This window comes from Nuphar pumila, chromosome 15 (assembly GCF_984573655.1).
Source record: "Nuphar pumila chromosome 15, dmNupPumi1.hap1.1, whole genome shotgun sequence".
Taxonomy (NCBI): Eukaryota; Viridiplantae; Streptophyta; class Magnoliopsida; order Nymphaeales; family Nymphaeaceae; genus Nuphar; species Nuphar pumila.
The window spans coordinates 20827861-20899949 of NC_143263.1; the positions used below are offsets into that span (position 1 = coordinate 20827861).

The following is a 72089-nucleotide window of genomic DNA, read 5'->3' on the forward strand; positions in this document are numbered from 1 at the left end:
AATGGTTTCACTTTCTCCCATTACTATGGAAAATCGAGATAATCGTCTCTCTCTCTCTCAAACAAAAGAGCAAACGAGGTTGGTCCAAATTTCACGTCGGAATACGAGAAAAAGATCCTCACCAACCACCACCGCCATTACTGACTGGCCCCTCCCGAAAACAATGGAAATGAACCAACCCGACTCCAGAAAATCTACTGTAATATAATCATAAAAAAACCCACCAACGATAAATGCTTTCCAAACGCACGCCTCCCTCGTTCTCCTTCTCCTGAGAAGAAGAAGAAGAAGAAGAAGAGGAAGACCAAGAGCAAATAGAACGACGACTACGAAGAGGAAGAGAAGGAGGGGTGGGATCGTCGCCTGTCTAAGCTCTAGAGAATCCCTTTCCCTACTTCCCCATTTTCCCATTCCCTTCCATGGCGACGAATCTGCCCGCTACCCATCTCGTCTTCACCAAGATACCACCCTCATATCCCTCCCATTCCCCTCCCTCCGCCTTCTTTTCCCCTCTCCGTACCACCACCCAGAGACCCCAACTCGTATTTAGGGTCAACCAATGCCGTAGATTATTCACGGTAGCCTTCGCCGGAAACGGTGGTGGCGTCCGCGATAGTGGTGGTGGTGGCGGACATGGTGGTGGTGGTGGTGGTGGCGGTGATGATGCGAATGAAAAGAACAGGAAGGAGGCGCTGCTCGCCCTGGGCACGTTGGGGAGGACCCTCGAGAGCCTTCCCTCCGATTTGGCTGCGGCGATTGATGACGGGAGGATCCCTGGCGAGATTGTGTACCGGTTCGCCGATATCGAGCGGTCGCCGATTTTCCGCTGGCTGCTTCGGTTTACGGGGTTCAAGGAACGCCTCCTCGCGGATGACCTCTTCCTAGCGAAGGTCGCCATGGAATGTGGCGTTGGGATCTTCACTAAGGTGATGAAAGGGATTCCGATTCTCCTTTGTGGTTTCCTTTACACGTTGGTGAATGATCATTTTGATCCTGCCTTTTGCCTCTGCGTCTCTTTTCCACGTAATATGAAATAGAGGAATCTTGCTTGCTTTTTAGATTAGTGTGCTTTTCCTTTTTTTTTGTGGAATGTAATTGTTCATTTTCATTTGATTTATGGCAGACTTTGATTTTTGTGGTAAGCCATTGGTTCTCGGATTTTTGGTATAGGATTGTTCAAATGCAATTCACACTTTGATTTTTGGGGAATTTTGCCTGTTTTGATCTTTTAAGTTGCCCTGATTATGCTTTTTCTTTTAATGAATTGCTGACACCCATAATGCCCCGGTAGCGTGGTTGGTAGTCTTTTGTTTGTATAGGGTGGTGTGGACCAAATGACTATCTGGTAGTGAGCAAGTTGGTAGCATAGAATCCTGCCGCAGGGGAATGTATCTTTCTCAGGCAATGCTAGAGTGATAGCCCACGAACACAGTTTTCTCTTTTATCCTATTCTATCTTATGGAGAACCCAACAAAAATGTCTGCATTCCACATCCTATGGACATATCTTGATGACATGTCTCATGTAAAATCAGGTGATGTCACTTGTTCTCACCAAAGCTCGGAATTAAGTCACATACACTGCTATGAAGAAATGTGTTTTTTCCAATAGTGCTGATAGGAAAAACTTGAAAAGGTGTTTACGGTGCAAGGCTTGAACTATTGAACCCTAGTGATTATTAGAGGTCTGATAGTTTTGTAGGCCACTTTTCTCTGTCAAATTGAGCTGGTTCTTATCTGATATTGGTCTAGCTTAGAGCATTACCTTCTAGTGCATCATGACGAGTTTGCTTCAAGATGGGTTCTGTGCACCTGTGCACTATGAGCTTTGCCGTATGATTGATGTATAACCTTTTCTAATTGGTTCTCACATGACATGACAAAATGTGTGACCCAAGGTTGCTTTCTGCAGAAAGAACCTGCACTAGTCCTGTTCAGTAAACCCCCAACAGAATCCACAGAACTAGTAACCACAGTAAATGGAGTGGTGGCTTGGCTGGAGGATCCAGACAGGTGACATGTTTTATCACGTAGAAGTTAAGATGATTTCCCATAACATCTCTCCAGCCAAAAGAAACAACTACTGTATCACTTAGTCTTTATGACTAATTTTGCCACTGTAATCTAAGGGGCTGAAGCAACCAATACTTAAAACTAAAGTTAGAAACTTGTAACATCTCCATAAAGGACAATCCTAAAAAAACTTGTAACACCTCCATAAACGAGAATCCTAATTAAAAAAGAAAAGAAAAAAAAAAACAAAGTGACCATGCTATCATACAAGCAAGATCAGATTCCTACCCTGGCTTTCTTGAATGAATACTATCGTTTACTGGTCTTTATGGTTTAAGTATTTACGATGATATCCTTTCTTATATGCAATTTGTAACACATAGGGGTTACTACACTCATGAAGCATTTTTGTTGTAGTTATTATTTCTCAGTTCTTTAAAACATCAAGCAAACATGTCATGGCATCTAAACATTTTGCTTAATTTACGATTAATTTCATGCATTGTATTCACATAGTTCACTCTGTAATTGTGCCTTTATGATATCCTCACAAGCTCTTATATGGAAAACATGGCATTGATGTTCCCACTTAGTTGGGAAGGCTTGTCTTGTATAACTTTATTCATGAATATTTTGCAGACTGCTGCAGAGTATGAACGTCGAAGGGAAAATTTTGTTAAGGAGCTTGATTTCGTGGTAGCAGACGTGGTATGTTTCCTTTCTTCAGGAATGATTTTACTATAATTTCATCCATCATGTGTGTGATATTGATCTTTCACCATTCTTGGTTTAGTGGGGATGCCTCATTTAAAGTTTTTCACCAAATCTCTTGCTGCTTTATAGACAACTTTTTCTCTTTTTCTCTGAAATTCTGGCCTTGGAAGCAGGAGCAGCTTGCTTCTTGCAGATATCTACATTTCAGACTAGATCAGGTAGAAGCATAATAGCGTCATGCTTAACCGCGTCGTGGTAGTGAACATAGTTCAACATTTCAGGGCACAGATTGTCCAAAAAATTCCCTCTTTGTATCTCTCTGAAGGAATCCTACCAAACTGTTTATCATGCTTGCTCTACTTGCACCGTAGTCCTATCCCGTTATGCCTGTATATAATGGGTTTACTGTGTACTAGAGTGTGGCTTTGGAACTTTCTTAACAAGTTAGTGTTGGAAAATTATAGCCTTGAGTAACATGTTAATCAGAAAGCATTTTGCATTTTCCAGATGAGGATCTGTTTTTACTTTGGCAGTAAAGAAAATGGAGATTTGTAATGGCTGGTAGTTGCAAAAGGTCTAAGAAAGAAAATTAGGAAGCTAATGTGTGAAACAGTTTAAAAGGCTCTCCCTGTCTAAAGCGTATGGTTAATTAGGCACATGGCCAAATAAATTGCATAATTGCATTAGAAAGGTAGAATATTCATATATGAAATTACAGATGTGTCTTTAGTAAGGTTGTATTGGATTGTGTGATTCTGTATTCTTTTTTATAATAGCTTCTTAATGATTTCTTCTAGCTATTTGTGTCTCCTCTTGAGCTTTGTGCTAAGCTTTTAAGGGGTGGGGCATATTTCTTGTTTTCTGTTCACAATGAGGCATTTAACCATCTTTTTAAATGGAAATTCTCAAGGTTTTGTAGAATGAACTGTCTAGCTGACACGGAATGCCAAGCATGAGCTTTGCAAAAAATTATCCAAGTTGAGATCATAACATGAGAGAATTTGCTTCGAAAATGAAACCAAAATAATGATAAGCCCCAAAAATGAAGAGGCTATGTCACATGGGTGATGGTGCGGGGATGCGGCACTTCCAAAAAACTCGGGTGTGGGGGTGCGGCAAAAAATATATATATATATATATAAATAAAAAAAAGTATATATATATAAAGTCCAAAAGCTGGACATAAATGACCCTGGGTGCGTTGACTGCCCAGGGTCAGGTTGACCATATCGGGTGCGGGTGTGGGTGCCACACCTAGTTGGAGAATCCCTGTGTCATATAGGGCAAAAAATATTTTCTTGGCAATTTTTTTTCAAGTCTGAAAAATTGGACCAAAATGACCCTGGATGCTTTGACCGCACCTAGGGTGAGGTTGACCGCACCCGGTGCTGCACCCGAACCCGCGTCGCGTCGCGTCGACGGGGGTGCGGCACCCTGCTAGCCGAATCCCTGTGACATAGTGAAGAGGATGGGGTAACTGCTGGTTTACGCCCCTGACATAGCGCTCAGTCATAAAAAAGCTGACAGATCACGTAGAACAAACATTTCTTGAGAGAGCATATGCAATAATTTACTAGAGTTAAAACTATCTCTCTACCCCATGTTCAAATCTCATGCTCAAGAAAAAACAAGGTTATGAAGTGCATTTGTTCAGCTCTTGGTCTATGTCACATAGGTGTGGGTGTGGGTACGGGTGCAGCGATGCGACACTTTAAAGAAAAATGGGTGTAGGAGGGTATATATATATATATATATATATATATATATATATATATATATAGAGAGAGAGAGAGAGAGAGAGAGAGAGAGAGAGAGAGTTTGGGTCTAGATCAAGTGTGGATCTATATTAAGATCCACACTTGATCCAGTCCAGACCCACCTTTTTTAATAAAAAGGTGAGGTACGAAACCCCTTTTCTCTCTCTCTCTCAGTTTGGGTTTAGGTCCATGTTAAAATATGTATATATATATATATACATATACTTATATATATATATACATTCGTATATATATATATATATATAAGTATATATATACATATATGTATATATATACAGTTTTCTTTTTTGTGAAATACCCGATAGGGGTATTCTTGTAAAACCACAATGTATCTTTTCTTTTTTACTTTTTTTCTTTTTTTCTTTTTCTTTTTACTTTTTTTCTTTTTCATTTTTCCCTTTTTTGTAAGACCACAAGGGCCCCACACTTGTAGTCGTTGGGGCCCCAACGATCAGATTTATGACCGTTGGGGCTCCCAACGACTACAAGGGAGCCCCTTGTGGTCCCTTCTTTGAGCCTCCCTCCTCTATAAATAGAGGAGGTATTCTCCTCTTGTAAGCATTGGGTTTTCACCCTTCTCTTCCTTTCTTCAATAAATCCAACTTATGACTTTAAGTCATTTTCTACTTTTGAGAGTTTTGTGTGTGCACTTTTAGTGTTTGTGTTCTTGGCTCTTGAGGTCACTCTTAAAGAGTGCTTTTTACTCCATTGGAGCTTTCGCCTCTTTTCATTACATGGTATCAGAGCTCGGTTGGTGATTGGGCTTCTCTTTATTATCTTGGAACGTGTGCCTCTCAAATTTTAAGAAGAAAGGAAGGATTTGGTGTCGATGGAACGTGATTCTAAAGTGGAGCTTTCTTTTAAGCTAAATGGGTCCAACTATCTCATGTGGGCCTCCGCGATGGAAAATCATCTAAGAGGTAAGAAACTTTGGGGTTTTGTTATGGGAACTACTCCCGAACCCTCTCTTGTTCTCACTAAAATCGAAAATGAGATTGAAAAAGCTTTAGATGGCGATGTGCGCATCAAAGCTATCAATGACCATCAATCCAAAGTTGAGGATTGGGAAAGTAACCATGCCAAAATTTTGGCATGGTTTATGAACAATGTTGACCTTAAAAATTGTGCTAATATTGCCAAATTTAGAAGGGCCAATGAGGCATGTTTTTTCCTTAAGGGTATGTATACCCAAAAGGATCTTGCTCGACAATTTTTTTGTCAAGAAAAAATTCGTTCCACAAAATAAATGGATATGAGTGTCCGGGACTATTTTAGCTCTCTAACCCCTCTTTGGGATGAACTTGCTCTTCTTGAGCCTAAATGGGTGGCTCCGGAAGATATTGAATTAAGAAGGGAACAAATTGAAAAGGAGCACTTCTTTCAATTTCTTCATGGTCTTCGCCCGAAATTTGAACAAGTTAGGGCATCTCTTCTCCATAGAAGCAAAGCCCTACCTATTGAAGATGCCCTCGCCGAAATATGCCAAGAGGAAACTCGACTTGGCTTAAGCATTAAGAATGATGAAGTTTTGGCCGTTACTAGGCCCGGATCAAATGTTAAAGTCTATAGACCTCCTCACTTTAACAAAAAATAGTAATGGGCCTAGAAAGGGAATAATATGCCATTATTGTAATGAACCGGGACACATTAGACCGGTTTGTCCCAAACTTAAAGGAAAAGTAGCCGCGGTTGGAGAAAATTCTTCAAAGAAGGAAGAAGAAAATGCCAAAGAGGGAGATATCAAAGAGACTCTTAATCATATCTCCGAAGTTCTCCAACATCTTCTCAAGACTTCTTCCTCAACATCCGGAGCCGCCATCGCCTATTCTTCATCACCTCCAGGTATGTGGATACTAGACTCCGGTGCTTCTTTTCATATGACATCTCATAAAAACTCTCTTTCAAATGTTTTTTCCGAACCCATATCCTCTTATGTTTCAACGGCCGATGGAACATCATTGAAAATTGAAAGTATTAGAACGCTTGATTTAAAAAATTCTCAAAAATTTTTCGTTCTTAAAGTAAGACTCGTTCCAAAAATTAATTTAAATCTTTTTTCCATTTCTCAAATCACCGATCATGGATGTCAAGTCTCTTTCTCACCTAAAGATTGCACCGTGCAGGATCTCCAGTCAGGGAAGCTGATTGGGCAAGGCCATAGAAGGGGTGATCTCTATTCTATGGACTTTTTGACTCTTCCATCTAAATCATCTTGCAATCTTGTAAAAAACAAAAGTATTGGAATTTGACATGAGAGACTTGGTCATCCAAATTTTGTAAAAATGTCTCTTTTTCCGTTTTGAACAATACTTGTAAAGACAATCACATGACTTGTAAAGATTGCATTTTTGGGAAATCTAAAGCTACTCCATTTCCTCAAAGAAGTTACTTTACCACTCGGCCATTTGAACTTGTTCATTCCGATGTGTGGGGACCTTCCCCTATTTTGTCTAAAGGAGGATTTTCGTATTATGTGGTCTTTATTGCTGACTTCACTCGATTCACGTGGATTTACTTCCTAAGTCGCAAATCCGAAGTTTTCTCCTTCTTTAAAGCATTCCATGCAATGGTTAAAAATCAATTTTTGGGAAATCTATCTATTCTTAGGTCCGATTCGAGAGGCGAATATATGTCCAATGATTTTCAAAGTTATTTAAAAGAAAATGGAATTTGTCATCAACGTTCTTGTCCCAACACTCCGCAACAAAATGGTCTTGCGGAAAAAAAACATAGACACATAATAGAAACTACAAGAACGTTATTAATTTCAAAAAATATCCCAAAATCCTTTTGGGCCGAAGCGGTTCTAACCTCAACGTATCTTATCAATAGAACCCCTTCATCCTCTTTGAAAAATCTTTCTCCATTTGAAAAACTTTACAATATGTCTCCCGATTATAAAAGACTAAGGATTTTTTAATGTAAATGCTTTGTTCTAACTCACAAAAATGACAAACTTTCTCCTAGGGCTATTGAATGTATTTTCTTGGGATATGGCGAAAAACAAAAAGGTTATAGATGTTTTGACATACTAAAAAACAAACTTTATATCTCAAAAGATGTCACATTCCTAGAAGAAGAAAATAGTTTTTCGCACCAACCAAATGAAAATATTGATTATTCTTTTTTATTTGACTTATTGCCTCAAGAAAACATCATAGATGATCATATTGATCCTAGTGAACCCCTTGGTGAAAATCATTTTGAACATCCAAATGATGATCAAAACTTAGAAGAAAATGTTTCAAGACAAATACAAGTCTACTCTAGAAGGAATGAAAGAAATCCTCCTTGTGCCCTTGAAAAATTTTCTCAAAGTGAGTCAATCGAAGAGACCTCTCAAAGAAAATCAAATCGGATTTCCAAAATACCCAATAGATTTGTTTCCTATGATTCTTTTTCTCCTAACTTTCGAGCATGCCTACTTGCTCTTCACTCCTTTCATTAACCATCTCATTACAATTATGCTAAACAATATGCTCATTGGAATGAAGCTATGGAACTAGAACTTAATGCTCTTAAAAGGGCACAAACTTGGGAAATCATTGATCCTCCCAATGGCAAGAAACTCATTGGATGTAGATGGATTTTTAAAGTAAAAACTAAGAGTGATGGTTCATTGGAAAGATATAAGGCTAGGTTGGTAGCCAAAGGATATGCCCAAGAGTATGGGGTAGATTATGATGAAACTTTTGCCCCAGTTGCTCGAATGACTAGTGTTCAAGCTCTTATTGCTGTAGCCTCTGTTAAAAAATGGTCAATCTTTCAACTAGATGTCAAAAATGCCTTTTTGAATGGTAATTTAAATGAAGAAGTTTATATGGAACCGCCTCCAGGTATGAATTTAAATGGAAAAAATTTGAAATTAAAAAAGGCTTTATATGGACTTAAGCAAGCTCCCAAAGCTTGGTATGATAGGTTTAGTAATATATTAATCAATTTAGGATTTTCTTCTTGCTATACTGACACTGCTCTTTTTGTTAAAAGGACAGGTGACTCCATTATTATGCTTCTACTGTATGTTGATGATATGATCATCACTGGGAATGACAAAAAGGGAGTAAATGATGTAAAGTCTATGTTAAAAGAAACTTTTGATATGTCTGATCTTGGATATTTGAGATATTTTTTAGGGATTGAAGTGGCTTATTCCCCGCGAGGATACATCCTATCTCAAATGAAATTAGCTGCAAAAATTTGTACCAAATCAGGAATATCTGATGAAAAGAAAGTTGAGACTCCCGAAGTTATTAATGCGAAACTGAGACTTGGAGATGGTGTTCTTCTTGAGGATCCAACCCCCTACCGTCAATTAATCGGATCTCTCACCTATCTATCCATCACACGTCCAGATATAGCTCATGCGGTTCATGCAGCAAGCCAGTTTCAGCATGCACCTACTTCGGTTCATATGGCGGCCGTAATGAGAATTGTGCGATATTTCAAAAATACTATATCCAAGGGACTCTTCTTATCCTCTTCCTCATCTCTTGACTTAACTGCTTTTACTGATGCTGACTGGGGAGGAAATCCTAATGATCGTATCTCAATAACGGGTCTTTGTATTTTTTTAGGTGAATCCCTCAGTTCGTGGAGATGCAAGAAGCAACAGAAGGTTTCACTGTCATCCACTGAAGCTGAATATCGGGCCATGGCAATGACAACTATGGAAATCGTATGGCTCAGGAGTCTCCTTGGTGACATGGGCGTCCCCATTTCCACTCCCACCAAGCTCTGTTGTGATAACAAAAGTGCGATATACATTGCCAGCAATCACACCTTTCATGAGCGGACCAAGCATATCGAAATGGATTGCCATTATGTTCGAGACGAATATCTCAGAGGGACTATCTCATTACCATATGTTACTTCAGAGTATCAACTAGCTGACTTCTTCACCAAGGCGCTCCCAACTCCACGATTTATGTTTCTTCTTAGCAAACTTTCGGTCTTCTCCCCGTAAAGTTTGAGGGGGCGTGTTAAAATATGTATATATATATACATATACATATACTTATATATATACATATACTTATATATATATATACATTATATAAGTATATATATACATATATGTATATATATACAGTTTCCTTTTTTGTGAAATACCCGATAGGGGTATTTTTGTAAAACCACAATGTATCTTTTCTTTTTTTCTTTTTCTCTTTTTCTTTTTACTTTTTTTCTTTTTCATTTTTCCCTTTTTTGTAAGACCACAAGGGCCCCACACTTGTAGTCGTTGGGGCCCCAACGGTCAGATTTATGACCGTTGGGGCTCCCAACGACTACAAGGGAGCCCCTTGTGGTCCCTTCTTTGAGCCTCCCTCCTCTATAAATAGAGGAGGTATTCTCCTCTTGTAAGCATTGGGTTTTCACCCTTCTCTTCCTTTCTTCAATAAATCCAACTTATGACTTTAAGTCATTTTTTACTTTTGAGAGTTTTGTGTGTGCACTTTTAGTGTTTGTGTTCTTGGCTCTTGAGGTCACTCTTAAAGAGTGTTTTTTACTCCATTGGAGCTTCCGCCTCTTTTCATTACAGTCCAGACCCACCTTTTTTAATAAAAAGGTGGGGTCACGAAACCCCCCTTTTCTCTCTCTCTCTCTCTCTCTCTTTCTCTCTCTCTCGGGTGGGTTTTGATTAAGAGGACATCCTCTCTCTCTTTCTTTCTCTCTGGCAGATTGGATGAACGGGTAGAAAAAGCAGAGGAGGAGGAGGTAGCTGCTCACCAGTATGCTCCTCTCTCTCTCTCTTCTTCCTTCTCCTCCTCTTCCTCTATGTCACAGGGATTCGGCTAACCAGGTGCCGCACCCGCGTTGACGCAACACAGGTGCGGCACCCGGTGCGGTCAACCAGACCCTGGGTGTGGTCAACGCACCCAGGGTCATTTATGTAAAAAAAAGGACATTGAGGGAGGCTCGCCTGAAGAAGAAGAAGAAGAAGAAGAAGAAGAAAGAGAGAGGCGAGAGGGAACTCTCCTGAAAGGGGGCCGGAGGGGGGCTCGCCGGACGTGGAGCTTGCCGGCGTCGGGTGGCCGAAAAACGAACGGAAGAGATGGAGCCTGCAGCGGGGGGAGAAGGCGAGCGAGGAGAGAGAGTGAGCAGCATGGGGGAGGGTTTCACGAATGAAACCCTACCCTGCGTGCTTATTTAAAGCATGTAACATGTTTTATCGGGTTTGGATCCGAATTCGACACGGATCCAAACCCGATTTTTTTTTGCCGCCCCCCCGCACCCATGTTTTTTTAGAGTGCCGCATCCCCGCACCCGCACCCATGTGACATAGCTCTTCCTCTTCCTCTTTTGTTTTCTTCTTCCTTCTCCTCTTTCTTTCTTTCTTTTTTTTTCTTCTTCTTCTTCCACCTCCTCCTCCTTTTTCTTCTTCCTCCCCTTTTCACTGGCATAATAAAAAAATATTGGATCACAATTTTTTTAATGGTCTAAAATGGACTCGGTCAAAGTTGACTGAGTCCATTTTGGACAAATATAACCCTGGGTGCGGGTTGACCGTACCCTAGGTTATATTGACCACATCGGGTGCCGCACCAGCATCGACGCGGCTGGTTTAGCGAGTCCCTGTGACATAGCTCTTGGTTAACTCAATTTGGTCCCTAAAACAATGCTCTAAAAAAACCCTTTTCTCAATTTAATGTACAAATTTATCTCAGTAGTCTTTCTCTTGGTCCAAAACAAACCTCTTTGGTGCACAGGATTGGTGATTATCATAATCTCATTAGCAATGTATTAAATATTATAAGAGCAAATACTGATTCTGGTGACTTAATCTATTTAAATAGACAGTTGGAAGCTTCATTAATTTCATTGTAATTGCCACCAAGAAGGCACTAATAATATTGAGTATTTATAATCCAATAGTCCACGTAGAACTTTTGTTCAATAATTAGAGAAGAATACCAAGTTTTTAAAATAAATATAAATAGGGATGCACACGAGCCGAGCTTGGCACGTTCAAGCTCGGCTCAAGTTCGACCTAAGCTTGAACCACTAGTGTTCAGGCTCGGCTCGGCTCGGCTCGTGTCGAGTATCAAGCCGATCCGGGCTCAGCAGGCAGAGAGAGAGGGGAAGAGAAAGAGAGTCTTCCCCTCTCTCCCCTTAGTCAGGTAGAACGAGAGAGAGAGAGAACACCACGCAGGAGGGGCTCGAGATGGGAGAGAGAGGGAAAAGAGAGTGAGAAAGGGACTCGTGATGGGAGAGAGGGATGGGATGGGAGAGAGAGAAGGGGGAGGGGCTCGAGATGGGAGAGGGAGAAGGGGCGTTTTATCGAGGCAGGTCGGGACGGATCAGGGCAGATCCAAAATACCCACGCGCCTTATCGGGCCTACCGAGCCTTATCGAGCTTGGTAGGCCGATCAGGCTTGGCTCGTTTGCTCGGTCCGAGCCTAAGAGCTTGTACAAGCTTGGATCATTTACGACCCGAGTCGAGCTTAACCGTGCTGAGCCCGAGCCGGCTCAACGCGCTGTGCATCCCTAAATATAAGCCAAAAAAACCAACTTCTAACTTTATGAATGTAAGAAATCAAGTTCCATCCTTGGGGTTGTGATTTCTATTGAAGTCACCACTTCATTTAAACATGAAAGTGTGCATGTTACCATGCCATTGTCGCTATCATCTTCACTATGATGGAGCAGTAACATATTGTTTCTTTCAAGGTTGTAAAAAAGCATATCGTAACTCGTATTGGCCAGGTTCAAAATAAGATACACATTGTATCGTCTATCATATTGTAAACTATGTCACAAAGACACATGGACACAAGGACGCGTGATGCGTGTTCGATTCACAAGTTCAATTTTTTTTGGAAAATAAGACATGAGGACACACAATTTTTTAAATTTGTAATCAATAAAAAACTAATTTTTTGATATTTTAATCAAGGTTGTAAGTATAGTATCATAACCCGTATAAGTCTGGGCCCAAAATAAGATATGCATCGTATCGTATTGTAATAAATCATAAATTTTAAAAAAGTTTAAAAATTTTAAAAATTCTAAAAAAAACAGAAAAATAGCAAAAATACTAAAAAATCATTACACATGAAACAATGACGAAATACGTAAAATGCAACTATAAAATCACATATGAAGCATTTATGACTCTATGAGCTACATAAAACATCATCAATCATCAACTATCTCACAAGAACAATGCAAATTATTAATATCTTGCAATTAAGAATATGCTACAAGATTCATACTTTCATATTACATAAATAAAAAACAAAATAATCAAGTTTATGAAATACTTAACATTTACATGATCAAGTTTTTAAAAGTATATTGTCAATCAATCATCATCATCATTATCTTCTTGTTATTGTTCTTTTCCGCCTTCGACATTTAAATCATCTTCAATGTACGTGAGCTCTTTCCACGTTTATCCACTAAATGTCATCTTCATTCAGAAGGTCTGCTTCTTCTTGAACCCATGCATCTAATACATAAAAAAATTTCAAACTAATGGGATCAATTTTTTCTTTATGCCTCCTTGATGATAGCTTTTCTATTTGCCTAAAAAGATGACATGAAAAATTAAAATTAGTTGGGTTTTGTATGCATAAAAAAATATTAAATAAACACATGAATATAACAAATAAACTTTATAAATTTATATACTTTTGCCTCAGCCGTAAGTTGTAGTGAACGTATACTAGGTCTTCAAGCCCTTTATGGTCCAATTTATTTCTTCGTTTTGTATGTATTTGTTCAAAGACACTGCAATTTCTTTCACATTCACTTGCACTACATGTTTGACTTAGAATGCGAATGACAAAAACTCTCAAGTTTGGACTACCACTTCCGAACTTGGTCCACCACATGTTTGAAAAAAAAACAAAAAAATGAGAAATCAATAACAAAATAACTGATACAATCATACAAAACATCATAACTAAATAACAATATGAAATTAAAATTAAAATAGACAAAAGAAATTACCTGGATGCATCGTCCTACAGTTTCACACTATTGCAAGTCTCTCCATATCATACAATGCATTGTCATAAATTTATATTTTCTTACGAATCTGATCTTGAATGTCATAATCACGTTCAACCTTTTTATGCAATCCAAGGGACCCTTGTTGACTTCCCTGTCCATTTTAAATGTAGTGGAGTATCTAAATGCATGATTTAAATAATATGTTGCAGCATGAAGAAGTTGCCCCGTCTACCTATGATCAATGATGTTCTATATAGGCACGTATAAATTTTTTTCTATTCAAATTATCTCTAATGACCTTTTTTGCCTTATCCATTGCCTCATAGAGAAAACCTATAGCTGGTCTGTTTTCATTGTCAACTAATTGAAGCACCTTCACCAAAGGTATAGTTATTTTCAATAATTTAACCCATGAATCCCAGAATTCACTTCTAAATACAATATCTACACTTTTTCTTGGCTTTTTTTTTTGTGAATGGGGATATGCATTCTACTCATCTGATGAAAATATTTTTTTAGTGCACTTTTGTTCTTTACTAGACTTTGCATTGTCAAAAAGTTCATAGTAAATCTAGTAACTGTACTACGAATCAACTCAGCCACATTAGTATACTTTCTCATTAGGCTCAAAAGAGTCAAAACCCATGCATGATTATAAATAAATTTAGTAATTTTTTGGCAACATTCAACTGTATGTTGTATTTCATCCATACTGTCGATTTCTTTAAGGATGAGGTCTATGCAATGAGAAGCACATAGGGTCCAAAATAATGACTTATAATTTTTTGCCAATTCTTTACTTGCTGCCCTATAAGTTGATGCATTATCAGTAATGAATTGAACAATGTTTTGAGGTTGAACCTCTTCCACGACCTGATAAAAAACCCTGAGCAACACATCTGCTGTCTTGGGCATTTTAAACAGATAAATTGACTTTAAAAACATAGTTCTTTTGGGAAAATAGAAAAAAAATTAATCAAGGTCCTTGACTTTCCGTCTCTGCTCATCTGCCATGATGCTGCACCCAATTTCTCTTTATGACTGCCTTATATCATCATAACATGCCTTTACTTCATTCATATTAGTATTTAATTTTTTTTCTCTTAAAGCATGATATGAAGGCATTTTATACCCATGCCTAATACTAGTTATGGCATCTTTCATAGCCTGAAATTGAAAAGAATTTGCCGCATTGAAAGGAATGCAAGCATCATAGATCCATCTTCCAACGGGCGCAAATCAGGTCATGCTGAACATGAGCGTTTTTGCTCATGCGGACATCGTGGCCGTCTGTTTGCATTTTGGATGAATGCCACGTGGTTTTGTTGACTTTTGAGCTTTTTAAAATGCAAATCAGATGGCCACGATGTCAGTATGAGCAAAAACGCTCATGTTCAGCATGACCTGATTCACTTCCTCTTCCAACTGCGATATTTGCCTGCTCGACTAAATGCTAAGGACTCATAGCGGTACGAATGTCGGGTTGCGCCCTAGGGGCAGTCTTGTTAAATTGTACATATATATAATATTAGACCAAGTCAACCTTTGTTAGCTTGATCCAACAGCTAGATCTCTAACCGTTGGACTAGGTCCAATGGCTAGAAATCTAGCCGTTGGAGTGGTCCTCTCTCTCCTTTCTTTGCCTTCTCTATCTCTTTCTTTTAGCTCACTTCCTCCCTCTTGTGTATATAAATAGGGGTCCTTTCCCCTTGTAAAGCTATGCTTCTTGCATATTGTGCTTTCAATAAAAATATTGTTTTTATATTCTTTATGTATACCCTTAGTGGCATTTGTGCTTTTCGTGTTTGAAGGTGTCTTGCCCAAGGTTACCGGAAGCGCCTAGCTAAAAGGGGAAGCGCGCTTCCCCGAAGCGTGCTTCGGAAGCGCGGAACGTCGCTCTTCCGAAGCGTGGGGGGGGAAGCGTCCCCCTTTTTTGGAAAGCGCACTTCCCTTTAATGGGGGACGCGTTTCCCTTTAATGGGGGACACACTTCCCTTTAATGGGAAGCGCGCTTCCCATCACGCTTCCCCCACGCTTCCCCTGTTTTTTTCAATTTTTTTGTATTTTTTATTTTTTATTTTTATTTTTTTTCGCTTCCCCCTCGCTTCCGAGATGCTTCTTAGGTCGCTTCCGAGACACTTCCTAGGTCGCTTCCGAGACACTTCCCGAATTGCTCCTAAGTGGTCCCACGCTTCCCCGCTTCCTAAAATTTTGAAAGTGCCTCGCTTCCCGCTTCCCGCTTCCCGTATCGCTTCCCGCTCCCGCTTCCTCAACTGGCAACCATGGTCTTGCCTCTTCTTACATGGTATCAGAGCATGACTCTTTTTTGTGATTCTTATTGAAGTGTTCTTACGAGAATCATTGGTGGAGTGTTCGTGAGATCGTGGTGGAGCAAGTGCTTGCGGATTGTGATCCTGCATCTTTGAAGTTTTCAAGTGCTCGTGTGACACATTGGTGGAGTGCTCGAATTCTTCTCTCTTCTTCTATCTTTCTCTCTTTACCTCTAGTTTTTGTAAAATGGATAATAATGAAAATGTCACCGTTAAGCCCATAAAACTCAATGATTTCAATTATGTAACATGGGTTTCTATTATGAAGTACCTTATTTGGGGAAAAGGGTTGTGGGGACTAGTAGATGAATCCGATCTGGAACCTAAACTAGTTCTCACCACGGTAAAAGGTGAGAAAAATGTACTTCTAACAAAAAATGACCAAAGCTATAACTGAATGGAGGATGGGACATGCCAATATCATATCTTGGCTTATTAGTGGCGTAAATGTTAAAAGGTGCTCTAGCCTTGCCAAATTTGAACATGCTAACAAGGCTTTTGCGATTATCTTTAAGAGAATATATTCTCTTAAGGATATTTCACATGTATGCAATGTGCAAGATAGAATTCAGAACATGACTCAAGGGGATAAAAGTATTAGAAAATATTATAATGATCTATCCGAATTTGGGAAAGAATTAGCTCTTCTTGAGCCAAAATGACATTGTCCTAAAGATATAGAACTCTGCCAAAGACAAATGGATGTGGAGCATTTTTATTAATTTATCAATGGCCTAAGATCGGAATTTGAATCTACCAAATCAATTTTTCTCCATAGAGAAAAAGTTTCCTCCATTGAAGATACTATATAAGAATTGAGTATGAAAGAAAATAGATTGAAAAAGCATGTTACTAAAAGTGAGGATGACTCGGTCTTGGTCGTCTCTACACCGGGAAATTGCATACGTGTATATAAACCACCTCATTATAAAAGACAAGGCAATGACTACGATAAAAGGAAAACTATTTGCCACCATTGTCTTGAATCGGGGCACATTAGGCCTCAATGCCCTAAACCGAGAGGGGCATATGATAAGAAGGTTGCTTCTGTCGGCTCTCTACAAGAATAATATTTCCACTTCGCAAGATTCATCCATTTGAGGCATGTCTTTTGCTCAATTAGTGGAAGCTCTTTAACCAGTTCTCAATCAAGTGTCTTCTTCAACTGGAGCTCTTGTTTCATCTTATTCCAACCCTGGTAAATTTCCTTGGTTTCTTGATTCCGATGCATCTTTTCACATGACCCCAAACAATGATATTTTATCTGAAGATCATAACAACTCAAGTGTGCCAAATGTTTTTACGGTCGATGATGCATCTTTTCAAATTGAAGGAATAGGGAATTTTAAAAAAGATATTTCAAACTCATTTTTTTTTTTATTCCAAAGGTTCGCCACATCCCTAAACTAAACTTAAACCTTTTATTCTTCTCTCAAATATTTGATTATGGTTGTAATATTTCTCTTCAAATAAATCTTTGGTGCAAGATCGTCAGTCAGAGAAGCTGATTGGGCAAGGCCATAGAGAAGGTGTCTACTATATAGATTTTTTGGAGATACCCAAAGATGTTTTTTGTTGTAATGTCAAAAAATTAGATTTAAATATATGGCATAAAAGATTAGGACATCCAAATTTATCTAAAATCCAATATTTTTCAAATTTGGAACAATTTTGTAATCTTAGCGATTTCTCTTGTGAATATTGTATTCTTGGGAAAATGAAGAGATTACTATTTAATAATAGAACTTTTGTTTCATCTAGACTGCTTGAGCTTGTACATTCGGATATTTGGGGTCCAACACCTGTTTTATCTAAAGGTTGATATGCATATTGTGTCATATTTGTGGATGACTTTACGAGACATACTTAAAATAAATTTAAAAATCATCTTAATCTACATGATATCACACATCAAAGATCTTGTCCTCATATATCACAAAAAAATGACTTAGCTGAAAGAAAACATAAGCACATCATTGAAACTTCAAGGACATAACTTTTTTTGGGCAGAAGTTGTCTTAACCTATGTTTATCTTATAAACAGAATGCCATGCTTTTCTTTACAAAATATTTCTCTTATTGAAAAACTTGTTAAACTCTCTCTTGACTATGCCAGATTATGAGTCTTTAGTTGTAGATGCTTTGTATTAACCAACAAAAATCACATTTTCTCCTCGAGCTATTTCGTGTGCTTTTTGTGGTTATGCTGATAACCAAAAAGGATATCGGTGTTATGATCCTAAGAATGAAAATTTGTATATTTCTAGAAATGTAACCTTTTTGGATTTTTTTTTTTGATAAAGAGCAAGCTAAGAAGGTAACTGAGTACTTGTTCTTATTTGGTTTTGTTTCCAACCAAGATGATGATTGTGATTGTGAATATGATTTTTAAAATATTATTGAATCAAGAGATAGTGAGCCTCTTGATGAAGAATCTCATGATGATCAAATTTGTATACAATATTCTAGACGGGGACATAAAAAACCACCATGTTCACTTGAATTTTTTTTCAACTTGAGTGAAGAGCCCTAATAAATTCTTATATACAACCATCATCTTATGCTCAGGCTAAAGATCAGTCCGAATGGGTTAAAGCCATGATGATAGAACTAGATGCATTAGAAAAAGCTCATACTTGTTCAATTCAAGATCTTTCACAAAGAAATAAACCCATAGGTTGAAGATGGGTATATAAGACAAAAACCAAGAGTGATGAACCCTTCACCCTAGAGAGATACAAAATTAGGCTAGTCGCCAAAGGGTATTCGCAATAATATGATATAGATTATGAAGAAACCTTTGCACCTATTGCCCGCATGACCACCATTAGAACTCTCATTGCAGTTGTTTTAATTAAAAATTGATCCATATATCAAATGAATGTTAAAAATGCATTTTTAAATGCCAATCTTATAGAATAAGTATACATGGAGGCACTTCCTAGGTATGAGAATACCTCAAGGGAAAGCTCTTCGTCTACAAAAGGCATTGTATGGCCTAAATCAAACTCCCTTGGTATGATAAATTTAGCAATATTATGCTTGATATTGGCTTTATTGGTTCATTTTCATAGGGTATGACAAAGTTTTTATGCTGGCTGTCACAGGCCTACTGCAACCCTCCTCCTTTATCCGGGCTTGGGACCGACAGTGTATAACTAAACAGTTTTACTATATGGTATGGAATGTTGGGCTGCCAAGAGACATCATATTCAAAAAATGAGTGTAGCTGAGATGCGGATGCTTAGATGGATGTGTGGAAATACAATAAAAGATAAGATTCGGAACGAGGAGATACGTAAGAAGGTAGGTGTTGCACCCATTGAAAATAAGATGCGAGAGAATCGTTTACGGTGGTTTGGTCATATTCGGCGAAGGCCTAATGATGCTCCAGTTAGAAGGTTGGAGAAATGGGAAAATATATTAGTTAAAAGAGGCCGGGGTAGGCCTAGGAAGACTTGGATGGAGATGATAGGAAAGGATATGAATGCTTTGAACCTCACCGAGGACATGGCATTGGATAGAAATGATTGGAGGAAAAGGATTCATGTGGAAGACCCAAAATGAATTTCTTTTTTGGTTCATATCGCTGACCCCAATTGTTTTGGGATGAAGGCGTAGTTGTTGTTGTATGCTTGATATTGGCTTTAGACCCTGCTTGATTGCTACAATTTTGTTTTTTAAGAATTCTGATGTTGGCATTGTCATCATGATATGATAATCACTGGAGGAGATAAACAGGGAGTTCATCTTACTTCGCTATATGTAAAGAGTTTCTCGACATTTACCCCTCCTAGAACATTTACCGTGATAAATTGCTAATCCTATTGGAAGACTTTTCATCTAGTGAGGTATAACTAGTGTTGCTTTAGGAAAAATAAGTTCATGAAGTATGTCAAGGTAAAGGGTTTCCTCCAGTGCATAGACTATATAACTTTGGCTAAAGCTGCTAAACAAGCCTGAGTAACAACTGATCAATTGTTGATTCCTCAAGTTGTCACACCACAGCAATTTAAGATTTAGCATAACATATCCACATATATGGATAGAATATAAGAGCAATTGAAAGGAAGTAAATGGAATTGAAATAAGTATGTAGCTTTCTAAGTGTTGGAAAAATGTTCGGGACCGTGTTAATTTTTTTTTGCCCGTCTAAAAAATATCTAAACCTTGTCTTAGGTACCTAGCCGAGTTACCCAAGCTTTTACTAAAAAATAACTCAATCTTTTGTATTTTACCCTGTATCTAGTATAATTGTTCTTTTAATATGGTGACTTTTGAGTTGATTATTATCGTTCTGCGGCTTTTGAGAACTTCTTAAACAGTAAATCTGGTCCCTTCTTTGTTCTTTTCATGGTCTGGTTCCATAATGTCCTAATTTACTTTGTTTCACAGGTGATGGCAATTATTGCAGATTTCATGCTTGTATGGTTACCAGCACCAACTGTTTCTCTGAAGCCACCTCTGGCAATCAGTGCTGGACGTATCACAAAGTTCTTCCATAGCTGTCCTGATAATGCTTTTCAGGTGAGTGGATACCTGGGAGCTTGTAATACTTGACATTATATGTTATCTTGCTTCATGCCTAGATATGACAATATATTTCTGATTGGTGAAATTTTTGCAAAAGGTTGCTTTAGCTGGAACTTCATACTCATTTTTTCAGAGAGTGGGAGCAATACTGGTAAAACTATTTCTCAAGTTTTGGAAGTAGCGTTCCATAATTTTCTATTGGCATTTGCTTTTCCATTTTCGTAATTTTATTCTGCTTCTAACGAATTATATTGTTCAATTTTACAGCGTAATGGAACAAAACTGTTTGCTGTTGGGACCACTGCATCGTTGGTATGCACATTTTCTTGTTGTTCTATGACAAACCAGTAGCTAATCAACCAAACTTTATAAATCATCTTAGTTCCTCTTTAGGGCATGTAATTTCAATGATTGGTGGATGTTTGTAAAGTAGAAAAACTCACATAATGCTGATGCTTGAACAGTGAAATATGTGCACCAAGCAGAGATGTGATAATCAGTAATATATGTTACTGAATTGATAAGTTGATGTGCTCTGATTGCCTGACTAGAATGCATCTTTCATTAAATTAGATTTTGAACCCCATAAGATGTGCATCTGTCTTTTTTCTGATAAATTTAAATGCCTCTTTCATGTCAAGATTAGCCCAATCAAATTTCACAAGCTTGCAAGAGATTTTCCTGTTTTCCTGTTAGCTTTTGCTTTTCTTATGTATTTTTAATCTCACCACGATCCTGAGTCGACTTTGCATGTAAAGTTTTCTATTTAATAAACATTATAATATTACTAATAGTGAACTTAATTTCTCAATAAATGTTAGTCTATTTTGAGGCCTAGTTTTCAATTTCAAAGGCCTCTTTCAGACTGAATGTTGAATCATACTGGTGCCACAGTTGGGTCAAAATCAGTTCAACTTCACTTTGAGTTTGTAGGATAAAGGTGCCGTGTGTTCAACATGTTGATGCCTATTAGGCCAAATTGGGTTTAGCTGAGGACTAGCGATAATATTGGATTAGTGGATCATGCCCCATTTTATTGCTCATGCCAGAATGCAATTTTTCATAAGTTAGATTTGATTATAAGCTGGTCTCCCTGAACATATCAGGCTGGATGTTTTATGTTGGATATTTATCATCCGTCCTGTTCTACTTGTGATTTACTGTTGTTTTAACATGAAAATGCAACTGCCTGTGTCTTGTGAAAACTAAATTCCAGGATATGTGCAACACATGCTGTCAAATGTGAATGATATCGCATACCCAATAGTATATCACCTACAGTCTTTGTCAAATTCTCTTTGCTTTGCATATTACTGGCTTTTGTGATATTATGCCCAATCTTTGGCCATGACTTCTCAAAATATTCAATAATGCACATTTACTCCATTTCAAGAAGAATGTGTATCACTGTTATTATTTCTTTCAGACTTTGGACCCATTAGCCATAGCCTCTATGGTTAGCCCAAAATGTGGAATACCGAATAAATTGAAGGCTTGATGTTGCATTGGATAAACATTATGCATTGCATGGAATTTAGCTTTCCTCTTTCTTATTTGTATCTTATGTAGATTTGTCTGTGATGCACTGGTGTATGTAATGAAATACAAAAATGTCACTTATGGACATGAACAATCACAATGACCACTTATGGGTCAATTATATAAGCACAAATCCAAACAAATAAGCCACTTAAGGGCACACAACAAACATAAAAATATAGGATTTGTATTCCAGAAATGGCAAAAGCATATTTTGAGGAGCGGTTTCAACCCTTATATATATAGGAGGGAGAGCCATATAACTGTTGGGGTCTTTGGGGAGATCCCAACGGTTCTATGGCTTTTTACCAAAAAGCCCATGGCCTATTTGATATTTACAATTAAAGTAAAGATATAAGAACAAAAATAAAGGGAAACTACTCCTATTACATAGACATGTACAATGACCAAAATACCCCTATTACATTGACACTCTCCTTTAAACTTATGGTGTGATCACCGAAAGTTTGCCTGATAAAAAATGAAATATAGGAGAAGGAAGTGCTTTAGTGAAGAAGTCCGCAAGCTAATATTCGGACATAACATGTGGTAGCAAAATGGTCTTCGAAAATTTTTCTCTGACATAATGGCAGTCCATCTTGATGTGCTTAGTGTGTTCATGGAATGTATGATTTCCAACAATGCATATGACACTTTTATTGTCACAACATAATCTCGATGACTGTGATGGTACTCCCATGTCTTCTAGTAAGCTCCTCAACCAGACAATCTCTGATGTTGTGGTGGCCATAGCCCGATACTCAACTTCTGTGGACGATAGTGATACCTTTTGTTGTTTTTTACATTTTCAGGATACCAGTGAGTCTCCTATAAAAACACAGAAGCCAGTGGTGGAACATCAATCATTAGGATCTCCGTCCTAGTCAGTTTCCGAATATGCAATTAATTCAAGAGGGGAGTTGGATGATAATAATAATCCTTGATTAGCAGAGTTTCTTAAATATCTAATAATACACATAACAACACTCATATGAACTGAGGCATGAGAGTGTTAAAATTGACTAACAATGTGTATTGCATAGGATACGTCTAGTTTGGTTATAGTCAAATATGTTAAGACACCAATCATTTGTCGATATGGAGTGAGCTTGTCTAATGGAGTTCCATCATCAATTTTCATCTTTGAGTTGATAACTTCGGGTGTATCCACTCTCTTTTCGTCAGTGAGTCTAGACCTGTCAATAATCTCAATAGTAAATTTAGATTTAGTTAACAAATATCCTCGGGGAGAATAGGCTACTTCGATTTTCAAGAAAAAATTGAGAAAATCTAAACCAATCATTTCAAAATTCTGTTTGAGTACATGCTTAATATGATTCTTCTTGTTTGTTTCCTCCTGTTATGATCATGTCATCAACATAAAGGAGCAAAATTACAATACTTGCAGCAAATTTCTTAACAAATAAAGCAATGTCAGTATAGCATGAAAAATATCTAAGTTTAGTCATAACATAACTAAAGCGATCATACCAGGCGTTCGATGCTTGTTTGAGACCATATAAGGCCTTTTTAAGATGAAGAACCTTTTCATTCGGAATATCATACCCAGGTGGTGGATCCATATATACTTCTTTTAATTCTTTATCAAGGAAGGCATTTTTGACATCCATTTGCTAAATGAGGCATTTTTGACATCCATTTGATAAATGAGCAATTTCCTAATAGCAGACACATCTATAAGCTATGTCACACAGACTCTTTTAACAGGGCACCGCACCCGCTTCGCACCCGCACCCAGGAGGGTGTGACACTTGGACATAGCTTTCTTTGTGTTAGGTGAAGTCAACCACACTAAGGTCCATTTCTATCCAAAAGTGAATTTAATTAACCCTAATCAAGTCCATTTTTATCTATATTATATATATAAATACATAAATGCACACAAATACACATAGTGTTAACTTAAAATTGTTAAAAATTATATATATATATCCTCCCCGCACCTAAGTTTTTTTAAAGTGTCGAATCCGCACCCGTACCCACACCTGCACCCGCACTGCACCTATGTGACATGTCTATAAGTGTTGTAATAGTAGTCATTCGAGTGATGGGGGCAAGGGTCTTATCATAATCTATCACATATTCATGTGCATATCCTTTGACTACTGGTCTGGCTTTATGTCTTTTCAATATTCCATCGCTCTTAGTTTTAACTTTGAAGACCCATCTACATTCTATTGATTTATTCCCAGATGGTAAGTCAATTCTCTAGTTTTAGATTTTTCTAATGCTCTTATTTCTTAACACATGGCATTTTGCCATTCTGGATAGTTTTTAGCTTTATTGTATGAGACTGGTTCAAAGTTGAAGAAACTTTTTGCTAGACAGACTCTGTATTGAGGGGGCAAAGGACTCATCTTCGACAAATGTATCAGGTTCTTTATGTTGTCTTTCAGAGTGCCTAATATTTCTAGTTTCTTGGGCTTTTAGGTTGAAATATTTTTCAAAGGCATTAGGATGATAGCTCTCTTGTCTGCTTTTATATTAAATAATTTGAGAATGATCATGATGTCCACCACACTGAGTATGTATTTGATTATCATCAATTTGATTTCTTTCTGATATCAATTCACTATCATTCTTAGAATCCAATTGTAAGAATATCTATTCACCATCTCTCTTAGGCATGTTATTATAAAAAAAACTTTCCTTTTCTAAAAAGGTAACATTTCTTGAAACATATAATTTATTATGTTTAAGATCATAGCATTGAAATCCCTTTTGACTCTCACCATACACAAGAAACACACAGGGGATGGCTCTTGGAGATAATTTGTCATTTTTGTTTGTTAATACAAAACACTTACATCCAAAGGTTCTTAGTCTAAAATAATTAGGGAAAATTTCAAAAAGTCTTTCATATAGAGTTACATTTTAAAGTTTTGACGATGGAAGTTGATTTATAAAATATACTGCAGTAAGAGCTGCATCATCCCAAAAATGTTTTGGAACACCTTTGGAGATGAGTAAAGTCCTCGTAGTTTCTACGATATGCCTATGTTTTCATTCGGCTAATCCATTTTGTTGGGGTGTGTTTGCACAAGACCTTTGGTGTAAGATTCCATTGGATTCTAAATAATTTTTGAAATCGTTTGACATGTATTCTCTCTTTGAATCAGAACGAAAATGGATATGTTTGTTTTGAACAAATTTGTAACTAATTTGTAAATTTTTTTGAAGTTTTCAAATGCTTCATTTTTGTGCTTAAGAAAGTAAATCCATGTATAACGAGAATAGTCATCCATAAAAATAACATAATATACATATCCACCTTTAGATTTTATTGGATCCGGGCCCCAAACATCATAATGTATTAATTCAAGTGGTTTGGAAGCAAAAAAGGTACTCTCTTGATAAGGAATGAATTTCTTGCAAGTATACAATTTAGCAATACTAGAATGTCCTAGTCTTTGATGCCACAAAATCAAATCCAATTTTTGTACATTGAGACAAAATGTTTTTTTTTAATAATTAACCGATCCATGTAGTAGAGATCTCTTTCTCTATGATTTTCCTCAATCTGCTTTTTTGACTGAAGATCCTGTATTAAGCATTGGTCAGATGTGAAGGAAACACTACAACCTTGATCGGTGATTTGAGAAACCAAAATTAAGTTTAAATTAAGTTTTGAAATAATTCTTATTTTTGAAATATAAAAATTTGAAGATTTTTCAAAATTTTCAATTCCTTTAACATCAAGAGAGATTCAATTCGCAGTAAAAACATTCTTCCTACTTGAATCAATACTATGATCGGTAAGCATGAAACTATTATAAGTCATGTGAAATGAAACACTAGAATCCAAGAGCCAAGGAGTTGTGGTGATGAAGCGGAGATGGCGACACTAATTGTGGAGGAACTTTTGAGAAGAGGTTACAAGGCTTCCATCAATTGAGATAATGACATATTCCTTATGGATTTATTTGAACTTTCTTTGTCAACTTGGGAAGCAGCAACCAAAGTGATTTTATTTTCTTCTTTAGCTTTAAATTCTGAACAATATGGTTTGATATGTCCTGGTTATCCACAATTGTAACAAATAAGTTTCTTCTTTCCATCTCCTTTTCCTTCATAAGACCGAGGTTTTCCAAAATTGTTATTTTTGTAGAAATGTGGAGGCTTATATGTATGAGAATTAACACCCGGTCTTGAAACAACTAGAACATTATCTTTGGACTCCTTTGATTCGGTTTGAGATTTTAAAATCGTTTCTTTCATGCAAACTTGAGCCAAAACTTCATGAATAGGTGGAAGTCCTTCTTGCTTTCTATAGAGTATGTTACTCCTCATTTGTTCAAATTCAGGTCATAGACCCCTCATAAATTGAAAAAATTGTTTATTCACAATTTGTTTCTTTCTTTGTTGGGCATCTTTTGGTTTTCCCAAATATGTTCCATTTTTTCCACTTGATCTCACAACTTGTTGAGAGTCCCATAATACTCTCTTACATTCTTTTCTTCTTGTTTGCAAGTGTGAATTTTGTCTTGCAACTCTCATCTATATGCGACATCACTTTGAGTATAAGTTTGTTTAACGAAGAGCCAAGCTTCATCGGCTCTTTCAAATTCTAATATGGTCGCACATGTGTCCTCACTCATACTTCTCATAAATAAGGAATGATGTTTTCATGTCCGATCTCCTATTCTTTCATAGATTTCTTATAATTTAAGAGTCTTTTCTTTCTCTTCTCCTTTAAGGACCTCTTCTTTAATAGTTTCATCCTTTTCGCTAAGAGACTTTGTGAGAATAGGTTGTGGTTCCATCGAGGAATCAACAACATATTCCCACAAGCCTTTTTCGATTAAGATTCTTTTGATGGCGGTGACCCCATAAGTTATAGTTATTTTCATCAAACTTAATAGGGACCACCATCACCACTTCCTTGTCAGCTATCTTAAGCGAGGAGAGAAACAAAAAATAAAAGGATATAGAACCAAGAAGAGTAGAAGGTACTTGGTTTGGCAATGCTCCAGAAATTTGTTATGACGAACTCTTCTACTTCTTAAAAATCAGCCTCACGAGCATCAATCTTCAAGTAAAGCTATGGGCATGCTTCCCGATGCTCTATCCGATCTTCTCAATCTCCCACGAGTCTCTTGAATGCTTCAATAACATCAAAAGAGCACCAAGGCTTCGATACCATGTAATGAAATACAAAAATGTCATTTATGGACATACACAATCACAAGGACCACTTATGGGTCAATTACATAAGCACAAATCCACACAAATAAGTCACTTAAGGGCATACAACAAACATAAAAATATAGGATTTGTATTCCAGAAATGCTCTAAGCAAAAACATATTTTGAGGAGGGGTTTCAACCCCTATATATACAAGAGGGAGAGCCATATAGCTGTTGGGGTCTCCCCAACGGCTAGAAATGTAGCCGTTGGGGAGATCCCAACGGTTCTATGGCTTTTTACCAAAAGGCCCATGGCCTATTTGATATTTACAATTAAAGTAAAAATAAAAGAACAAAAATAAAAGAAAACTACTCCTATTACATAGACATATATAATGACCAAAATACCCCTATTACATTAACAGTGTAGTCTCTGATTGGTTCACCCTGTACTGTTACCACTAATACCAGTTATACTGTTATTACCCAACCTCTTCTAAGAAAAATGTATAGAACTCAAGCTTATCTTGTTCAAATATCCATCCTCATTTTTTCTTCCTCAATTTGTGCACTTTACTGGCACTTCCTAAAAGAATATAGTGGTAATAGCTTTAGAGATGCTACTGTGTATCTCATAAAAGCCTAATCTTTTGTTTGTTTCTCAATTTAAATTTTACAAAGAGTACTAAAAGCACTTCTTGGGAAAAAAATTACTGCTCTTATTTTTAGCAAAAGAAAGCATTTATTCTAGGTAGAGAGTGGTGCTTACTTCTCACATGCATAACCAACCCAAATCAGATATTGTTGCCTAAGGTATGTGACTTGATAAAATAATGAGGCCTCATGCTTGTGCCTCATGAAGTAGACTTTAATGACAGTAATGTTAATCCTTGTGAATGTCCATGATGTTGGTCACATCTTAACCTTCATTTTAACTTTTTAATTTGATTGTTGGATAGGAAAAGGATTTCTTTTTGTAAATGATCTTGTTGAGATTCTAACTGAAGCCGGTTGAAAACTTGTTTCAAACTAATGCAGTTCTGGACTGTTGCTCTGATTGCATTTTCCAGGTTGGGACTGGTACTACTAATGCTTTGATTAATGCCAGAAAGACAATTGACAAATCTTTTGCCGGTGAAGCAGAGGATGTTCCTATCTTGTCAACTAGTGTTGCCTACGGTGTTTACATGGCAGTTTCTAGCAATCTGAGGTAATTAGATTTGATTATCAAGGAGATAATGATTTCAGTAAAAGGTGTTCTTGTGTTTTGTGATGTTTTCTCATTTGCAATTTTTCTCATTATTCCATATTTTATCCATCTAGAGTTACACTAGGTTACATGAATAATGATGCACAGCTTTGAGCTTCTTCACTGCATAAGGTTCATTTTCTTTATTTTGAATTGTTTGTTCACTTACAGTACTACCAGATGAAATCTTTAGGTTTATATCAGAATCTTTAATTTTTCAGGTGAATTGATGTTTATTTGCAATTAAGGTTGATTTCTCAAGAAATTTGTTGTACATTTAGATTATTTTCTGCAGGATGTAAACTATGTCTGAAAGACTAGTTGAACTTCCTACAGAAATTGCTCCATTGTGAAGCTTTGTATCACTAGTGAGCTGGAATCTGGAATCACATGACAACATGGTTATGCATGCTGGCTCTGATTAATACTAAGATGGACGGCCCCTTCAGTTCTCATTTGGCAGCTATCTGCTTACTCAAAGCATGATTTACAAGTTCTAGGAAACACTATAGGCAACTATTCCATGGATGTTATGTATCAGTTATCTTGTGAGATTGCAATTGCTTTTAGATGGTTATGCTTCATTGTGTCAATAGGAAAAAGTGTCAACTGTGATTTCCATTTTCCTGGTAAGACTCCTGGAAAAGATAAGCTAAGGAGGTGTAGGCTGTCTTAATCAAAAGCAAAAAATGCAAATTGTTTTTGCAGATAAGGGGATGCATTTGCTATGAGTTTGTGGTGGATTGGTTCCATACTAGGATGTTCATCAATTAGTTCTAGTGCATTCTATTATGCTTATGTATTTTTGTGTCTCTTCATTATGCAAATTTCAATATATGGTATTCCTTGTGTAATCTAAATCTATCAAACTTCTCTTGCACGTTAGCAATTCCAAAAAATGTGGGTACAGGGACACAATATATATATATATATATATATATATATATATATATTACATAAATATAAAATAAATTTCAAAAATCAAAATATATTAATCCAACAAGACAACATAAATTAATTTAACATAATTTTTCAAAAAAATGTGAAAAAATTTACTGTATCTGACGTTTCGGTTCGATACAGTGCGATATGCCACATTTAATGATTCATGGGGTATATCACATTGCTTGAACTAGTGATATTCTGATACATTATATCATATTGTGTGATATGATATTTACAACAGCAGTTAGTAATGACATATTCTTAATACACATTATGCTAACACCAACTGAAACACAGTGTCTATTGCAGGAGATTATTAGAAAGAAACTTAAAATCACACTCCCTTAAGCCAATTAATATGCTTTGCGTGTTCATAATTTGTTACATTTTGCAATATAAATAGCAGTGGTGTCAAAATAGTTGTCATTTAATCCATCTAATGCATGTGCTAAAGAAAGCCAATCCCCTAGAAAATGTCTAAACAAGTTTTTTTTTTATAGGCATGTCTAAGCAGGTATTAGGTCCTTGATTCATTACGTTTTTGCACAATCTATCCAAGGCCAAGGAGACAATAAAAAGATAGATGTGGCCCTTACAGTAATTTTTAAATGACACAAAGATGTCTATGATTTCATTTGAATTGAGTGTGGAAGACGCACATTGATCACCATATATGAGCGAGAATATGCCTCTCAAGAGAACAAGAACAGCTAATAAAATACAAGAATTTGAGAAAGAGCACACAATGTAAGATGTAAACTATGACCACTTCTCATACACTCTGATAAAGAAAAGTTCCCTAAGGAGGAAGATGAAGCAAGAAGAGCTTAGAGACTCATGGCAAAGAAGCTAATAGGCTGTATCTTCAAGCCAACATACAATAAAGAGTGGATGCCCTCAAGACACTGCTCAAGGTGAGTGGCAATTGTAAGGTAGTTCCCTAAGGAGGAAGATGAAGCAAGAAGAGCTTAGAGACTCATGGCAAAGAAGCTAATAGGCTGTATCTTCAAGCCAACATACAATAAAGAGTGGATGCCCTCAAGACACTGCTCAAGGTGAGTGGCAATTGTAAGGTAGAAAAATGCACACGACAAAAGGAAGAACAAAGAAATATAGAATCAAAGCCGGCCTCAAATCATACACTCTCCAGCACATACCATCCACCAATCCTAAAAGTATAGTAAATCTGCCTATGTTTTGTGGCTGCAGATATTTTTTGCAATTGCCCTTTTTCCTGAAACTGTCTCTTTTGTATTTATTCTGCATGTGTTTCTTTGATCAACTTGCATGTTGAACCTTTTGTGCAGTTGTTCGCCAGTTATACATGAACTGAGAAAATGTTAAATGTGCCTATTGTTTCAATGACTTAACAGAAAATGTACTTCATTATAGAAAAGAAACTCTTTTTGCGGCGAGGTTGTTTTCAGCCATAAAGCTTGATCATGTATGTTGTATAAGATCTAAAAACTATTGGTGAATAAACAACTAGCAATAGGCAAAACTGTTATTACACATTTGTAGGAGCTAAAAAACTGGGCTTTATAATTTGGAAATTTGGTGGCCTTTACCATAGCTATCAAGAAACAAAATGGATATGAGAAGCGATGCACGATGCGGAAGTGGAGAAGCGAGCGTTAAAAAGTAGTATGAAGGGGGAAGCAGAATACAGTTGTGAATTGATTATGGAAGCACATTATAAATGAAAAGAAATGTATAGGAAGCAATATGAAGCAGAGGCAGAAGCAAATAAGAAATGACATGAAAGGGAGCAGAAAGTGATGTTGAATCAACATACAAGCTTGATATAAACAAATTATTATTTTTTAATATGAAAAACATACAAAGTGAGGAGGAAGAGAGTGGGAAGTAACAAGAAACATGAGGGAAATGCTAAAAGCGGGCTTCTCATTAAGGGGAAGTGAGTTTTCCATATTTTGGAAGTGATTTTTTCAAAGCTTCCTCTCATTTTGGTGTAGCGAGGAGTTTCCCGCTTTCAAAGCATGCTTATGGGAAAGCGAGCTTCCTCATGTAGCAAAAAGCATCCAGTGACTATGGTCTTTACATTTGATATTTTTTTTTACATTGCTCATTGATCCTAATGATAGGGCATGTCGTGAATACATGAAAAGAGCTTCTGGGCAACAGATGCACTGGTGAAGAACTAAATTGTATTTGGAGACTTCGTTAAGTGATCCTGAAACAATCAAAGCATATTAAATGCTCATATGTAGGCAGTAAGATATCGAAGTGTACTTTTCTGCACCTGATTTAAAGCTTGTATGAGAGGAAGGACCAACAATATGTGATGGATCAATGGGCTGTGACATGGCAACTAAAACTGCTATCTTATGTATGACAAGATTACGGACTTGTTGAATATCATTAGAGATACATTGTTTTGAGAATGTAGCTTGACAATATCCAACAGTTTGCTGCTAATAGTTGCTTATGATTAATAAAGAAATAAGTTTCTAAGCACCAACTATTCATATTGTTGTGTTCTTGCTTTCATCAGCATTGCATTGTCCACTTATCCCATCCTTGTTATATTAAACAGGTACCAAATATTGGCTGGTGTTATCGAGCAGAGGATTTTGGAACCCTTGCTTCATGAACACAAGATCATCCTGAGTGCGTTATGCTTTGCTGTCCGAACAGGCAACACCTTCTTCGGATCATTGATGTGAGATATAGCATCATTTCTAAAAACTTTTGTCAAAAGGTTGTGTGAAACTCAGATTAAATGTGTTGTGATTTAACAGGTGGGTAGATTATGCTCGTTGGATTGGTATTCAGAAAGTTAGAGAATAGTGACATGCTCAGGTTTGAAGGCGATTCTTATATTAGATACTTTTTGCATGGGCAATGCTTAAATTCCTGGTTTGCCATGGGAAGAGTTGGATTACTGTTTTCAACCTACACAGTAGAGAAGCTAAATGGCTTAAGAATATGGTAGTGGATATTCTACTAGGTGAGAAGCTCATACCTGCTATTTCAATATTTTGTAATAACCAATCAGTTAAAAAGCTTATTGAACTATATATTTTTTCACACCTATTTATAAGCCTGAGTTTCTATTTGTTTATTGTGCAACAATTTTCCTTCAAAAATGAGTTTAATGCTCTTGATTTCAGTTTCGCACTCCCATGTTTTCATGGGACTCTCTCTCTCACACACACACAGATACACATTTACATACTCATGGGTGGGCGCACCCACACACCAAAGAGAGAGAGAGAGAGAGAGAGAGAGAGAGAGAGTCAAATCTGATTTTGCATGACCATTTTACTGAACGTTCAGGCCTGGATATGGTGACATGGTCTTGTTCCGAGAATGATATTTGGCTCTACAATGGCATCTGTTTAATGTGGGTATTTTTATAAGGCTGCCATATCCATGCTAACACGTATTTTAAGAAGGCTGACATACCCCTATTGCACGGTGCGTCACTGGTACCGATAAAGTCAATACAGTGCCGACTATGGTCGTGTAGCCTATTAAATCCCATCAGCTTGTTAAAGATAAATTAGCAACTTCTCAAATTGTTTGGAACTCTATAGTTTTTAACTTCTAAGAGGTTAATGAATGCCATATAAACTGCAGAATGCTCTTATGAAATATCATAGGGTGCGTTTGGATCACGGACAGTGCTGGACAGGACAGCGCATCCTGTTCTGTACTGTCCACAGACATTCCAGGACATGCTGTCCTTTTGCAGCCATGCACCATAAAAAAAACTTTATTTTTATTTTTATTGTATGTTCCTGTCCATCCGCCACTGATCAGTGGGAGGTGGGGCGGGGGGCATGGAACAGTGGCAGACTCTGTTTCTGTGCTCACCCTGCATTTGCGTGGGTGCACGAACAAGCGTGGGGCCCATGCTCAGTGCGTCCCGCAGATGGGGATTCAAACGTCCCCTTGCGTCCCAACTTAAAGAACATTAGGCACCATACTCGTGTAATTTTTTTATTAAGAATAATATAACATGGAGACATACAACAACAACAACAACAACTACGCCTTCATCCCAAAACAATTGGGGTCAGCGATATGAACCAAAAAGAAATTCATTTTGGGTCTTCCACATGAATCCTTTTCCTCTAATCATTTCTATCCAACGCCATGTCCTCGGTGAGGTTCAAAGCATTCATATCCTTTCCTATCATCTCCATCCAAGTCTTCCTAGGCCTACCCCGACCTCTTTTAACTAATATATTTTCCTATTTCTCCAACCTTTTAACTGGAGCATCATTAGGCCTTCGCCGAATATGTCCAAACCACCGTAAACGATTCTCTCGCATCTTATTTTCAATGGGTGCAACACCTACCTTCTTACGTATCTCTTCGTTCCGAATCTTATCTTTCATTGTATTTCCACACATCCATCTAAGCATCCGCATCTCAGCTACACTCATTTTTTGAATATGATGTCTCTTGGCAGCCCAACATTCTGTACCATATAGTAAAGCGGGTCTAATAGTCGTCCTATAAAACTTTCCCTTCAACCGCAATGGCATTCTACGATCGCACAGCACTCCAGTAGCACTTTTCCATTTCATCCACCCAACCTTTATCCTATGATTTACATCTCCATCAATTTCTCCATACTTTTGAATGATGGATCCCAAATATTTGAAATAATCATTCACCGGTATATCTTGCTCACCAAGCTTCACTACACTCCCATCACTACTTCGTTGCTTACTAAACCGACATTCCATATATTCAGTCTTACTCTTACTCAACTTAAAACCTCTAGCTTCCAATGTTTGTCTCCATAATTCTAACTTAGCATTAACCCCAGCTCTAGACTCATCAATCAAAACAATATCATCAGCAAACAACATACACCACGGTACATTTTCTTGAATTGATCTCGTAAGTTCATCCATCACTATCGCAAATAGGAAAGGGCTTAAAGCAGATCCTTGATGTAACCCAACCGTTATCGGAAAATTGGTTGTCACCCCTCCACAAGTGCGGACATTGGTTACTACTCCTTCATACATATCTTTAATTATACTAATGTACTTGAGAGAAACACCTTTCTTCATCATTGTCCACCAGAGAACGTCCCTAGGTACTCTATCGTATGCCTTCTCTAAATCAATAAAAACCATATGCAAATCTTTGTTCATCTCTCTATATCTTTCAATAAGTTGTCTAAGAAGATGTATAGCTTCCATAGTTGATCTTCCAGGCATAAAACCAAATTGATTCTCCGATATCATGACAACCTTCCTCAACCTAGACTCAATCACCCTCTCCCAAAGTTTCATAGTATGACTCATGAGTTTTATATCACGATAGTTTGTGCAATCTTGTATATCACCCTTATTCTTATATAAAGGCACCAAAGTACTCTTCCTCCACTCATTAGGCATCTTATTTGTTCGCCAAATCAAGTTAAAAAGATTTGTCAACCATTCTAAACCTTTCTCTCCCAAGCATTTCCAAGCCTCAATAGGTATACCATCTGGGCCAACTGCCCTTCTTGATTTTATTTTCTTCAAAGCCTCTGCAATTTCTTTCTTTTGAATCTTGCGCATGAAGTCACGATTTATCTCATGAAAAGGAATGGAGAAGTCTCCAAGATCTTGAGCATGACTATCATTAAATAGCTTATCAAAATAATCTTTCCATCTCTCCTTAATCTCCTCATCTTTGACTAAAACCCTTTGCGTTTCATCTTTGATACATCTAACCATACCCAAATCCTTCGATTTCCTATCTCTCATCTTTGCAAGCCTATAAATATCCTTCTCGCCTTCTTTGGTATCCAACTTGTCATAAACCTCCTTATATACCTTAGCCCTCGCGTTTCGAACAACTTTTTTAGCTTCCTTCTTTGCTATCATATACTTCTCCAAATTCTCATTATCACGACTCTTACTTAGATTTCTATAACACTCTCTTTTAACCTTAATAGCTAATTTGACATCCTCGTTCCACCATGATGTATCCTTACCTAGTGGTGCACCGCCTTTAGACTCACCCAATACCTCCTTAGCTACTTTTCTCATACCACCCGCTATCTTATTCCACATTGATTCTGAATCCTCCTCGAGACACCAATCAACTTCCTTAACTACCTGCTCTACAAACATTCCTTGTTTAGCTCCTTTCAGTGCCCACCACTTAATTCTAGGATCTATCCTATGTCTATCCCTTTTGCGGCATTGTCTAATTCTAAGATCTAAAATTAAGACTCTATGTTGTGTAGCTACACTTTCTCCTGGTGTAACCTTACAATCGATGCAACAACCCCTATCTCTCTTTCTAAGTAGGAAAAAATCTATTTGACTCGTATTAACCCCACTTTTAAATGTTACTAGGTGAGACTCCATCTTCCTAAACCAAGTGTTTGCTAAGATCATATCATAGGACAAACAAAAATCTAAAATCCTTTCTCCACTTTCATTTCTTTCTCCTATACCATAGCCTCCATGGATATTCTCAAATCCATCCCTACTAATGCCTACATGTCCATTAAGGTCACCGCCGATGAAAAGCTTTTCTCCATAAGATGTCTCTTGTACTACTCCATCTAAATCTTCCCAAAATTGATGCTTAATGGAATCATCTAAACCTACTTGAGGTGCATAAACACTAATAATATTAATAATATCCGTACCTAATACTAATTTAATAAGTAAAATTCTATCACCCTTCCTACGGACCTCAACTACATTATCTATAAACTGACGACTCATAATAATCCCTACTCCATTCCTATTCCTATTTATTCCTGTATACCAAATCTTATATCCCCAAGGTTCTATCACTTTAGCTTTCTCACCTACCCATTTGGTCTCTTGAAGACATAAAATATCAATCTTTCTCCTACACATAACATCTACTAACTCTACCAACTTACCAGTTAAAGACCCTATGTTCCAAGTGACTAACCTAATTTTATGGTCTTGGACTAACTTCTTTACCCCCACCCGTCCAACAAAGTGAGGGAACCCTTGCCTATTTGACACCACACCCGGGCGCCGGTGTGACGCGTCGCTTCTGGGCGACGACCTAGCAACCCTTGCACATTTATCACTGCCTCCGGGCCTAGAGAGTACAACGCGTCGCTCAGTAGGGAACGCCCCAACAAAATTCTCATATTGGTTCATTTTCATAGGATATGACAAAGTTTTTATGCTGGCTGTCACAGGCCTACCGCAACCCTCCTCCTTTATCCGGGCTTGGGACCGGCAGTGTATAACTACACAAGCGGAGTTAATATAACATGGAGACATGAACAAGGGAAATTTAGAGTATTCCTATTCCCTAGTTATAACCATATATAGCAGGTATCTTGATTAGGATTGAACCAAAATTGCACAGGTTCTCATATAGCAAAGCATCCTCTTGGGATCTTAGTATCCATAGCATCAACATCTCATTAGAAGACATGCTAATAACCCATTGATACATTCAACATGACGTCCTTAGTAAAAGATCACCTCTCTGAAGCCGTTTAAAATAGTTTAGGAGATAAGACTGTTTAGGAGCCATGTATGGAATCTAAAATTTGTGAATCACAGCAAATATATGAACCGTGCCTTTCTGTGTTTTTTGGTAAATTTGATTTGGCAAAAAGTTGTATTTTTACGTTGAAATCTGGTGGAAGTTTTACTTTGCCACATAAGTTTCCTGTAACCATTTTCATATTGCCAAAAATTGTCCTTTCTAACACAAAAAGTGAACTCATCGATATGTGTGTGTGTATGCACTAGCCCGTGAGTCTGTTGTAGGCTATATTTGGTACTAATGAAGGTACGGCATATTGACTGAAAATCATCTTTTTTATTTTTTATTTAGACCCATAAATGTAATCTACGTGGTCACAGTTCAGTTTTGAATCATGGATTGTGACTCATAAATAATTTTGGATAATTTTTTGATAGAGGCCCATCTTTTACCTGATATTTCATGTCAGGTATCACCTTTTTTGGAATTCCTGATATACATCTATATTTTTCTTATAATGGTCAAATAAAGACCTCGGATTAACCATGTTACAGGTAGCCGTGAGGAAAGATTTAAAGTGCTCAAAAATTTCTATACTACCCTTGTTCATTAAAACTACATGAATGCCCTTCTAAACACCTACCTTTATTACATCTTGTAAACTCACCTCTACCTATTTTCGGTTTAGGGCAATTTGTCCTAATTTGCATCAAATCCATGATAAAAATATATTTAGGATCATTTGGGTCTAAGTTGGGTCCAAATTATCATCGTAATTGAATTAGAACCGGGCTAAAACCACCCATTTTTCATATGAAAATCGTTGATTATGTATCCTTTTTAGTAGATATCATATCATAGTGTCTACTTTTCTTACTGGATATAAAAACTTATTATGATACTTGAGTCACATATGGGTCTAAAACTAGAACCAAAATTCAAAAAACAAGTGCAAAAGCAGATCTGAGCCATATTTTCATACTGGACAGCATATATACAAATTTGGACTGGATAGTTAGCTATACATTTGGGCTTCTTCAGATCCATGTTAGAACCAGATAAGTATTAAGGTTGAGTTTGGTAAAATTTGGGTCTAATAAGACCTTTTTCTCTTTTTACTTGAATTAATAGGTCTATCGTGAGATGAGATCCAAAACTGGGTCACCTATTTTTTGTACATGCATGTGTAAGTTTGGGTTAGATCTAAGGATGTCAAAGGCTGGGCATTATTACCCAATCAATGAAAGTCTCACCCGTTCACACTCTAATCAGATCCATAACAAATATATTCGTTAATGCAAAGGGGAGAAGGATATATTTGGCATTTTAAATATTTAACTTTACGTTAATTGGGTAAGGTTAATGATAGATCAGATCCTTATTTGGCCATTGCCAGAAACATGAGATGAGATGAGGTTCATGTCAGGATTTTCAGAAAAGGTGATACCTGACATGAAATTTCAGGAAAAAGTGGGTCTGTATCAGGAAATTACATTAAGTATTTTAAACTTCAAAAATCACCGGACAGTCCAAAGATGAATCATGTGAATCAGCTTTTGTTTTTGTTGATGTGAAAGCTCCTATACAGTGGCATCCTTCTGCTAGCCCTGGCTTTCAAATTTATTCTGACAAGTATACTCACAACAACTAGTCCTTCGCCATGGGTAATCTTGGGAATCCCTTGATTAGAGGTTTGATAAAAGGGGACCGATCCAACTGCATTTTATATCTCACACTTCTATACTTTGTTCTAGTGTGAAGTAGAATCCAAAAATCTTGTGACTTCATAAGATTATGGGATGTATAATCCAAAATCCTGTGACCGTGAAATAAGGAGTGTCACTTGAATTTTTAGAAAAAGATTTCCAACGCTCAAGAGATGACAAACACGAACCAAAGTTCAAGAGATAACCAACATACACATTCTAATGGCTTGGACTACTTACCAATGACATGTGGACTTCTTGAACAGATGGTAATTAAAAAATATATTAAGCACATAATTAAATGAAGTTTAGTGTAGAACACGAGCAACCAGAGGCATCCCCCACAAGAGTGAGAGCCCATTTTTTTAGAGAACCGAATCCACTCAAACAATCCAATCATGATCCTTCCTAATTGCATTTCACATATGAAATGGAGAGAAGAAACCGGCCTGATCAATCTAGTAGGGAAAGTTGTGAACTTCACTGTGTTGATGGGAAGCAGATCAGGTCATGCTGAACATGAGCGTTTGTATTTTAAAAAGCCAAAAAGGCAACAAAACCACGTGGCATTCATCCAAAATGCAAACATGACGGCCAGGGTGTCGGCATGAGCAAAAACGCTCATGTTCAGCATGACCTGATCTGCTTCCGTGTTGATGGGATATCATGAGTTAGAAACCCACTAGGGATGTTTCATTGCCGCAAGGTCAGAGCTGGGTGTACTTCCTAGCGGGCAAGGGGAAACTCAAAAGGATTTTACCAATTAGACGGCTGTCAACATATAATACTTGGCATTTTTTAAAATTCAGAAATTAGTTTAATTTAATTTAATGATATTTTTAGTGAGAATTTGTTAATAATTAATCAATTAATATTAATTAATAATTGATTAATTATTATTATTGAATTAATTAAATTAGATTAGTATACCATATTGGACAATGGGCTTTTTAGATAGAATCCATAATCTATGTAGAAATCTATTATCCATAGAAATTAATAATCTAATTTTAAAAAAATATTTGAAAAATCTTAATTCGAAAATAAGTTAATCAGGATTAACTTGTTTTGAGAGTCTTCTACAGAGAGGGGGGCATCCCCTAGGGGATCTCTCTAGAAGAGAGCGGTGCCACCTAGGTAATTTGGTTATCTTAGGAGACCTAAACCCAAAGACAAAGGGTCAGTCATCTAGAAAACCTTTAGAGAGAGAAAGATCGAGTTTCAATAGGAAACCCAATCCAAGGTTGAGTCTCTTTATAAGAAAACATTATTCATATTTTTTGAGAATGGGAGAGAGAGGAATACATTTTAAAGAGGAAGAGAACCAAGGGAGAAGAAGAAAAAAAAAACTTAAAAATAGAACCCTTTATGAGAAGGCAACATAAGATGAATGAACTTGTAGTGAAATAGATGTATAAATCTCTTTGTAAAGCCTAAAAATAACAAAAGATGAATTATACAGAGACATGCACAAACTCATATTTTATGGTTTGAGGCTATAATGATCTACTTAGAGAAAAAAAATTCAAGTTGAAGGATGACAAAACTACCTTCTGTTTTATCTTTGCTTCTCACATCCTCCTTTGGTCGGTCTCGTAGACTTATCCATCTTATGTTGTGGTACCTTTTGCGCCTAAGTTTTGTTTTCAATATCTTTGAAAATGACTAAGTAATCTCATTGTACAAAGAAAAACCTACCAATTCAAGCTTAATCTTAGACTTTTTTTACGAAGAAGAACATATAAAAAAGTTCTAAAAAAAATACCAGAATATAAAAAAAAGTGAAAAAATGCAAAAAAAAAATTATTATTAAAAAAATTATGAGAAATCTCTAAAAATTTTAATGTTTCCTCAGCAATCGAAGATCTCAAGTAAGAGATACTCATGATTCTTTAACCTACTTGTTTTTCTTTAAGCTTCACGTTCAAGAATGCCATGTCCAACCTTCATTGATACCTCTTTTGAGCCTTGTGATACCCAAAGCTTTAAAAAAAATCTATTTACCTTGAAAAATGATCATTTTATTTCTTACCATTGTTATTACCATTTATCCTCATTATCCCAAGTTTAATAACCCATATCCTATTTATTTTCTTCAAAGTCTTTAGAAAAATGATTAGTCACTTAGAAATATTCAATATAGATTAGTTTGATGCAAACCTTGGAGTGAGAAGGTTAAAGTTCATCAGAATACAAAGTCTCATACTTTTATGCACTTGGAGTTCTCATTTTCAGGCTTAGATGGCCAAGGAATTATGCTCATTTGGAAGTTTCTATAGTTTTAATCTTTGTGAAATTAGATTGGTAGTTATTGAAGCATGAACTTATATATGTGCTGGTATGACTAGTCACTTTGAAAGTCGATGGTCAAACAAAAGATTTATTCTAATGAAGAAGAGTGAGCTTGTTTATTTTATGATGACTTCAATTAAGGGCAAAAAAGTGAAAAGTGATTATATAAACATTGGTAAAGAATCAAATTGATGTTAAGTACTGCAAGTTTCAAACACTCACTTTTGCACTCACTCTTCTTATGTCTGTAACATTTTCTATGGCAAGCATCTAGTCAGATGAAAATTTTCATTTTCAAAATTTGTTCTCAATTTTTTTTGCAAGGGGAAATCCCTTTTTCTTTAAAATAAAAAATAAAAAAATAAATTAAACTTCAGTTTTAGACTTAGGTCATCATGCACACTACATTTCATAAGTCTCATCATGGCACTCAACATTATGTCATGCACCATTGTCATTCATAAACATTATCTTTGTCTTATCTTTTATTTGTTATAAAGTTCTTTAACATCATGATTTGATTGTCTCACCTATAATATTTATATTAACAAAAAAAATTCTATTCTTTTATTGATTTTATCTAAATTGGTTTTTTTATAATCACAGATCATTGTTACAACTTTTTCAAGAAGTATCATTTTAAGTCAATTTTTTAAAAATATGTCTTTGTCTTACTTATTTCGTCTTGAAACTGATGGTTGGTCGTCAAGATCTTCCACTTTGCATAGCTACACATTACAATGGGGAGACCCTCATGTGAAACAAGGTTATTTCTTTATCTTCATAATAATGGTTGGTCATCGACATGGCCCTCCCACCTTTAACAACCAATCACTAAGCCGGGGAGTAAAATACATCTACAAATGCATGTTGACAACATAATTTCTTTTTTTGTTCAAGATGACAATATTGATTTCAAGCAATCTAGTGCCGAGTATATTTTGCATTATTTTCTCATAAAATTTGATATTTCATGGGTAAGAAAAATTGTCCTAAGAACTTATTTTGGGATAATTTTGATCAAAATGGGTCAATTCAAAGCATTTCATCATGCATCAACATATCATATCATATGCATTGTTCTGCATGTTATTAACAAGTTTTATTATAGTAGACATAGTTCTTAGAAACCCAATTGTCCTATGTCCCATTAGGAAAAATCTACCCAGTCTTATTTTAAGATCATCATGTAGATATATAAGTTGTCCCACAAATTGATGGAGCAATCAAAAATTTATTTGATGAGTGCACACACTGTCATAAACTCAATCCATATCCCAGGGATGTGTCTTTTGAGAAGAATCCACTCCATGTCATTCTATGATTTTCAAAGTGATCCAAAATATCTCAAAAAGGTCCTTTCTTGAAAAACTTGTCCAAGTCATTGTCTTTTGCCCCAAAAGGCTTGTCTATGTCAGTCTTTTAAAAAAATAATCTTTGTTAAAATCATCGGCCATTGTAAAGTCTATAAATTTTTTAGATTTTTGAAAATGAATAATAAAGGATTTTATGAATTATTATGGTATTTTTTAGCATTTTTGGATTAGTTAATGTTGTTTGATTAATCAACATTATTCGATGTTTAATTGGGTATTTATGAGGTTTCATGCAAGGTTTTAGATCTCCAAACGATTCGGGTCTACCCAAATGGATTTGGGTAGGATTCATACCCATACCAAATTTCTCATGGGACTTTGATTTGTATCTAGATTCATTTGAGAACCTAAATGGATCTTACTTAAGAAAACAAGATTTGGATTCATTTGAGATCCAAATAGATCTCACAAATGCATGATAAGGTTTGTTTGGATCCACCTAAGGCCCATATAGGGTCCCACTTATATGAAGAGGAATTGGGTTCACTTGAACCCAAATGAATTCAATATATATATATATATATATATATATATATATATATATATATATATATATATATATATATATATATATAACTAGCAGGTTGTATTTGGATCCTATGAGACCCAAGTAGGTCCCATTAAATCCAAACCCAAATCACTTCAAGACCCAAAACCACATCCAACCAAAGGTTCTCCCGACCATCCGCCGCACCTCCTCTCACTTTGCTTCACTTCCCTCGTCGAAAGCCGTGAATCAAGGGTACCAGCCATGACCCCTTGACCATGCTCCCTCTCCTGTTATTTAAAACCCTTCCCTATGTTTTTCATTAAAAGCCTTATACTATCATCCCTTTCACTGTCTCACTCTCAGAGTTTGATGAGAGGGTCGACCCCCTCCCATCGTCTCTCTTTCGGCAAACAGAACCCCTGGCCGGCGGCGACACCAGCCGGTGCCACCACCAGCACCCGCCAGTGCCACCATCACCGGAGGCTCTTCTCCCCCCCCCCCCCCCACTCATCTCTCTCGGTGTTACGGGAGACACCGCTGGAGCGCCTTCCCTACTCCTTCCTCTGGTTTTTTCTTGGCAGACGAGAGGGCACCCTGCCCTCCGCTGTTCTCCCTCTTCTTCTCCGTCCTTGTCACCTGAGCACGCCCCACCATCGCCATTACCACCGGTCATCTCACCCGTCTCCCCACCTTCTCCCTTTCCTCTCTGCGTAACACAGTGGCCGGACGGCCACCCACTGTCTCTCTCTCCCTGCTGGTGTCTCTCTCTACTGGTGTTCCGGCAACAGTTACCACCTGAACCACCTGGGCAGTGCCCTCCCCTCTAATTTCCAACGACCTTCACCGCCGCACACCAACCGCCACCTCCCTCCCTGTTTCTGCTGAACTGCCACCGTGCCTCTCCTCCTTGCTGAGCTTCCGCAAGGGAAAGGGCCGCCACTCACCGACGACCTCCCTCTTCTCTGTTTCCAACCAGAAGAAAAAGAGGACAGGCCCGCCAGCCTCACTCCCGTTCTTCTCTCTGCTACCTGCCAGACAGAAGGGTGGGCTGACCACAGTCACCTCCTATGCCCTCCCGTCTTCTTCTGGTGTTCCCGACCCCAACCGGATAGAGTGGTCAGAACCACCCTGCAGCCCACACCTCTTGGGGTTGTTGGCAATAGAAAAAAAAAAAAGAGGGCAGCCCGCAAACCGCTCTTGGCATATATACATTTGCACGGACAAACTCTCGCACTTGCAATATGAATCCCAAGACACGGGCAAGGCCACACTCGTATCGGGATCGCCAACAAACTATGATCCACGTCGCCCATATCAAGAGAAATCACTAAGGGCATTTTCAAGATTTTTTCATTTCTTATGAGATCGCATGTGAGGTAGCTTCGTGATAACTCAACACATGCATAGTTTTAGGTTTCAAAAATTATTCTTGAGTGAGTGTATATATATATAGTATTTATATGATTTTTGAGGGAAAAATGTATATTTAAGAAACCATTGGATTTTAGGAGCAAAAATATGTATGTGTTCAAAAAATTTCAAAATTATCTATATATGAATATTTTGAATATATTTTCAATAAAGACATATTTGTGTATTTTGAATTTTTATATTCAAGATTCAAAATTATCTATATGTTCAAGCTTTACTAAATTCACGTATTTTGATTTTTTATGAACATAACCTATGAGTGTATTTCAGAATTTATGATACATGTTAGCATGATGTTTATGTTTATGAATGATAAAATGCATATTGAATGATGCATGTAAGTATTGCAAAATATCCATGATGAAGAATATGTTATGAAATTATTATGGCTTGAGCTCGGATGAGTAGCTCCCGACCTTGTGCACGGTCAACTAAACCGATGTGTAATAGTACCCCAAATGGGTGGTCGAGAATCTTATGATAAGGTTAATTGAAATCATATGTGCTTGTGCCCAGTAGAGGCTATTGAATATGTAAAATATTAATTATTGTTTAAAACATGTATGTCAAGAGAGATAATCAAATGTTAAAGAATGTGTGTGTTAATTCTCTTGTATCTTACCATGTAAGAATAAACAATACATAATGCTATGTGGGGTTTTATTTAAGCACAAAAACTTGCTTTCCTAGCCACGAAGATAGGGGATAGGTGTCACTAGTGTTGCAAGGTGTTAGTGAGATTGTTTCAGCTAAAAGTAAATTCTGATACATTTGGTTACAAGTGTTGGAGTTTCTTTCTCGACTGTATTGTCACTCACCCTAAGACCATATAGGATATATAAGGCCAAGATAATAAAATAAAGTTGATTGAATATACCCTTGAGCCAAACTTCTAATTCATATATCTGTATCGTACCTATAAAGAGTTATGAAAGAGAAACAAAAGTGTATTGTGCATATAGTAAAGCATCACATGCACCATCTAAAAAAGAAAATATAAATGAAAAAAATTATAAGTTATCCATACCTACGATGATTTCTTCGTTTGCACTTGTAAGTCATGCATAAATTGAATGATTATGCATGGGTAAAACTATTGCATATGATATTGAAGTGTTATTTATCTTCATTGATAATTGCTTATTTATGTGAAAAGATTATTATTTCATGTATACATGTTTCTATGCAAATATATTCAGTTATTATATTCTTGTTGGGGGTTATTCCGACCTTATATTAAAACCATTTTAAGTACTTAGTAGTTGAGACAGAGTGGTTGCGGGCAACTGAGGCAGCGTCACAGAACCAAACATTTTCTTTTTCGAGAATTGAGTTTTTGGATAAATTTTACTAGTTATTTTGAAAAACATTACTGTTATTTCAAAATTTGTAAATTACTATGTCTATAGAATGAAATCATTTTCAAAAAATTTTACTGCCTTAAATTCAGTATTATTGCGAATGATCGTTCTATAACCCATTCGAGGTTTTGACCCAAAAAAAGTTTTAAATTTTTTTCATTTTTCGGGTTTGAAATCTTGGGGCATTGTGGTAGTGGTATCAAAGTGAGAAACAAATACTGGTTTGACACATCCAGCAGACCGACATCGCTCTGTAAGTACTATTTTGGTTAATTATTGAAATTGTTGGTATTGTGAAAGCTTGAATTTGTCCATGAACTTAGATGTCGAAATAAGGACATCACAGGTACTTATGAAAACTTATGAATTCTCGACTGTACTAGATGGCAGATGACAACCTAAGGGTTGGACTATACAGAGAGTCTTCCTACTAGAAGCTCTCAGTACTTTGACCAAAACTTGCCAGAACTTCGCTAATAACATGGATAATGGTAATGGTAATGATAATGGACAAAGGAACTAGGGAGGTAACTAGAACGATAATCATAAAGTCAACTTCAAGTGCTTCATGGATTTACATTCCTCTATCCTTCTTGGGAAAAGAGGACCTTGATGCAGCGGATGAATGAATTTAGGTAACCATGAAGATATTCCAGGTACTGCGGTGCCTAAGGACTAGAAAGTTTCCTTCGACATGTTCCAACTGAAGGAGGATGCAAAAATCTAGTGGAAGATGGTTTGTGATATTCGTTACCCACCGCAACAGTTGCAGGCTCTGACGTGAGCCCAATTTTCAAAGGTATTTCTTGACACCATTTTTTTTTGGCATGCGAAGGCTTAGAAAAGGCAAGAGTTCCTGGAACTCAAGCAAGGCAACCATACTGTTCTAGAGTACACCACTAGGTTCAGACACATAGAGAAATATTGTGTGCATACCTATGTCATGAATGAGGAACATGCCCAAAAGTATGTACACGAACTTCGTGACGGGTTGAGGTTGAGAGTTCTTGATAGTAGACCTCAGAACCTAAACCAGGCTGTCGAGATGACTACATTGTTACAGGTAGACTGAGATTCTTCTAAAAAGTTCTAGTTGACTAAGACTGAAAGGAAAAGGAAGAGGCCTCAAAACTTTGTTACAGGCCAGAACAAAGGACCGCCAGTTAAAAGGTCATAATTTCAGCAGGGTGGCAACTCCCAACAATAGTCACAAAACGATTCTTGCCGAAAGTGCAAGATGCACCATAAGGGACAGTGCTACTTTGACATCGACGCATGCCTATACTGTAGAGGGATGAGACACTTCATCAAGGACTATCCTAAGAGGATATTACAAAATGGGAAAAATGCAACACCAGGCTTTTCTAGCCCGTATTTTCTCGGTGGAACCCAACACGACCATTACAGAAGACTTGAACGTTGTAAGAGAATTCACAGATGTATTTCCTGGTGATCTTTTATGATTACCCATGTGCGAGAGATTGATTTTTATATAGAATTGGTGCCTGGTACAACTTCAATCTCTAAAGCTCCTTATCGGATGACACCAACAGAGCTAAAAAAGTTGAAAAAGCACACCATGGAGAACACTTGTACTCTTTGTTAAAAAGAATGATAGATCAATGTGATCGTGCATCGATTACCATAAGTTGAATCAAATGATGATAAAAAATAAATACCCTAGCTGAGATGCAAAGGTCTTCTCCAAGATGGACCTCAGATCTGGCTACTATAAGTTGAGGATTATAAAATTCGATGTGTAGAAATCAATGTTCAAAAAGCATGGCCATTATGAGTTTTTTGTGATGCTCTTTGAGCCAATGAATGCATCTGCAATATTTATGGATCTTATGAACAAGATATTTTGGTTGTTTCTAGATCTTTTTGTGATTATTTTTATTGATGACATCCTGATTTATTCGAAAAGCAAAAAAGATTACAAAAACCATCTAGGGATCATCCTGAATATACTTAGAAAGCATGAGTTGTATGTAAAATTCTCTAAGTATGAATTCTAGTTAGAGCAAGTCATGTTTTTGAGAGACGTGATCTCGAAAGGTTTGTTAGGATTTACCTAAGGCCCATATGGGTCTTGCTAATATGAAGAAGATTTGGGTCCACTTAGACCCAAATAAATCCAATAAAATATGTATATATAAATATAAATATAAATATAAATATAAATATAAATATAAATATAAATATAAATATAAATATAAATATAAATATAAATATAAATATAAATATAAATATAAATAGTAGGTTGTATTTGGATCCTAGGAGACCCAAGTGGGCCTCATCAAATCCGAACCTAAATCACTCCAAGACCCAAAACCCCATCCAACCTTATGGGTTGTAGTTGGATCCAAATGGATCCAACCCAACCATAAAGGTCCCCTCAACCGTCCGTCGCACCCCTCTCACTTCGCTTCACTTCCATCACCAAACGTCGTGAATCAATTGGTACCACTCTTGACCACACTCCCTCTCTCCCATTATTTAAACCCCTTACACCCATATGTTTTTTCATTAAAAACCTTATACTCTCATCCCTTTCACTCTCTCGCTCTCAGAGTTCGACGAGAGGGTCGACCCCCTCATGTCCTCTCTCTTCTGGTGAACGAAACTCCTAGCCAGCGGTGACACTAGCCAATGCCACCACCGGCAGCACCCGTCAATGCCACCACTATCGAAAGCTCTCCCCCACCCCCCCACCCCCCCACCCCCCCCAACTCGTCTCTCTCAGTGTGATGGGAGACATTGTCAGAGTGCCTTCCTTTGTTTTTTTTTGGCACACGAGAGGGCACTCTGCCCTCCAATGTTCTCCCTCTTCTTTTTCTCTGTCCTTGTCACATGAGCACACCCCACCATTGCCTCTGTTTGCCTCCATCGCCCTTGCCACCAACCACCTCACTCGTCTCCTCACCTTCTCCCTTTCCTCTCTACGTAACACAATGGTCGAACGACCACCATTGTTGCCCAGGTGGTTATATATGTATATGGTTTTAGAAATTATTTGTGTTGCGCATTTTTCATGCAAAAATGTATATTTACAAAACCATTGAATTTTATAAGCAAAAATATGTGTGTAAAAAATTCTAAAATTATCTATATGTGAATATTTCGAATAGGTTTTCAATAAAGACATGTATATGTTCAAGATTTATGAGCATATTCATATATTTTGAATTTTTATGAACATGCACCTACGAGTGTATTTCAGAATTTACGATACATGTTAGCATGATGTTTATGCTTATGAATGATAAAATGCATATTGAATGATGCATGTGTGTATTGCATAATATCCATGATGAAAAGCATATTATGAAATTGTGATGGTTCAAGCTCGAATGAGTGACTCCCGACCTTGTGCACAAGTCAACTAACCGATATATGATAGTGCCTCAAATGGGTGGTCGAGAACCTTACGATAAGGTTAATTGAAAGCATACGTGTTTGTGCCTGGTAGAAGCTATTGAATCCGTAAAAGATTAATTAATGTTTAAAGCATGTATATCAAGAGAGATAATCAAATGATAAAGAATGCGTGTGTTAAGTCTCTTGTAGCTTATCATGAGAGAGTAAGCGGTACACAAGGCTCCATAGAGTTCTAGTTAAAAATGGAAGGTTGCTTTCTCAGGCACGGGGATAGGGGATAGCTGTTACTCATGTTGCAGGGTGTTTGTGAGATTATGTCAACTGAAAGTAAGTTCTAATATATCAAGTTGTGGGTATTGGGGTTTCTCTTTTGACTATATTATCCCTTACCCTAAGATCGGAGAAGATGTGCAAGGCTAAGGTAATAAAATATAAGTTGATTGAATATACTCTTGGGCCAAACCTCTAATCCATATATCTATGTTGTACCTATAAAGAGTTATAAAAGAGAAACAAAAGTGTATCATGCATATACTAAAGCTTGACATGCACCATCTAAGAAAGAAAATGTAAATGAAAAGAATTATAAGTTATCCATCACTACGATGATTGCTTTGCTTACACTAGTAAGTCATGCATAAATTAAATGGTCATGAATGAGTAAGACTATTGTATATGTTATTGAATTGTTATTCATTTGCACTGATAATTGCTTATTTACATGAAAAAACTATTATTTCATGTATACTTATTTCTATGCAAGTATTTATGTTGGGAGTTGTTCTGATCTAAACAATTTTAGGTACTAAGGAGCTGAGATGAAGTGGTTGTGGGCAGCTGAGGTGGCATCATAGAGCCTATCATTTTTCTTTCCCAAGAACTGAGTTTTTTGACAAACTTTACTAGTTTTTTTTATTTGTTATTTTAGATTTTATACATTACTATGTCTATGTAATGGAATCCTTTTAGGAAATGTTAATTGCCTTAAGTTAAATATTATTATGATTGATCGTTTTGTAACCCTTTCGAGGTTTTGACAAAAAAAAAGTTAAGAAAGTTTTTGTTGATAATTCATAAAGAAAAGTTTTATTTTTTTTTGTATTTTTCGGGTTTGAAATCTTATGGCATTACAGTCGCCTTCCGTGTGATTACAAGCGATAAGTCACTTGTTTCATCTTCGTCTGATCACGTTCAACATGATTTCTCACTCACAACACTGAGTTCAAGGAAAAGCCCTCATGTGGAACAAGGTATTAGCTTAGTTTGTAGTCCAACCATGTTTGGCCAGACTTTTCTGTCTATATGACAGGCACAACAGGGAGTCCTTTGTGTTAGGATACGTACACGCCTTTAGCTACCATCTTATATTGACAAGTCATCTATTTTTGTTTCTACAAGACCTCTTTTCAAAAAAAATTTGTCAGAGCCACCTTTTCGCTCTTTCTAATGCTTTGGTGTCTCCTTCTTTGCTATCGACTGAGCTTTATATGCTCAACAACAAAGAGGGGCATTAAGTAGACATTTTTTATACAAAAAATCCAGTGTTTTCAGTATATTTCAATGTTTTGTTAAGTTTGAATGAATTTTTGGCCTTCAAAATGGCATCCTTAAGGTTTTTGTCCAAAAGATCAATCAAACTAAAGGTTTTCAGCTTTTCAACTAGCAAAAAATTAAGTCAAATAAACATCGAAGTAGAAATTTATAACCAAAACAAGGTGGCTTATTTAGCAAAAAACTATTTTTTTAGGTAGAGCCCACTTTGACTATATGTTTGACCATCCAAACGATCAAATTTTTTTCCACTCAAATGACAAATTAAATTTGAGGATATTATCTTTTTAATGCATTAAAAATCACCTCAAATTGATATTGAAACAAAAAGTTAGGGTCAAAATAAGTTAACTTATTAGGCATGTTTTATCCAATTTTCTAATGACAATTTATTTATCGTTATTACCTTTTAAATTATCATTATTACTCTTATAACGACAATTAATGTGTCATTATAACTTTTTATCTTGTTATTGGATATATAACAACAAATGATTTGTCGTTAGTAGAGTTATAATGACAAACATTTGATGTTAAAAGCTTTTCGAAATGTCATAAGGTATTTCATATCAACAGCTTCAAAAAGTGTGACCCATCCCATTTCCGTCCATTTTTTACAGCCCAAGATGTCCTCCTCACTTAATGACCTCATTAAAAATAAAATCCTATTCCCTAATCACCTCTCTTAAATATGATCTCAACTGATAATTCGAATTACTTTGAATTTCAATCGTAGATCCTTCTTTAATGTTAGATACGCAGAAAATGTATCTAGATCTACCTAGAAACCTATAAATAGGGTACCACCCCCTCTTTCAGCATCGGGTATTCGCATACCTACTTTGCCAAAATATCTATACGGCTTAGCTTAGTCTACCTAGCCTAGTCATAGCCCACATTAAACCTATCCTAGGACCCAGATCACTCCAACTCACACCAATATCGAATCCGCGCCAAGCCAAAGTGTTGTCCATGCTCCTGCACTCGTCGAACGTAGAAAGGGCTACCTAAGCCTGATGTGAGTTTGATTGTATTTTAATTGTTATTTTATTTGTTTTATGCATTTTTATAGGCTTAGATTTGTCTAATGTTCACATATTTGCTAATTTCTTATTTTTTCCGAGTTTTGGTGGTTTTCATCACCCAACTCATTTTTTTATAGGTTTTCATGACCGAGGTATACTCTCTATATTTGCAACGCAGCTCCAACAAGAACGATTTGATGTCCTTGATTCGGCTGATCCCTGCTCAACAAAAAAGGAAAGGCATGAGATCCTGAAGAACAATTCTCATTTTTTTCTAATATTCGGATCCAGATCTTGGATCAATTTTTTCAATAATTTTTGACAAAAAACTTGTGTTTTTAGTTTTTAAAAACTCAGGATCCATAGAGATATATCCAAGAGAGAGGGAATTGGACGTTCTCTCTTGGATGTCCTCTTCAGAGAGAGAGAGAGAGAGAGAGAGAGAGAGAGAGAGAGAGAGAGGTGTCTCATGCCTAGGGCGCTGCAAAGAAGAAGAGAACGAGGGATAGAGAAACTCTAAATCCTTTTGTTAAGTTTTAGGGTTCTCAGATTACGTACATTTAGCCCTCTCAAGTTAAAGTCACCCTCCCAAGTACAATCAATTACTTATTCTTAAACATGAAAAAGAAAAGAAACAAAATCATTTCAATTGAAAGCAAATCTACCGAACCGCACCTTGGGCCCGGGTCTGTCACTGGATCCGCATCCCTAAAGAGCTTCATCCCGTAACAGAGAGAGAGAGAGAGAGGTTCTACATTAATAGCTCTGAGCTAATTACACATTTTAGAGGAGACTCCTCTTCTTGAAAACATAGCACAATCCAACAGATTTATGGACACTTTTATAATTGTTTTACAACTTTACCTCCAAGGCTATTGATTCCTTGTTCACCAAGGAACTTGACATTAAGAAACTTGCTTTCCTTATTACCTTGCTTGCCTATGCAACCAGATATGCTAGAGCCTTCCTGAATCTTCCCTTCACGCATCTCCTCCTCTCCTTATTTGTTCAGCTCAAGTGTGGGACATAAGGTGAGCAGTGATTCTCTGACATTCATGCATAAGTGGCCAAACATAGATAAAACTAGAGAATTGGATACTTAGCCAATTCTACCACATGCAAAGGGAAAATTCATGTGAGAAACGGGTGCAGAGGCTGTTTCAATTTCTTGGTAATGTAGCTTACATCTCCCTTTGGGCTAGGCATATGGGAGTGTCTTTTGATGCAGCTCTATTCTAAACTGAGATTCTTGGGTACAGTGGCGGGTCCAGGATTTTGCTTAAAGTGGTAAAAATTTTTTTATAATAAAATAAAATAAAATAGTTCAAAATAAGGTTATTTATGGTCCTCCTGCCGAAGATGACAATAGGTAGGGGTGGCAAAACCTGACACGACCCGCCAACCCGCCTCTTAGGCGGGTTCGGGTTGGGCTTAAGCCAACCCGTTTAATAAATGGGTCGACCCGCCTAACCCGTTTATTAAATGGGTCGGGTTCGGGTTAGGGGTATGCCAACCCGCCAACCCGGCTGATCCGTTTAATAAACGGGTTAGGCGGGTGGGTCAACCCACCAACCCGTCCTGCCAACCCATTTTCCCGACCCAACCCATTTATTAAACGGGTTGGCAGGTCATGTTGGGTTACCCGTTTATTAAATGGGTCGGGTTAGTGTTTGCCACAGCCGACCCGTTTAATAAACGGGTCGAGTTCGGGTTGAGGTATGCTGACACGCCAACCCGCCAACCCGGCCCGATTGCCACCCCTAACAATAGGTATAACTATACAAAATTACATGACATGCACAAAATCAAACTGTAACTGCTATACTAAACAAAATTACAAAAAATATGTTAATATGCATTAAAGCTCATGAAGTCTTCTAGAATAAAACCCCCCATCATATTCATTTGTTAATGTTCTTAGCAACTAAGTTGACCCCGAGGGTTTTTAGAACCGTTGCATGATTACTTCATTCTCATTTTTCTTGAATATGTTCTCTATGTATGTGACCAAGTTATCCTTCATCCACTCATCTCACATTCGGTTTCGTAATCGATTTTTCACGATTTTCATTGTAGAAAATGCTCTCTCGATAGCAGCTGTCAAAACTGGTAGGATCAATGCCAACGTCAACAAGTAAACCAATGGATATAATATATCTCTTCCCATTTCAACCAATCTTTTCAGCAAGTTGAGTAATCCCTCTGTCAAGAATAATAAGCATGTAAAAGAGGACAACCAATTCATTTGCAAAAAGCTTTATAAATAAAATCCTTGATCGACATCACATTTATACAAACTGCTTATTAACTCAATCTATAGTGCCTAGAGCATCAGCAGCTCACCTTCTAACCAACAAACATCATCAGAGATATATCAAATGATTCGGGTTGGAACACTCACCAAACTACTAAAATGAATTCAATTTCAGCTTGTTAACATCTTCGACTACCATAATAAAAAATCATTTTAGCCATTTTAGGCTTTCAGCACATACCATACACATAGAAATACATCAAATTGGAACACCCAACATTAGAAATTCAGAAATAAATTTTTTTTGTCGGATTAATGAAATACTAAAAAAATAAGTGAAATGGGTAAGCACAGAATTTCAAAAAACTCAAATTTTAAATACATAAATTGATAAACCAAACAATCAAACAAGTACTTTGTTGCTAACCTTGATTTTTGCTCTTGTCACAAGGAGAAAGATAAATACACACAAAGGGAGACCGAGACAATCAACTATTCAAGAGAGAGGCCCAAGGAAATAGGGCAGCTTGCAGAGGATTGGAGAGAGATGGAGGGGGGAAGACTAAAAAAACCCAAAAAATAGGGGCAAAAAACTTGAGAACTATGTCCTTGCACTTTTTACCTTAAAAAATAGCTTTTGCTTTTGCTATTTTACTAAAAGTTGTTTTGCTTTTTTCAGTTTTTACTTTTTCAAGTTACGTTTTTGTCTTATTTATTTATCACTTTTGACAAAAATAATTATTTTTTTACTAGAAAGACCAACATACTTTGGGGTATGATACTACTCGGTTGAAAATTTTCAAAACTTTAAGAAGGGCTCCAGCCCCTCCTTGCCTCCCTTGATCAGCCCTTTGTGCTCTGCTATGTGTTCTTAATTTCTCTTGTACTCCATTTGCCGTATGCTGCTCTATGGGCGACTGCTTATCACCATTCAATTCTCTTCTTTGTTCATATTTTCAGTAAAATGAATGTTTTCTTTTTTCTCAAAGAGAAAGAAAAGAATACGAAACACATAATGAAAGTCTTCACACCAAGAAGATAAGAAATGCTGCACTGGTATCAAACATAGATCGTTTCATAGATTAATGCATTCATCATAAGCAACGGTTACAGCTTAAGGACTGCATCCATTATAAATATTTGCTTGAAGCATTCTTCTGCAAGATGGTGATTGCTTCTTCATTTGATCTAAGATGATCACCTTAGGAAACACATTCCAGTTAAAATCATGCCATTCTTAAGATTTTGGGTGCACAAAGATGATCTAGCCACGTTGTTATTCAAATCTTAAATTTATATCCACATCTAAGAAAAACTGTAAAACAAGATGACAGATCTAAATGAATCTAATCCATTTACATCTGCATGCCCAACATATTTGTGTTTGTAGCACACTACCAAAAGTTAGAATCAATTAACTGCCATTTTTTTTATTTTAAATCCTTTAATTTTGTTTAATGTTCTATTTATTTTAAATAGTTCATGCCAAGCCAATTAGCATTTTATGTTCTTGTGTGCTGTTGAGCGCACTCATGCATTGCACTTGCACGCTTTGATTCGGCTGTTATTAAATGTGGTAGCGCATCATCAAGGCCATTGATGGCTTCAATGGTTCGTGCACACTCAAGCTTGGTTCAGTTCTATTTACCTAATGACTGAAAATTTCAGTACTTTATCTAAATTTATAAGCATTTATATTAGATGGATTATAATAAAAATCTCATGTGCAAAACCTGATTCCATTGATTGTGTCGCTTTATTGCATGTTAGGTGCAGCCAACATGAGTTTTTTTTGTATGCACTTGTTTACAAGCTCATTGCACATGCACATTACTAATATTATATTAAAGCTGGAAGTAAGTGCACAAGGCCTATTGAGCAAAGCTCAGGCTGACTCATATTGGTATATATATAGAAAAAAATACATGACAGACTTTGAACTCTAAACCTATTGCCCAAACACTTTGATTATTCATTTCATAATATAAAATATATCTAAAAATGTATGTATTACTACTTAATTTAAGGCTGTCAACAGGTAGGGTTTGTCTCGAATACCCGACCTGACCCGGTTTTGCATTATTGGATATGACAGAAAAAATAAAAACCCGAACGAAATTTTACTGGTTTTGAGATTATTTTTTAAACTCGACCAGGATCAGGTCCGGTTATGAGTTTTTGTAGCGACGTGTTGGGTCGGATATTCGACCCGGTGAGAAAACCACCAAATCAGGTACCTAATCTATTATTTAAACAAATCATCTATATTTCTGTTAAAATATCAATGCAGAACGGGATTTTTACTCTGATCATTTGTTTCCGATCAAAATGCTAACCAGTATAAGGACTTTTCGTTGCATATATGTGAAAAAAAACATATATATTTTTAAAGGAATATATATATATATAGGAAAAACATGTAACAGTGGACGATCAAACTGGAAGCATATCTGCCGCTGATCAGCGGCGGAGCATCATTTTTTCTGCCCAAAGCATTAGCGGCGGTCACGTCCAACCCTTCGACGAGAAGCCCGTCCATTGTTACCGGATATATATATATATATATATATATATACTTTCTAAACTTGAACCTAAAGTCAACCGAACCCGATACCGACCCGACCCGACCAGTTAGTAACTGACTCGGGTTTGGGTTATTGAAAAATCTATGAGAGGATCACGTCAGTTGGATGTAGTATGAACGACGTCCATCAAAAGAAAAGAATTAACAAGCTCAATGCCAGCCGTTAAATTTAAACCATTTTGATGCCATCCATCCTAAATATCGAACGACATCAGAAAAAAGAGTGGGGCCCATCCAAGTAATGGGCATCCTATTCATACAGGTTTTGGATGCCGTTCATCTTGCGATCAATGGCATCCAGAGGTGCTCTGACCAAATATCTTTAGAGCACACTCTAACCTGATCCCATCTCAAAATCTATTTGGTCAGAATTAGTTTCCTTTTAGGTTTGACCTGACAAATTACCCAGTACTTATTTGGGCCGATCAGAGACAACCCTGATCCGACCCATTGACAGCTGTAACTTAATCAGCTTGTACCAGCTGAGCTCAACCATAAACCTGTTGGGTCCAAGCCTGTTTCATGAGTTCAAACAAGCTGTTTACAAGCCCCAAGGGGTTTGGTGCAGTGGAAGGGGGGGCCTTGGCCACTAGAAGGGTGGTCAGAGTTTCATTCTCATAAGTGTCAAACTCAGCAAGGGATAAAAGTCAAGCTGATGGCTCAGGTTCGAATCCCTCTGCCACATGGGGGCTTAAGAGATATCTGGTAGGGGTCTGCCTAACCCAGCTTGCCTTTCAAAAAAAGAAAAGGGTTAAAAGTCAAGGCTTGCTTATCCCTTGTTCAGTTGAAACCCGGCGACTCCATGAGGCAAAGGGTGCTGCAACGGTTTACCACTGTCGAAAAGTGATTGGGTAGGCTTAGCCAACAAGACTAGGTCTCTGAACCGGAAGGTGGTTTCCCTGTGGAATCTCTGGATCCAGCCCTACTGCTCAGATTTAACCCATTTGGGAGTCCCATCAACAGCTGGGGTTTTTGCTAACTCTGATAGAACCTAGTTCAGCCATGGTTGGGTTACTTTTCACTGAACTGTTCAAGAAGTGAGCAGATCCAGTTTTTATGGAATCTGCCACACCATGTGGGGAGCCATCACTGTGGCATCCACCGTACCCTTCACACACTCTGCACGCTTTAATTCACAGGCCAACACCACCATCCATCCAGTTGTTCACTGTCACATCATATTTACACTAAATTAACTAAAATAATAATAATAATAATAAACCATTCTTTACTCAGCATTGAGGCTGGGCCCCATCCTTACTTGTTTCCAATTAAATAAAGAGGGTACTTCTCCTTGGGTAGGGTTCCCCTGCATCCCCCCCACCTTGTCATTTATTATATCATCATGATACTGCTTCTACAATGCAGAATTTCTAAATGCAGCACCCCTTCCCTTGCCAAACTTGTAGGTAGCCTAATGAAGTTTTTTATATCAATAAACACCAAATCTTATTTACTGAAATTTGTTGAGTCTATGTTCCTTCGAAATGAACCCTCTCTTGGTAGATTCATGACCAAGTATTGTCAAATAAAATGACCTCTGCCTTCTAACAAGGTTTTAGAAAAACCCTAGCCTCCAAGCCATTTTTCCCAAATCATTCCATGTTTGCCATTCAAGGTGAGTGAGGCTAAAGGACCCTAGGGATTTGCTAATTTTTTCTTCAACTAAAATATAAAATTCAGCATTTGCCACCTTGATTCTGTACATTTTGAATAAATATTTACAACTAGCTTTGTCACCTAATTTGAAATTTGAATACTAGCATCCATCCATCCTTTTTTTAAACCATGTTCCCATTGCTTTTAAATTTTTGCCAGTAAGTATTAATTCAAGGAATATGTAGCAGGATAAACCCCACAATCACTTTTTGCCTCTGTTTTGTTTTTTAGCCAGGCAATTTGTGAATCCTTTTCTTTTACCCCTTTTACCTGATGAAATTCAACCCTATGACACTAGCTAAAATGCAGTGATTACTGACTATGGCATTGGAACAAACATTTTCTTACCATAAAAAAAATTAATGATAATTTTTTGAATGTTAGCAAAGCCCGTCCGGAATCTTTTTACCCTAATTGTGTTTTATGTCCAAGATCATGAATCAGAACACACACACACACCTAATCCAATATTTTACATGTTATTTGTCATCATGATCATTATTTAGTTCCATCTACATGTGGATATTCAGCACAAAAACACAATATAAAGTTTGTTGTTGATCAAAGAAAAGTTAAAGATATGGGTGGTTCTGATAATTTAACCATAGTTTGAGATGAAGCATGTGGCAGGCTCTCGGGTTTAGGGTTTTTAGGGTTTGGTCTAAGGTTTCTCCAAACTTTTACCACAACATACAAACTTTTTCACTTTTTCCATTATGAGGGTTCATTGGACACTAGTGTTTTCAGGAAAGAAGACACACAAGTTGTGTCCAGACAACTTTTGGAATCAGGTAAAGACAAGAGACTCAGCTGCAGGGACATTCGTACATGTAACTCACGTGACAAGTCAACAATTCAAGGAGCACGGCGATCATGTAGGTCAGATTAGACTTGTTATCTTATAAATCAGGTAGTAGTTGAAAATGACTCGGATGGGTTGGACTCAAGCAAGCCTATATAAGTAGACTCAATAACATTAACCAACTATGGGTCAGGTCGAGTTCATCATGCTCACCAATCATACTAAAACCATAATGGCTCCATACCCAATTTAGCCAAGCTGAGCCACCAGGTTGCAGCCTATCCTTAATCGTTTGAACTGTACCTAAAAACGCAATAGGGAATGACACAAACAATACAAGTATTTGAATCTTTAAGGCCTAGTAGACCCTCAAATGTTTAGTCATTTTTTTGTTTTTTCTTTTGAAAGGCAAGCTGGGGTTAGGCAGACACCTACCAGTTATACAACTAAAACATTGGGCTTTGAACCTGCAACATCCCAATACAAGTTGACGTGCACTGGCTGCTCCTACCAGACAAGCCCCCCATTGGCAAACGTTTCGTCATTCTAGTGTATTGTTGGTTGCTTAATTTCTAGTCTTTCTGCAAAAAGATCAACTTCTATGCATATTCATCCTTTTGCTATGCATATGAATTTGAAACTCTTCTTGTTTGCTCCACACGATAGATGCCACATACTTTGCAATTGCTTCCCACGTGGATCTGATTTATACGTTCACACTTGCAAGCTTTTTATATTAACCTTTTTGATGTTCACACAACTAAGGCACCCCTGTCTGCTCTAGTTAACTAGCAACTAAGGTTAGCTCAACCAGGCTAGGTAGCACTTGGCTCTTGGAGTTTAAAAAGCTTATGTATCTTTGCTTACAAGACTTCAACGAGGCAACTACTAAGTCTAGCCTAAGTCAAAGATCATACTTAGAGTTTTCTAGACGTAGTCAAAGATCATACAGATGGTTTAAAGCAGGTACGAGATGATTGACTCATTGATGCAGAAGCAGAGATATTTTTGACCGAGCTTGATTCAAGCAAGGAAATGATTCAGGTAGGCCTCACTACAGACTCGTTGATTCTTCCCAGTACAATTGGTCATTGTCTCGACGTGGGGTGGCTCCAAGTCCCGAGTACCAGGGAATTCCTAGCCTCTCTTACTCATGGATCCGCACAAACAAATCCAGAGGGAGAGAGAGAGAGAGAGAGAGAGAGAGAGAGGGTCCTCCTTTCTGTATTTCCTTTCACTTTACACTGGTCTTTTACTGTTGGAGATTCACGCTTGTTCCAGACAGAGAAATTCTAGCTAATGAACCAATTGATATGACAACAAAAAAGAACATGAAAAATATTAATACATTCATAGATGATACATTAGTTCATGCCACACATAATAAAAGACCAAAAAACAATGGAAACTTTTAATACAGAATTATCCTCTAATGGCAACAATGCCAACAACACAAATATCGTTGCTTTCGGACTACAAGGAGAGAGAGAGAGAGAGTCCAGATTAGATCCTAATCTCCTTGTTTTACAAGAAAGAAAAGGTAATCTTTTCTAAAAAGAACCAAGACCAAATAAACAAAAGAATATTTAATGCAAAAGGGTAGAGATAACAGAGGGATCAGCGATACTCGTACGGGTAAATGGGCGGTGGTGGAGATGCATAGGAAAATCCGGACACCGGCGGCAGTGGCGCGTTATGGTACACCGAAGAAGGTGGCGGTGGTGGAGGGGAGGGGAACAGAGGTGGTGGATAGTGCGCTATTGATGATGATGGTGGCGATAATATCAATGGTGGTGGCGAATAAACCGGAGACGATGGTCGTGGTGGTGGTGAAAAGTGGTAGGCCTCAGGTGGTGGCGACGTCGCTGATGGTGGTGGAGCATGGTGGTGTTCACTCTTCCCTTTAGGTGGTGGAGGAATATAAGAGGGAGGTGGAGGTGGAGCATGGTAGGGATGGACTTCCGGAGACTGTGGTGGTGGTGGTGGATGGTATGTAGATGGAGATGGATAGTGGTGGTGCGCCGTTGGTGGCGGCTTCTCTGCTGGTGTTGGTGCTGGTGGTGGCAAAGAGTACTTAGATGGTGGTGGAGAGTGGTGGTGCTCCACTGGTGGTGATTTCTGTGTTGGTGGAAGGTATACGGATGGAGGAGAGTGGTGATGGTGCTCAGCCGGCGGTGATCTCTGTGTTGGTGGTGGAAGGTATGCAGATGGAGGAGGGCGGTTAGATTCTGTGGGTGGTGATGGGTAGTGGTGGTGTGCCTCAATTGGCGGTGGTTTCTTAGTGGGTGGTGGGCTATAATGATGCTCATTCTCACCTTTTCGTGGTGGTGGTGGTGGATTTGGCGTCGTCGTCGACGATGATGGCGGTGGTGGCGGATGAGTTTTTGCGTTGGGAGAAGACTCCGATGACGGTGGTGGTGGTGGAATTGCACCGGAATAAGAAACCGGCGGTGATGGCGATCTTGGCTTTGGCGATGCCCCCGGGTTATGAACCGGTGCCGGAGGCTGCGGCCTCGGCTTCGGCTTCGGCGATTCTTTAGGTGGCAAAGGCGGCTTGCCGGGAAATGGTGGCGACGGTGACTCCGACGGGTTATGAGTCGGGGGTGGAGGCGCCATGCTTGGTGGTGGCAACGAGACACTGCGATTAACACCACCACCACCACCGCAACCGAACTTGTTACAATCAACCCTCCTCCCAACCACTGGTGCGCATTCAGCAGGAGGACGCTGCTCCGGCCGCCCAGGAATACAATTCTCCGCATCGTTCACCATCAGCGATCTCCTTGCCAGGCACTCCGGTGGCTCGCCAGTGAAGTAATTGCCGGAGAACGTGAAATTCCGGAGTTGTGGCAATCTGCAGACGCTCCGGGGGATCGATCCGGTCAGCTCATTGTAGGCCACATCGAGCTGCTCCAGCTTCTGCATCCCTCCCACCGTCTCCGGCAATGTGCCTTGAATTATGTTGTAGCTCACATCAAAGACGGTCAGCTCCTTCAGCTCTCCTATTGATGGCGGCAAGCATCCTGTGAGGTTGTTGTTCAATAATATGATCTCATTCAAAGTGATGGTCATCTTTCCGACGCTGCTTGGAATGCAACCTCGAAGATCATTGTTGGCAATGACTACAACAGATGCCGGTGAATTCCCAAAATTATTCGGGATGCTGAATTTAAACCGATTGTTGTTCAGAAAAATCGCATCCAAATCCTTGTCGAAAAGCGCAGGCGGTATCGGTCCCTCGAACTCATTGAATCGAAGATCCAAGAATTTCAGCGTCGGGAGGTCGAGAACCACGGCAGGAAATGGGCCGACAAAGCGGTTGTTGCTCAAATCCAGCTCGAAGAGGTGGCGGAGATGGCGGAAAGAGTCCGGAACTATGCCGCAGAAACGATTGGAGTTCAGGTGAAAGAGTGCGAGATCCGTGAGGAGGCCGAGCTCGGAGGGGAGGTAGCCGGCCAGGTCAGCGTGGTTGAGATCGATGCCGGCGACCACCTGGAGGGAAGGGTCTGACGGAGAGGGGGAGCAGAAGACCCCATTGTAGGAGCAGACATTAGGGCCAACCCAGTTGGAGGTGAAGTTCAGTGGGTCTGAGAAGATGGCATGCTTGAAGGCTTGAAGGGCAATGTAGGCTTGGCCTTGACTCGGGTTGGCGAAGGTCAGGTGTGGATCGACGGTGGGCTTGGTCTGGAACCCACAGCCCTCACCAGAGAGCGCAGTGGAGGAGGTGGCGAGTGTGATGAAGAGGGTGAAGATGGGGAGGAGGAGATGGGGGGAGGGAGGATGCATTGTGATGCTGGTATTCTGATTCAAATGGTGAGAGAGAGAGAGAGAGAGAGAGAGAAAATGTGTCACTACTAGTGGTTGTTTATAGGGATGTCTGACCTCTGATTCAAAATTTCAAAGTTTTTATCTGTGATTTGTTGTCTGTTTGCAATTACCATACTTTATTTTTTTATTTATTGAAGCTGTTGTCATTATTGTCCTTGGTATGAATCACCCTCCTTTGAAAATTTCTGGGACTCCCTTTTTTATTTATTTGTGGCATAGGAACACAGCACTATAAAATTTTCAGATGCCAAATTGATACTTAGGGCTACTGTTGGTTGGTGCCTTGGTGGTTGGACCCTCATAGGAAGGCAATGAAGATAGATATCTTGATGCTATGCTGAGCCAAACTGGATCTGGGTCTGATTAGGTTCTCAATGTATTGATCTGCTCTGCTTGGAAGTTCCAATATGAGTGCATAAAGATGGTTTTTTCATAACATGGGTTGGATTTAATATGATCTTATCTTTCATGTTTCTTAGCTCTTGGATTCACCTATTTAATTACTTGGAAGAAAGTGATACGGGAACTCAATAAATTGTTTCTGTAGCCTGTCCTGGAATTCAGCACCATAGCTCAGGACAAGGGTCACGGATCAAATTGAATACTCAACTTATTGACATGGCATCTTCTTAAAAAAAAAATTATTCCTATTTGTGTCCTACTTGCTGTTTAATTAAAAAATAGCCATTCATGTGCAGGGATGCAAATGAATTTGGCATAGATTGGATCCTGAGAAAGATTCGATTCAACCTCTACAAGTAGGGAATGCAAGCGATTTTCGGATCAGAAAATACATACATTGGAGAGTCTAGGGATGCAAGCGGTTCCGATTTCGGATCAGAAAATACATTGGAGAGTCGGACAGGATCGGATTCAAGACAGCCAAAATTTGCAAAATCTACATCCTGAATCTGACCAGTTTGCAACCCTATCTTTTATTTTACCTCAGAACTTACACTAAAAAAACACCAATCATGTGTCTTTGTTGGAAATGTCTAAACTGGGGGTGTCAGATACTATTAGGCTTTCACCTTTCAATCTTTTGGGGATGCCAAGCAAGCTAGACAAGTTTTAGGTACATTTAATTTGGTATAGATCTGGACCTGGGTTGGAACCTGCTCAAACCAAGTTCGATACCATCCAGCTTTGCATACAGGCTCCAGTCATTAACTGGCACTACTGATGATCAACTAAGAAATCAGCACACGAATATCTATCTCACAAGAACAAATTTTTTGAAATTTCTAAAAGTTAAAGATACTGAAAACTGTTGGTATATATAACATAGAAAATTAGAACAATCTATAAAAAATAAGGAAGATAAAAAATAAAAATAAAAATAAAAATAAAAACCTATTAAAATCTTTATAAAAAAGTGTAACAAACTCATGATACAGAGAAAAAATTGTGATATTTTGAATTTATTGAGATTTTATCAGGATTTCATCATTTTGCAGAACTGGCGAGATTTGCAGCATAGATGAAACTAATTACGGGTGCACAATGAGCCGAGCCTTAATTTGGTAAATTCAGCTGGGGCTTGGCTCACTCATTCATTTACACAAACAAACAAAGTCTGAGCCTAGCATTAGTCTTGTTCATAAAATCATGCCCAAGATTTGAAGTTTGGCCCATTATGGCTCATTTATCCCTAGTTTTTCTCTTTTCAAAATAATATTCTACCATGTGGTCATGTATTTTTTTTTTTACTTGGAGAAACCGATCCAAGGGCAGAGACCTTGTTAAACATTGTTGGACTCGTCTCACTTGAATGTAACAAATACACAACGTATGAAATAATTTATTCCCTTTTGTCATCGTTTTTCTCACGCTTTTCTTAATAGACCTAGGCTCTAGGGATGGCAGTGGGGCGGGGCGGGGCGGGGGACAAGGTCTCCACCCCCGCCCGGCCTCAAGATTTTATCCTCCACCCCCGGCGGGGAATGGATTTTATCCTCCATCCCCGCCTTCATCCCTGTTTCATGTCCTCCATCCCCGGTTCAAACGGGGATGAGGCGGGGATATTGCGGGGAAAAGTGGTCGGGGCGGGGTTGGGGTACGGATCGGGGCGGGGACGGGGCGGGGCGGGGAAAAGTGCACATCCATCCCCACCTCCACCCCCGGACGGGGATGGAGTTTAACCATCGTCCCCGCCTCCATCCCCATTTCATACCCTTCATCCCCGGTCCAAACGGGGCGGGGCCCCGCTTCCCCCCGGTCCACTGCCATCCCTAGACCTAGCCTGGCTCAGCCTGGTATCTGCCCATGTGTCAGTGTAAAACTCCAAGGGCTTACCACTCAACCTCAAAAAATCAAGCTTGGGCTTACGCTGGGGTGACCCAAAAAAAAATGTAAAATTTTTTTCTTTCTTATATGCAAGTGAATTGGGAGAAATTGAAAAAAATAGTTTTTCTCATAGTGACAAACGTTTTTATAGACAATTTTCTCATTTTTTAAAAACTCATGAGAAATTGAAAAAAATCCATAAATCTTGCATTTTTTGGCAAAATCTCAGCAATAAAAAATTTAATTAAAAAAATATAAAAATATTTTTTATAAGAAAATATTAATAAAATTATTTAAAAATAAAAATACATGATTTTTTTTAGATAAATAGCCGTTTAAAACGTAAATATTGCATTCAAATTGTGGTATTTATGTTTTTTCATAAATCTTGCAATATTTTGAAAATCTCGCAAGAAATTGTCGTTTTAAACTTTCAGGTAATTTCTCGCGATATTATCGTGAGATTTTCATAAATCTCGCGATATTTGTCCAAGACTTATCGTGACCTAAACCATCCAGCTATCTTATTTGACCCCGTTATATTGCAGTAGTTAAGATGTTAGATTTTCATGCCAAAGGTGGCAGGTTCAAATTCAGCTCCTCTATCTCAACCCAGCTCAGCTCGGTTCAATGTGAGGCAGCTGTTCATGCTCCACTTCAGAGCCAAAGAAAATACTGAGAAGGGATTTGTCAACTACATCCTTTTTGGGATATAAACCGGCAAATGGAAGGCCTTTTTTACTCCCATCTCCCAAATGTTAAGGAATCAGACTAGGAAGGGTCCATACCCGATCCAATTTAGTCTCCCAATGAAACAAAGAATGGTGGCGCCAAAGAGATAGGTGACGAGGATTTTGATAAAGATTGTAATAAATCAAATGCAGCAAAGACTTCTAAAAATATCTCTAATATTTCTAAATCCAAAGAGTAGGATAAGGAAAGGAGAGATTGTGATAGATTTGTGAATTATACTCAATATATTTTTCTTAAGAAACCTCTCGTCTTCTTGCCTATGTTTTTTTTTCTTTACCAAACAGTGGATGATTTTTAAGGATATCCCATTTTTATTTCAAAAAAATGACCCTACTGTGTTGTAAAAATAAAATGACGTGTTTTCCTTAAATGTCTTAACTTAAATGTCTTACAATTTTCAAAATCTGACTAGTATTCAAATTCACAAAATTTCGATTATAAAATGACCTTTTTACCCTTCACACAAGCGAATTTCTTCAAAACATGCAAACTTCCTTTTAAATATCCAAATATGTGAATTTTCTCCCACACATTTACAAATGTCTTCCTACTTTCAAATATCCAAATATGTGAATTTTCTCCCACACATTTATAAATGTCTTCCTACATGTGCTCCTTATGTGATTTTATTAAAATGAGGCTCGCACATTTTTTAACTAAATACTCACACATTAGTGAATGTCTTGACCTTATTTGTGAATGTTCTCCTACTTGTGCCCCTTAAGTTATTTTAGTAAAAGAAGTTTGCACATTTTGAAAACCTTTGCAACACATGATTGTGAATGTCATTGTATTTGCGAATGTCAGGATTAGGGGTGGGCATCGAGCCGGCCCGGCTCGGACCCGTTTAAAGCTCAGTCCAAAGATAGCTTGGCCCATTTACTAACGGGCCAGGTTTTGGCTCGTTTCTTAATGGGCTCAGGTTTGAAAAGTAGCCTATGGCCCACCCCAATGTAAAGTGGGTCAGGTCAGGTCTGGCCCAACCTAACCGAAATCCATTTGTAAATAGTAATAATTAACACGTTCTCAACTTTCCATGCACCCAATTAATTATTTTTTTAGTTTTCATAAAATTAATGTAAATAATTAGGCAATTAGTAATAGTTACCAAGTTACTATGCAATAGTTATTTTTTATTTTTTTCTTAAAAAATAATAAATAACTCAGCCCCATCGGGCCGGCTCATGTATACAATGGGCTGGGTTTCAGCCCGGTACCTAGCGGGCTGGGTTTTGGCCTAGTACCTAGCGGGCATCTCGGCCCGTTTCCAATCCCTAGTTAGGATATGTCAGAGGCAAAGAGCCTTGTGCCTAGTTTTTGCAAAAGTGATGCTAAAGGTGAAAATAACTTTAGCAGTGCATCAAAAGCATTGTTAAAATCTTTAGTAGTGCTACAAAAGTGTTGCTAAAACCTAAAGCCTTTAGGATAAAAAACACAAATTTATGAAAAAAATTACATATTCTCATATTTGAGCAAAATTTTGCATATTTGAGAAAAAATTCAAATATTTAGAAAGAAATTTACATACATGGGAGGAAATTCACATGTTTGGATATTTGGGAGGAAGTTTGCACAACTAGTGGAAATTTGTTTGTGCAAAGGTCCTTTTACAACAAAAAATTTGCGAAATTGGATATCAAGCTGAATTAAAAAATTGTTGGGCATTTCAAAAAATGCATCATTTTTTTTGTACAATACATTCATTTTTTTTGTTTTTATTTCTTATCTCCCCATCAATTGTTTCATCTTTGACTCCCAAAGAGAACCTTAAGCTTGAACTAATCCACTCAAGTCATGTTGGCTCGAATGTGTTCAGCATCCAGATGCTCTTTAAGGGGGTGTTGGCGCATCTCATGAGCCACATTGTGGAAACATGCCCACCCTAACCCACAATAGTCCCCAAGGGGGTACTAAACACATTTTATGTGGGCAGTGCTCGACGGGCCTGAACCAAAGGAGGCTTTTTGACTGAGTTAGTTCTTTAATATATAAGCTCATTTTGTTTTTTAATAATAAGGGTGAAAAGCTATTGTGCACAAATATAATAACAAAATGATTATAAAGGGTCTTTTCAACTATTTTTTTAAAACAAAAAACAAAATGGTTATGACAAGATTCTACTTTTTTCACTCTTCACCCTTTTATAGGAAAACTTTTAAATACCCTAAAAACGATCCGACCTAATTCATCTGCACATCAAATATTTCAGAGTTTGTAAATGCCTATCAAAGTTTTTACTTAGGTTAATCAAATGACCCCAATCATAAACTAACATTAGGATGTTCTTCTCATGTTCTAAAGTTACCATTTTACCGTTATAATTGATGAAATAAAATTATTAGTTTACCTTTATTTTTATAAATATGAACAAAGTAAGTTTGGTGTGTGTAACAAATTTATTGATTACAATGATACTTGAACCCTTATCCTCCCCAACAAAAACCATGATTTTAATTGCTACATCATAAAATCATTATTATATTTTTTCAAATTTTTTTTAATAAGCTTAAAGTGCAATAAGCCAATCAACCTAGGGATGTCAACGGGTCAAGTTTGGTTCAGACCCAAGTGAAACTAGACTCAAACCTCAATTGAGATGATGATACTAGGTCAAACACGAATCTAATTAGACCCACCATAAGATAAACTATACCTGAATCTTGTAAGAATTACATGAACTAGACTTAGACCATACTTGGTAAAATAATGTTTTTTATCATCTTTACATTGAAAATTTATGGATTATTATCGAAACTTGGTTTGTGACCAGGTTTGCTATGAAACTTCACAAACCCTATTGGCTCCATATATTAATTGAACCTTTCGGGTCTGACCCAAATTCTAATCGAGCCTTCTTATTTATCACCAAACCCTGACCCTATAGGGTTTTGTATGGATTAGGTCTGGGTCAAACCCGACCCATTGACACCCCTAAATCAACACAACTACTCGACCCACTAATAGTGCAATTGGGTATGTTTGGTTCCTCATTAGCTGACTTGATAAATATCAGAACCCAAACTCAAGTTACCAGGTATGGTCTAGGTCTAGTTCATGTAAATTTTATAGGATCTAGGTATGGATTCTCTTATGGTGGGTCCCATTAGACCCAATATCAAATGAGGTTTGGGTCTAGTTCTACCTAAGTCCGAACCAAACATGACTTTTTGACACCCTTAGGTTAATTGGCTTATTTGACTTTAAGCTTTATATAAATTTTTTTTTTAAAAGAACCAACAACATTTTATGGTGTCTTACTTTATTCATGCTTATAGAATAAGGGTAAAACTAGTATTTTTATTTTACTAGTTATTGGGATAAAATGGTAACTTCAGAACATGAATTAGGATTAACCCAAGGGGTTATTTGATTAACTCACGTAAAAACTTTGGTGAGCATTTACAAACTTTGAAATGTTTGATGTGTCAATGAATTATGTCGAAATATTTTGAGCTATTTGAAAATTTTTCTTTAATTTAAACAAAAAAAAATGGTGGTGAGAAGTTTCTTAGATTTCACTATTCCCTTTGTTAGGCAATAAATGAAAAAGACAAAGGGTCATTTCACCTTTTTATTTTAAACCCCAAAAAAGAAAATAGTGAGAGGGTTCTACCTCTCACTTTTCCCTCTTCTTGAGCAATGAACAAAGAAGACGACGACGAAGGGGATGATTGTTTCTCCTCCATCTTTCTCTTTCCAAGTATCCCTGGACACCCTTAGGTGGCTGGGTCTTCCTCCTCTTCCTTTTCTTCTTTTTCTTAGATGGGTTTCAAAAAAAATGTGTTGGGTCATGCATTAATTTTTTTGTTTGATAAGGTTTTGATTCTAAGTTTTATTTTTAATTAGCATAATTGGATGATGTTTGTTAAGTTATCTATTTATTTGTTTAATAGAATGAATGAATGTTTTTTGTTTTGTTTTTCCAAATGATATGAGTATTAATTAGGTATATCTGTGTTTTTTTTTCAATCATGATTCCATGAATGCATTCTTGATTTTTATTGAAATTTTGTAGAGCTTTTGCTTTTTTTAATAGCATATCTATGAATGATGTTTGTTAGGAACTAGGGTTTTAATTTGGGTTTTATAAATTGTCATAAATGTTTAGTTATGGTTTTAGCTTTTTAGGGTATTTTTGTGTTTTGTTTTCTAATTTTCATTAGACATTAATCTATTAATAATGAATGTTTTATTTTGGTTAAAACAATAAGATTTTTTTATCAAATAGCATAAGTGCATAATCTATGACTTTTTTAGAAATTAGGGTTTTGATTTAATTTTTTTAAATGGCCTAAATGTAATTATGCCTTTAGGATTTTTAAGTGTTTTTATTTTTTAATTAGTATTAAGCATGAATTCATGAATAATTAATGTTTGAATTTGATTAGAATCTTAGTGTTTTTATCAATTAGCATAGTTGAAATATCTATGATTTTTGTTAGGATTTAGGTTTTTTATTTGCATTGTTTCAAATGATATGAATGTCTAATTAATGTTTAGATCGTTTTCTCAATTTTTTTCAATTAACAATAATAATCATTCTATATTTTATTTTTATGAAAATTTTAGGGTTTTCTTTGTCTGTTTTTTAATTAACATTAATCATGATTTCTTGTTTGATTTTTATTATAATTTTAGGGTTTTTGTGTTTTTTTCATGATTTTTTTTCTGTTTACTTTGCATTTGTGCCAATCCTAATTTAAATTCCTAGCTCCGCCCCTTGGGGGGGTGGGGAGGTATTTAAAAAAAGCTGACAATAAAAAAAAAAACCATTGGAAGAGAGTGTGTTGGACAAGAACATGTCTATCCTTGTTTATGCTGGACAAGGATAGCCTGTTTTGTCCCTTTGAGGACAAGCCTTTAGACACCCCTTAATTACTACTAGGGATGGCAGTGGGAATGTGGGGCCCTGCCCCGCCCCGTTTGGACCGGGGATGGAGGGCATGAAACGGGGATGGAGGCGGGGATGAAGGTTAAAATTCATCCTCGTGCGGGGATGGAGGCGGGGATCGCGTGGATGGACTGACACTTTCCCGCGCCCCTCCTCGCCTCGCCCTCGCCCCTTCATATTTTATCTTCTCTTACTAACCCTAACTCTATTTTATCAGTCGGAGTCGTCGTCGTCGCCTCTATCATGACGCTCCGGGTAGTGCAGAACGACGATCGGGCAGATGCAGTGGTGGACGCAGTAGTCACTGACACTGTCGAGACGACTCTTGTTAGTCCGCTTGGAGGCACCGAAGCTGCGGCTGCCCATGATGACTGCGGAGAGGCCAAGTCGCTCGACCTCGAGGCAGAGTCGCTCCTTCATGTTGTGGTCCTTCACGATGTGGATCCGAAAGGGGATATGTGCATCGACGAGAGGTTGTGCAAGGTCGGTCGCCTTTGTTGTTGTGAAGGCATCAAAGTCGTCCTCGAGCTTCTGTTGTAACTCCTCGTCTGTGTCGATGGAGCCCCAATCGACGCCGTAGAGGACGCTCGTCGGCCGGACGTAGAGGTCGATGGCGACCCAACCGGTTGGACGGGGACGGGGCGGGAATGGGAGACAAGGCGGGGGTGGGGACGGGGATTAGTATTTTGAGACAGTGTGGGGGTGGAGGTCCAAAGTCTCCCCTGCCACAGGAGTGGACAGGGGATGAAGGTTACATTTTAGAGACGGGGCAGGGGGTGGAGACCTTGTCCCCGTCCCGCACCGGTCCACTGCCATATAGCAAAATACTACTGGTGTTTCGAGCTAACTTGCTACAGTACAACGTGCCGCACAGAACAAAGTTAGAAACGTGCACGGCCTTCGTAACAATCCTTCACCACTGAGATGGACGGCTGTCAACATCCTGGGGCTTCCTTGTGTACTGTCGGGGGACAACTTCTGCCTTCCAAAATGTGTGGGTCCCACACCGCCAAGATGCCGGTGCTTTCTGTGCGAGGGTCCCACCAAACGTCAGGAACTCATTGCAGTGCTCCTCCTTCGCGGGTGTAGCCGCGTGAGCCCCAGACCGGATGGGTTTGGATAATTGGATCTTGTAGTTCCCCCATGAAGCTGGTGGGTCCCACCATGTTGACAGCCTGCTTCTCCAAGCCATCCCGTTCTCACGCGGGACCCACATCTCCAGAGTGCACGACCGATTGTTTAAATATTAAATGTTAAGACTCTCCGTTGCATGCGGAGCCCTTAGCCTTGCGATGATTTTCTTAAATATACCCGATTCTTGGGACGTTGCAGGTTCAAAACCCAATGGTATAGTTGATTAACTGGAAGGGGTCTCTGCCTAACCCCACCTTGCCTTTAAAATATATATATATATATATATATGGATATACGTTCAATAAGCGTGAACCCTATTTTTTTTTCGTTTTGGATGCTTTAGTGGCGGTCTTGATCCGCCACTAAAAAACTTAACCTGTGCAAATTAATCGGATTAAGATCCTATTTTTTAGGTATACCACGAAACACCCTATATATATATACTCTTAGCAAAGAAAATCAAGCTTATATTTTAATTAAAAAAGTTCAATAATCATCATCAATGACATCGCTTCACTTGAATCAGCTGGAAAGCAACATTTGGTTGTACAAAACAAAGATTGCGTTTGACTATCTTCCATCTCTCAGGCATTTATTATCATTATTATTGTTGCTT

General features: G+C 37.7%; 1 protein-coding gene and 1 pseudogene across 2 annotated transcripts; one reads left to right on the forward strand and one right to left on the reverse strand.

The window, feature by feature from the left end:
- Positions 1-231: 231 nt before the first annotated feature.
- LOC149814752 (protein RETICULATA-RELATED 4, chloroplastic-like) lies at positions 232-32340 on the forward strand. Its single transcript, XM_089989992.1, has 8 exons — positions 232-926; positions 2652-2720; positions 20185-20316; positions 20420-20473; positions 20590-20634; positions 28079-28218; positions 31760-31885; positions 31965-32340. Exons 1-8 carry the CDS (start codon positions 420-422, stop codon positions 32011-32013), a joined length of 1122 nt encoding a protein of 373 aa, XP_089846118.1. The 5' UTR covers positions 232-419; the 3' UTR covers positions 32014-32340.
- A 27555-nt stretch (positions 32341-59895) lies between these two features.
- LOC149814753 (leucine-rich repeat extensin-like protein 7 pseudogene) lies at positions 59896-62418 on the reverse strand (annotated as a pseudogene). Its single transcript, XR_016428056.1, has one exon. The product of XR_016428056.1 is annotated as a leucine-rich repeat extensin-like protein 7 pseudogene (transcript).
- Positions 62419-72089: the final 9671 nt, after the last annotated feature.

Bases quoted from the DNA above. Each gene is read 5' to 3' on its own strand.
- LOC149814752 (XM_089989992.1), top strand. From the start codon at position 420: ATGGCGACGAATCTGCCCGCTACCCATCTCGTCTTCACCAAGATACCA. The intron at 20,317-20,419 runs GTGAGTGGATAC...TTTTTGCAAAAG, and splicing joins GTCCTGATAATGCTTTTCAG to GTTGCTTTAGCTGGAACTTC. The intron at 31,886-31,964 runs GTGAGATATAGC...GTGATTTAACAG, and splicing joins ACCTTCTTCGGATCATTGAT to GTGGGTAGATTATGCTCGTT.